The 65,479-nt window shown below is 41.4% G+C and overlaps 1 protein-coding gene across 1 annotated transcript; it reads right to left on the bottom strand.

Moving 5' to 3' along the window:
- Positions 1–4,941: 4,941 nt before the first annotated feature.
- IGFBP3 (insulin like growth factor binding protein 3) lies at positions 4,942–21,144 on the bottom strand. Its single transcript, XM_056337148.1, has 4 exons — positions 20,237–21,144; positions 16,236–16,465; positions 13,542–13,661; positions 4,942–7,282 (listed from the first exon to the last, which is right to left on the bottom strand). The coding sequence occupies exons 1-4, from the start codon at positions 20,619–20,621 to the stop codon at positions 7,157–7,159; spliced, it is 861 nt and encodes a 286-aa protein (XP_056193123.1). The 5' UTR covers positions 20,622–21,144; the 3' UTR covers positions 4,942–7,156.
- Positions 21,145–65,479: the final 44,335 nt, after the last annotated feature.

Genomic DNA, 65,479 nt, shown 5'->3' with positions numbered 1-65,479 from the left:
GAACACCACCAATGTCTAATCCCCAAACAACCCATAATAATAAAAATATCTGTAAAAAAAACCATACAAGTGACTCACTCCAAGCTAGACTCTCAGCCCATGTTGCATGCCGAATGGGCAAATCCTGTCTCTAACTTCAGACAAGACCTTTGAAGTGGGTCTAGTTTTCCTCGGCTATCACTTCCCTGATAAACCACTAGCCTAAACACCTCCCCAGGCTGCGCTCACAGCAGGCCCTGGGCTTTCTATTTGCCAAGACATTTCGTATTTATGGACCAACTATTTTATGCAGTTGTACATTGCATTGAGAATCAGGCAGGGTTTCAGACAGGAAAGTGGGGTATGAGCATCTGACTGCATTTAGCACGTTTGCCTTCTAGATGGTATATAGTGAGCAACAGTAACAGAGCTGGGGCAAGTGGAGGGCTCCTTTCAGTGACATGTCACCCCATATATCCTAGTCACATTAAGGTAAAGGCAGGAGGGGACAAATATGGAGAGGATCTGCTAGGAGTATGGCCAGTTAGTTCTGCATTACCAGAAAGTACCAAGAACAACAGTGGTGGAGCAGGAGTCCAGACATACCAGCACTTGCACTCTGAGTAACGAAAACAGCTCTGACCATAGCTCTGCCAACAGAGGGCTTTATTTTATTTTCCCTCCTTTCCTCCTCCCTTGACCTACCTCCTCCTCCAGGGTGCAAAGTTCATCTACAAGTAAGCTACTGCGAGGGCCTGGGGAGAGGCGCAACCTCCCGCGGGAGGGACACAGGAGCAAGCCTGCCCGTGAGTGCTGAAGTAAGCTCAAATGAACCAAGCCAGACACAGCCCCTTCCAGATCTGGGCTGTTTCATTCCATGAAAGTTTCTGCTCCACTTTTCAGACTCTGTGTCGGATTATCCACCTCGGAGTGGCAGTACGAGCAGCCCAGCAGCGGCGAGGGCGTGCAGGGGAAGGCAGGGCTTGCACACACGCTTGGCTCCTCGCTGCTTCCTTACGAACCACAGCTCCCAGCATGGCTATTCCCGCAGAGCCTCCCCGCTGCAGGTCTGCTGTGCAGGGGCACAGGCAGTCTTCCTCCTGCTTTCAGTCTCCTCCAGCTGCTGTTAATCTAACAAAGAGCAGCCCATTTGTGCCTACACTCAAGGGTTTTAATTGCATAATTATGCCAGTGGTGACATGTGATTTTTTTCCTCTCTCACTGATGGGGCTTTGTAGTTCAATGGGCTGATGTGTAGAGGCTGAGGTTCCTTGCAATAGCATCCTAGTGTGGGATGTCTGTGGAGGCCTAGAGCAAATGCTGGCTGTATCATCATCTTCTTTCATATTTTCTCTTTGCCTGCAGCTTCTGTTTGTTGCTGTTTTGGCAGCTGAGCCATCACTGTTTAGCCCCAGCAAAGGAACAGAAAAAGAAAACCAGCAACATGTCACTGGTCGTAGGGCAATAGCAGCTGTGGAAACGTAAAGCAGGATCCAAGGGCTGAAGGTTGCCATGTGGCACCCCTGTGATAAAGCAATAATCAGCTTTTCAAGCTCAGTTAGTTAGGTCTTTTTTACTGGGTGCAAGTTATGTGATACCTAGCAGACATAGGAAACAAGCCTTCACCTTGAATATTATCTGCGTGGCATAAGCAGATAAAAATAGCCTCACCTCTCCAGTTGCAGGCAGCGAGAGAAATGTGCACTCCGCCTGGCTCTCATAAGCAAGTTCCTTCACTGCCCCACTTTTGGAAGGTCTTACCACACATGGCTGTTGGAAACCGTCCTTCTCAATGACATTTTCTTCAGCTTCCCCGGTTTTTCTGGATGAAATCTCAGCTGCTCTCTGCAGTAATAACTTCACTGACTTTCTTCCTGTCCCCACTCATGGAGGGAACAGGGGTGTGAAATTAGCCATGAGAGAGAAAGGCTCTTAAGGAATTTGGATAGGTCAGCAGAAGTGGAAAGCCAGGATACATACTGCAGCAGGACATGCATTCTGCAAGGATAAACTGAGATTTGCAGTATTACCCTTTGCTTCTGCTAATACCTGGTCTCCAGTTTTTTTTTCAGCTGCAACTTTCAGTCTTGAAGTCATTGTTTAATATAATGTACAGGGCAAAATCAAAAGCAAAGGTTTTTACAGTGAGGTTTTCTCTAAGGCTGGTGTATATACTTCTACAGCTGCAAAATCTGAGCTGGAAGAAATAATATATCAAATGCAGAGTTTTAAAACTAAAACTTTTCTGGTTTACAGAACAACAAATTTGCACTAGGTGCCATTTTACCATGAAATCTCCTTTTCAATAGAAAAAAATAACATCTGCTCAAACAGTGTGCTGTATAACGTAGACAATCTCATGTGCTGGAACTCTGGACACCAAGCTACCACATCTTGATGGGTTCATAGGATCACGGAGTGGCTGAGGTTGGAAGGGATCTCTGGAGGTCACCTGGTCCAAGCCCCTTGCTCAAGCAAGGACCATCTACAGGTGGTTGCCCTGGACCACGTCCAGGCGGCTTTTGAGTATCTCCAAGGATGGAGACTCCAAAATCAAATGAAGGTTAAGTACTTTCCAGTTGGAAGAAGATACCCAGGTCCACTGGACATTCCAAAACACTTCTCTTCTAACAGCCTTAAATAAAATGAATTCTGCATACTTGCAGACAAAGGGATTACTGACACTGACCACAAAAAACTTGCCCTTGGAATAGTCTGATACCCTTTTTGGATCTTATTTTTGCAACTCTTAGGAAAAAAAAAGGGAGTGGGGGAAGAAAAAGGGGTCCTTTCTAATGCAGGAAGGAAACATGCTCTTCTGCTAGAAATTAATAGATGCGAGGAGCTCCTAAAGGTGCTGCAGGACCATATACAAAACAGCTACCTATATCAACATTTCAGTTGGAATACTAATATGCTTTGGCATTCAGGAAAATTGCTCAGCACTTTTCATACTTTAAATATAATTCCTATTGCTAATACATGAAAATCTCTGTGGAGCCATCCTTGCTTACACAGTTTTAGAGAGTGACTAGAGATACCAAAAAATGATTTCCCCAAAGGTTTGTAAAACCATTACTTAAATTTAGGGCTCAGTTCAATAAAGAAATATGCTGTGTTAAGGTTTCTATGGAATTTACTCATAAAAAGTTCAGACTGTACTAAAAACTAATTAATTCTGTGGTTTTGGTATTCATTGAAGCCTCCTTCCCTTGTGCACAAATAGCTAACATTATGCCCTGAAGGGCGTGCATGCCAAAAAGGTGGAAAAGGATATTCTGAGCTCAAAAGACTATAGCACAGTAGGCCTATTTAAGAAAGGGAGCTTTCTCAAATAGTTTGAAAGATAATAGAGCTGCCTGCAGGCAGCTTTAACTTGCATTCTGGTCAATTACAGGGATGTATGCAACTATTTATTATGCTGGTTAAAATAAATACTTACCACATCAATCTGGGCTACATATGTCTAGAGATGAAATATACTCAAAAAGAAATTAGCAACTTTTGCAGTACATACATTAAGCTTTTGTAGTGCCTTCCCATGCAAATATTTGACGTGTAAATAACATTAGCCCTTACAAGGATTTTTCTGAGACTTCAAAACATTCATCCAGATAACCTGAGATTCTTGAGCGAGCTTGTTAAAAATAAAAAAAGCTGACAAATGCTCACTTAAAAAAAAACCAACCACCTGAGCTCAAGGCAGTGAAGGCACCAAACAGGAGGTATTTTTTCTAATGCATACCTTCCATTTCTGTCACCAGAAACAAAGTCCTCCACTCGTTGCAGCTCTTAGCAGGAAATACTGCTAACCTGCACACAGAGAGAGATGTTCCCCTGAACTGATAATGACCCACACATTGGCTTCATGCTGCCCACATTCTGCTGCTTGGATGCAGAACACAAATATTTTTGTTTGAATCACAGCCTGGCTCCTGTAGCCATGAGAAAAATCTTTGAATGGCAAGTCACTTGTCTATTGAATTGAACCCTTGTCTTCATAGAAATAGGAATGTTAAAAAACAAAACAAAAAACAAACAAAAAGGAAAAAGTCACCACTGATTATTTTCATTTTAAAGAGTATGGGGTTTGGGTTTTTTGGTTTTTTTTTTTTTCTTTTTTGGTGGGTGGGAGGTGAATAACATTATTTTGCGTTTCATACTAAGAATGCCAGCTGCCAGGCACATCAGATAGACAACAGGAAGCATCCAATACTAGTGCAAGCAACTGTGCTTGTAAAAAATATTTAGAAGGCAACTTCTGAAAAAAGGGGAAGCTTTAAGTTACAGGTAAGTTTTTTTTTGGGGGGGAGCTATCTTTAGACACAGCCTTTGTTTTAAAGACATCTGTTGGAAGCAAAATAACCAAACTGACTCGCACAATCACTTTTTTTTTTTCCTTCCCCCCTTATGGCTGTATGTTTTTTCTGTTACATACCAAAGACCATTAGTACCACTAAAGGAGCTGAGTGCAGTTTGTTAAATAATTCATGTGACAGATTGCTTGCTTGAATTGGTCCAAGTTCCTTAAGATGTAGTATTTTGGAAGAAATAAAGTTGGTGTACTGCAGAAATCAGAGAATTTAGTATCACTTAAGCACCTTTACTACCCAGCTTCTCCTGTATTTATTTGGTTTTAATGGTAGGGCAAAACATAAAAAGCTTAAAAACTTGACAAAATATACTAATCAGAAATACTGCCACAGCCTGTTAAAACATTTCTGCTTACTGGCAAAATGTGGCTTGCAAGGCAGCCATCTATCTTTTTTGGCAAGAAGCTTTTTTTTTTTTTTTTTTCTTTTCCCCACAAGGCTCACGAGATAGCAATTAAAAAAAAGCAAAATACTCATTTTCATGAATCCAACCCTTATTTTCTTATCTATGGTTACATGCCAAAATACTGCTGTATATATAACTTTATTCCCTGTGTGAAAGTATTTGAAAGGAACTGGTTTACAACTTAAAAAAAAAAAAAAAAAAGCCCAGCATTTTATTTTTTTGCCAACAAATCTTTGCAGGCATTACATTTGCATTAGCAGTAAAAATGTTGCAATAAATCTTCACCTCACAAAGCTTTCTGTAACCATCTGTCAGCAAATCTGCATTAGCCTGGAGTCAGCATCACTTCACGTATACTACTTTTTCTTACTCTAAGGTTAAATAATTTCAGTTTTAACAATGATTCGAACTCATTAGATAGAAATCAGGAAGATGTGCAAAATGCACAGAGGGCCACTCAGCTCATACATTTCATGGTAAGGCTTTCATCATCTGATTTATGGCCATCGGCTGCCTCTATGCCGGCAAGCCGCATAGCCAAACCCTTCCACGCCAAGAGTTCCAAGCCATTTGCCGGCAGGCAGGAGGGTGGCTGGAATCCATGGGGCAGGATAGGCACAGGCTCCTCAGCCCCATGGTGGTGTCCCCTCCCCGGCCCCACCAGCTGCAAACCCACTGACTGCCCCCAGTCTCCACAGAGCCCCCACCCCAACAGCAAATTACAGTGCTGATGGCTTCTTTTTGCTACAGTGACATCAAACATTTATAGTGACACATATAAGAATATATTATATATTTATATAAATATATAAAATATTTATATAAAATATATAAATAAATACATATACAAAATATGGCATTACTTTTCAGAGAGATGTTACATTTCACAGGCCACTTTTCCTTATCCACATTTCATCATCATACAGAATTTGTCATGAAGTTCAGTAAACAATCAGCCTCCAAAAACAGACTTGCCAAAGTCTTCCTTATGTGAAAGCATCGCATACCAGAACAAAACCGTATCACTTCTAATTAAAAGGACATCTATAACACCATGGCAGATGGTTTAAATATTTAAACCCAATGGTTCTTGTTCTATGCTTAGATGCAGGCAAATAATTTCTACCAAAGTCAACACAAGCAACAATTGTGTAGAGCATAAATGAAGTGCGTGGGTCTCGACACCCCGGTCCATGATCCCCCCCATGCTCATCGGCATAGTTTTAAACAGGGGTTCCTCATACAGAATATGTGCTTTGGTAGAGTGTACCATGACAACACAGAAGACGTACAGTTTTTCAAAATAAATAAGCAAATAGAAAGGGTGGTACTGTATTGGCAATTTTTTGTCCACGGTTATTCTATATTAGTGTGAGCAGGAAATGGAGGAAATGTTAAGCCCTGTTGCACAAACTGAAGCGAAGGACAGACAGAAAAATACTTTACTGAGAGCTTCAGTGCAACTGTTATCCTTTCCAGTGGCATAATTCAGTGATAGGTACATTAGGAATACCAATAAAATAATTAAAAATAAGAAAAAGAATTATCTTGGGCAACTGCAGTTATTTCCAATAACAAAACTTAATCTCTCCTGAAAACACCTCCTTCACTCCACAAATTCATTTCCGTTGCCTAGAATAGGTCAGTGTGTATGCATATGGATCTATACATATTTGTAAATCATTCCATACCCTTACTTTTTCTTGGCATACAGAAGTATACACTAGAATTATTGTGTAGTATTTGGTATTCACATGTTACATTTAAATAGTTTATTAAAAAACAATTATATTAAATACAGACTAACAGAATATTCATAATATATTTTACAGAAAAAATAGCCATGTCTTTATTTTAGAAATAAGTTTCTTTAAAAAGTTCTTTGAGATTTTTATAAAACTTTTACCCGTGAAGATAAGTTTCCCGTCAGACCTGTAAAAAAAGCTTAACTTTTAAATTCTTGTGGGTTTTTTCTTGTTTGTTTTTTTTTTTTCTTTAATACCTTTACAAGCTTACAATCTATAAATTCTTTAAAATAAGAAAACAAAACAGTATCTTTCGGGATCAAATTGGTCACAGGCCGTTCTTTAAAAAGTCAGTGGAGACTCCCTGAATCCATTCTGAAGTGCCTTTTGTTTTTCTCTCTCTGGGTATCAATAGTGCAGGTTTACGTGGGAATTCAGAGCTCCCTACACATGCTATAGGAAGCCCGACACAAGTCGGTGGCAGGGTGCAGCTGCAGCAGCATCCACAGAGGCTGCAACTCCCTATCTGCCACCGAAGGCAGAGCTCCTTACTCCACGCGCCAATGCAGTCCACAGTGTTTGCCCAGCCCCTCCAAGGTCTCTGCGAGGTCCAGCAGCCACGCACAGATGCCAGAAGAGCTGGCACTCAGACCTCATTTGCTTTCCAAGTTATAGCAGTGGACATCTCCTTTTCCCTTGCCATCATACCCGGGAAGCGGCTGTCCGTATTTATCCACACACCAGCAGTAACCTCTCTTCCGGCCTTTGGATGGGCGACACTGAAACGGAATAGGAGACCCAGTCAGCATTATTTTTCTTTTCTCCGCTCTTGAGTGTTATGTAGCAGGGATTCCTGCTCATTTGATGGCTGTACTTCCATATCCTGGCCATATCCAGAATCAAACAGAATGTTTATTACCACTACAATGTACTACAATTAAGGCTTACCTTCTCTGCCTATCAACCCCTTTGGGTCTAATTATTCCATTATATAATTGCTCTGAGAACTACCAGGAAACAGCCTCATGAACTACTCCCCGTTATATCAGGCAGCACAGTTGCCCCCTTTGAATACTGGGACCACCTGCAACAGTAGGGGCTGACAACCAGGACCCATCTTTGGAAAATAAAGTTAACAGATCTGTTCTACACTAAAGCACAGGTCTGGCAAAGACAGCCATTGCAGCAATAAATACCCTGGGCTTGCATCTGTCTGCTGGAGGAGTTTCCGTAATGTAGTTGACACTAACAGATACATAATCCTTCTGTAATGGAGTTATCACTTTAACAACTGCTAGGTGTACTAGAACTTTACATGTGTATTTTCTGATAAATAAGGTTGCTTATATACTAGTCTATAACCTATGTCAGCTTTAGAAGTTGCCTGGTGGAATCTGCCAGCAATGCTGACCAACCTGAAGCTACGACAGGCAACGACACTAAACCTCTTCAGAAAGAGCAATGCAGTAAAACGTATTATAAATTCTAGCAGGTACTAAGTAAATCATGCTCTCCCCAAGGAACCAAGAATGGTAAAAACTAAAGGAGATGACATGCTGCAGGCTGCACTCAGTATGCAACCCTGGGCAGTTACATACTGTGAACCCCTGGGACCTGCAAGGCTTGCACCCAGTTGGAAGACATGTGTCCCCAGAACAGAGATTACCTCACTAGGTATGCCATGGTCAACCTCACTGCCAAGACACAGCCCTCATGTCAGCTCAGGTTTTGAGATCTGGTGATACAGGATTTGCTCCAAATGTTAACAGACACAGCTGTTCAGTCAGGACAGACTTACAAAGAAGGCTGTGACACAAAGACACCTACCATTCCAAAGACTGAGGTTTCAGCTGTTGCGTCACCAGCATGAAGGGAGACAGGCTAGACTGAAGGCACTTAGGGCCCTCAGCACTGTAAAGGCTATCGTGCAAGCACAACAAATGCTGCCTCTGAGATCACACTCACAGCAATTCAAGTATTTCAGAGGTTCAGGCTGGTACAAGTCAGGTAAATTTTGCCGCTACCACTCAACTGCTTGTTCTCTAGAGTCTAACAGTTGTGTCCCCATCTCCCATGTGGGTGTATGGCAGCGGCTCACAAAGCCAAGTGTCTTTTCCCTGTGCAAGTACACAAAGAAACATCAAGTATGGGTTGGGCTTCACACGCTGCCCAAAGTGGGCTGACCCTTTCCATGTCTAGTTCAGGACCCCGGGTGAAAGGGTGCTATTTGAGACAGAACTGTGAATACGTGTCACTCCTGGGACAGCCTGCACCAGCACATTGGCCCCCGAGCCAACTCATTAGTGGCAGCACAGAATAGGGTAGACTGCCTTCACTAGAAACTTGCAAGAGTGATGGGAGCAGATCACACATTAGACACACATTTCTGAACAACTTTCCGTCTTGTTTATTTTAGAGTAAATGAAATAATGCTAATCACCGTAATGGCAAATTAATCTATCCTTGTGATATATTTGAGTAACAAACCCCATGCAGAAATAATACAGTGCCTCCGCGGCATTTGCAGTCCTTCTGCACTAGCCCTATGTAAATGGACGGCAGCAGGATGACAAGATCAAACTTAAGAGTATATATCAGCCTATTTTTAGGAGAGGGTGAAGAAGTTCAAACCTACGAAGAGAACAGCCACATTAATAATTTGCTAAACTACGTGGTTAGCTGCATTTGAGTTCTAGTTACCTGTTTGGCTGGTTTTCTGTACTAAATGTTAAGTTTTACAACTTACATTTATTGTCTGAAAAGCCTGACTAGGGCTTGCGTGTTACTCTCCAGGATTTCTGAGAATGGCTGCTCAAAGTCCAGTGACATCAGCGAGAAGTCTTCTGTCAAGTTTGGTGGCAACTGGACTGGACTCTAGCTTAAGTGGCATTAACATTTAGTGCCTTAATTTCTTCATGCTCAAAACTGAGGAATTCATGAACAGCAGCCTTTGCACAACTTAGATTTTACATAAAAGGAAACTGAGGCAGTAGTTCTTGAGTTGTTTTTCCTAAGAGATCAGGCACAGATGGAGCCTGAATTAGAGCACAGGGCTTCTGGCTGCCAGCCTGGTGCTCCGGCAGTGAAACTACACTTCTGCTAATAATAGTAACACAGCCTCCCCTTTTAGAAGTATGTTACACAATCTTGCTGATTCATAGGCTTGCATCACTCTCAAAACAAATGATCAATTAAAGTTATCTCATGTTGGTGGAGGTTTTGATTGCTTTTTAAAGTTGCATAATCAATTTTTGGAATAAGCTACAACATGAAGTTAAGACTTCAAGAACACCTTCCCTACTACTAATATTATTTTGATTCCTCTTGACGACACATTTGGAAAACAAAACCCTTAGATTGTTCTACAGCTGAAATAACACTCAGTGAGGAAACAATTTACCTTTTCCAATCTGCAATAGTGTACTACCTGCTCAGCCATGCTGCCCATAGTAAACCACTTCCAATTCAAAAATGATGCTCCTATTGTGAAGCAGCTAGCTTGCCCTACAGCAGCTGTGGGCAGCTCATATGGGAAAAAACCAGATATATTTATATATATATAATCTGCTCTTCTGCATTTTGTACTCCACATATATTTTAAGGCTGTGCCCAGCTCTTCCGTATAACTTCAGAAATCCAAAAAAGCTGGAAAACTGCCCAAGCAGTAGAGCCATTAATTACTTCTGATAGGAACACCAGCTGCCAGCTTCCATGCCACCTGCCCCTCTCCCTTCCACAAAGAAGTGCCGCAGAGGCATTTGTGGGGCACAGCAAAGCATATGGTATCCCATTGAATTCCCGGTCAGCCCAGAGGTCTCCGTGGAGCTACAACTGTGGTCTCCCGGAACAGACTGCAGACAGTACTGACATATACCGCGGGCCGTTTTGGCTCTCACCAAGCCCAGCTCTGTTTTCAGTGGAAAGATGCCAGCTCACATTTAGGTGAGTATCTAGCTCTGGTACACAAATATGGAGCAATTCTGGTAATTTCCCCATATAATAATTCTAATTTCATCAAAACCTTTTTTTTTCCTATGTTTGAAGCAGAAACATGCCTCTATCAATCTACTTCACATAAATATACCTATATACCACAGTTATATAGTACAACCTTGCACATGTTATTAAGACAATTCTGTATTTTAATGGGTCTGATTTGAAAGAAGTTGATATATAAACACAAGGTGTGAAGTATTTCTCACATTATATCCTGACAAATTTAAAGTTCTTAAAATTGTTTCACATACGCAAATTACTTCCTACAGTTGTTCCTGAAAAGTCAATTTCTAGATATCCACAAATGTCTTGGAAAATGACTGCTTCCAACTTGATGGGAAGAGTAGGTGACTAGGAAGGCAGAATATACTAATATGTGAAGCGCCTCCTGAAAGAGTTTTAATGGTTTCCAGGGTGATCATAATTTATCAGATTCCTGCTGTCACACACCTATCTATGTTATCCCAGGCAGTGGTTATGGCAGCTGCTTCCAGAATTAAAAATGCCTAGCTCACATGCCTTTGATGGATTTACTGTCTATTTCCTAACTTGTTATTCCAAATTTTGTTGTCATAACAGAATATAACTGAATTACAGATTGAATGCTGCTTATAATAGCAATGAAGGAAATTAGTAAAATACGCTAGCATTCTGTTAATGAGATTAGAGACCTGCTCACCATGCCGAAAATATCGGACCTACACGCTGATGCTCCAAAAAGAAAACCAAACATATTTGTTGCATTGCCTTGTGGACAGTGAATTCAGTCTGGACAGGACTCCTCACTTCTCAAACTGATACTTTTTTCTAGGAGTTAATTCTACGAGGGCAACTCAAATACATTATTTCTCGTTTGTATTTTATTCGTGTGAGAAGCAGCCTGTCTCTGTAAGCCCTACCTGTGAAGGCCTGCCCCTAGGGTTGACTGAAGTTCATTTACAGAAGCACTCCAACTGCATTTCATGTACAATATTTACTCATACAGGCTCCATTTGTGGGCATCTCCTACAAGCTCCCAAGTTGTCTCAGACTACCACTGAAACTACCAGACCTGTGTGAACTGGCACAACGCTTGACAAGGCTGGCCAGGTATGAAAGTGCCCCTTCATCCTGTGTTTGCTGACTGGATGGGCTGCTGCACATAAGCGCAGGAAGCTTTCCTAAAGCAGTTTGAAAGTCTCCTGGCAGCACAGACTACACAGAGGGCAGAAGCGTGTCTTTTCTCTGTACCAACACCTTACTCTCGTAAATCAACTTCCAGGTACAAAGACTAAGTAAGTGTATTACCTTTCTTTCTCCCTCCCGCCACCTCTGTATTTCCTTTTTTCTGCCTCAGTGGCAGAACTGACTGCACTTTAAAGTACAGTCATCCTTTAAAGGAAGGCACTTTAATACATGCTTACTGTGGATCTGATTTACTACATACACATGCCAGAGACCACGTGCAAACCACCACCTTTTTGCTGACGAAGCAAAAACCTCAGAGTCTGAAGACAGATGAAAGAAAGATCTACTGAACAAAGTAAATACCAATCTGCAGCCTTCTGTAATACCTAAGGAAGGACTACAGTACACTTGTGTGCCTTGAACACAGTTAAATGACGTGCTGTTACACAGCAGCTAAGCAAATGCTTTTAAGGCACAGAACACAGCCCTAGCCTCACTCAACGTAGCAATCAAGATGTATTTTCTGAACAAACACAGACCAAGATGCAAGCATTGCTCTCTGCTATTTTACACATGGCAGGACATGAATGACACCAGCTTCTCAAAACTCCAGACAACAAAAAGAAACTCTGTTCCTGTTCAGGAGTTGCGACCACCTGATCAAGGAAAAGTTGGCAAGATCAGCAGCATGAACCAAAGGTCAAACAGCACAGTTAACACTCAGCTGATGGCAGAAAGGAAGGCTGGAAACCTCACCCCTATTGCAAACACCCCACCTGACACTGCCAGCTTAACACAGAGCTCCAGGGAATATCCAAAAGGGAAAGACTGTTCCTAAGAAAGTTGGAAGCCAAAAAATGGAGAAATAGCATTCCTAAAATAAGGTTGCCTGGTTGGAGGTTGGCCTCTTGCTTCCAACCAACAAACCGTATCAGCTAGTAACAGAGTCAGTTGCTCCTTTGGTTACCAGGGACAGAGAGGCTGACTCGTGTAAACCCAAATGGGAGAGATAAAATGGTCCACAAAAAAAATCTGTCCTTACAGAGGGTCTGGACTTGAGGAAAATCTTAAAAGAAATCCCTGAATTCAGGAAATTTTGGAGTTATACCAAGAAACACACTTGGAGGTAGGTCATGAAATAAACACTGGAATGAGATGGGATGTGCACACCAAGCAAAGAACCTGGCACGTCTTGCACTTCCCCAAGTTACTGAACGAGCTCCAAGGGCAGCACTGAATGGAGAATGCTGCCCATAGCTCAACCTTACACAACTGAAGCATAAATACCAGCAGTTTAGGTCTGCATTTGTCAAGAAAGGTCACAATCCCAGAACCAAAGAGAGCTGAGAAGCCATATTCATTGTGGAGTAGCTACTAGATGTATCGCTTTCACGATAACATGACTTGGATTTTGGAAGCAATCTGTGTAGCACATGAAGGACAGATACATACCTTTCTCAAGTTCCCTTTTGTAATATGATCCAGTGCAGTTTTTCTAGGAAATCTCAAGCAGCTATTTACAATTCAAAGCATTGATCTATTGCAGTCATATGGTGATTGCAACATTAGCTCTGTGGGTTATTACAGAGGCACTGCTTTTTTTAAACCAAAGGGCATTAGTATATAGGACACCCGCCAACCCATGTGTGATTAGGTATGAAGTTTCTCAAATGAATCTGTTGTCATGACCAACAGAAAATAAAAACACTGTCCCCACTTGACAAGGTTCATCACTGTGGGATCAGGTCCTAAAACTGGAAGTGAACCAGTTCCTCTGTAAAATGATACATAATACACCTTACTGGAAAGATTCTTCAGGAAAGATGCAGTAAAGGTGAAGTGCGTTCACTGAAGTGATCAAGACTCTGTACTTACTTGCTTTTTCTTGTAGAACCCTTTCTTGTCACAATTTGGAATATGAAAGCCCCTGGGACTCAAGACATTCAGGATCTTTAGGTGGTTTAAAGTGTCTTCCATTTCTCTACGACAGGGACCCTGTTAATGAACACATTTTAGAAAACACAGGTGAAACTTCATTCCCCAAATACCATCTTTTGCACTAGAGTTAATAAATCTTTAAAGGACAAAAAGCACAAACCCAAGCAAGTCCATTAAAACAAAGAGATGGCTCAATACGTCAAAAGATGGACCATTCACAGATGGTCTTTCTGCTTTATTCAGGATAAACCTATTTCTAAACACTGTAGGCCCTATGCTACGCTGAGGCAGGCTGGCATTTCCAGTTGAACTCACAGCCACATATACCTACGGCAAGGCTTAACCAGTATGTAAATCAGTCACATATAACAGGTTTGGAAAAGCTGCCCTTGTACCAAGCAGGAAACAAAGGTAGGCAAGCAACTGGAAATACACCACGTGGTAGGTTTTCCCTAATACCATTTTATTTTTGTGGTTCTGCTGGATTTAAAAGCCTAAATGAAATGAATTTAACTGAGAACAAGTAGTTTGGTTTAATGTATATGTAAAAATATTGCAACTTTGGACAATTCCCAGTTTCAACTGGACCAAAGGGATGTGGCCACACACAGGAACGGCTGCACACAACAGTCTCATCAGATGTCACTTTTTGCTTCGCTTTCTCCATCTACAAAGGGCTGACAATAATGTAGAGGTTTAGCTTTAGGACAATGAGCCAAAAAGAACTTCCAGAAGCACTTTTAAGAGCATTTCTCAAACACCAACTAATTATTTCTCACTGCAGCCCTTTAGGGTAGGGAGTAAAGCATCACAAGCCCCACTTTGCAGTCAGAAAACCAGGAGCGAAGTTCACGTTTTGCCAGAGGCCAAGAAGGCAGTCAGTGTCAGCAGTGGGATCAGGATTCCCTGTCTCGGCACACTGCTGACTAGGTTCACCAGGCCACTTCTTCAGCAGAGACCCGAAAAAATTCCTTTGCATGGCTGTACGGGTTTAAAATGTTTAAGGTGCTGTATCAACACAAAGACTCATTTGGTGCAATTTTTAATTGATGAAGTAATGACATATATACTTTCAAGTGGTAATTGTAATAGTTTGCTCATGTAAAGTGCCCTTCATGTCTCTGAAAACATACAGACTCTACAGCTATACTGGAGTTTAAGACTGATTTTTTTGGTTAACAAAGACCTTCACTGCTGCTTTCATATGTTTTCTCTCAGTATCAATCTCACACGCTCAAAACATGCACTGTAAATTGCTGCTCTTATTGGCAGTTCCTTAGCAGAAAAAAACAAAAAAAAAAAAAAAAAAGAGAGAGAAAAAGAAACTGCCCAGACATGCTGACCACAAATCCCACACATGCAAAGATTTGGTCCCCAGTTTAGGCCTACAAAAAGACTGACAAAAGATCAATGGCTTTTTTTTAATTATTATTTTGAAGCAGGCTTCCAAAGTCAGAGACATCAGTATCAGAAACTAACATGCAGACACAGCTAGAAGGTCATTTGGTGTCAAAGGCATCTGTCCCCGATGGACTTATTTCTGGTTCTTGCAGACACCAGCAGCCTTGGTAAGTTGGTGCGCCTTTGTTTGCAGGGCCCAACTACCACATAAATAAAACATTTATCCTAGTTAAAAGCAGGACCTTATTTTTCCTCAGAGCTACCAAAGTTCATTCTTTTACTGTACCGTAGGCAGTTTACTTCACATTTTTGGGAGGAGGATGCGCGAGAAGGCAGATACTGAAGTGTTTTTACTAGATGGCTGGACATCAGTGAAACTGAACATGCAGCATTACCACCCTTGCTGTGTTAACTTGGAGGCCACAGTCTCTTCAGACACAGCTCTCCACCTTATACAGGTTTTAAAACTTCCTTTTGCAGACGGGAAGCCATGTCTGGTTTCACCACAACCATTATGATGAAATGCCAAAGTACATCCAGACAAATTTTTCAGGCCACCTAGCACAGACACAAGGATTATCTGTGTTATCAGCCAGGACGTCCATGAAGAGGAATTATTCTCCCCTCATATTCACCACACTCCAGCTGCCCTGCAGATCCACTGGGCAAGTAGGAAGCAACGGCAGCTCCTGTGCCTGTGAGCCTTTACATTTCAGCAGTGGTACCAACTGACAGATGCAAGTGGATGTGGTGTTCAGCACATCATACAAACAACGACTGATCAGTCAAGATCCTAATTCTCAACCCTAAGTTCACCTCCCTTGATTTGCGCCGTGGAGCATGAGCCACTACACTATTGCAACCCAGTAATGCTGCTTCCAACCAAATTTGATGATGGTATCAAACCTGACCCAAGTCCATTTGCAAAAACATGTGGTAATTACAGGGGGGAACAAGAACTTTCAATCTCCAAGAAGTGACTTTGTGAAAATCATAATTTTATCAATTGCATTAGGCCCCATGCTTTCTGAACATCATCTGCTCAGTCTGCCAATTGTCTGCATTGGCAGATCCAATAGTTTTACCAGTTAAACAGCCAGAATGCCCTAAATGGCTGCAGCAGTTACCACCATTTACTTACTTAATGTCATATGCACAACATACACATATACACACACGCATGAACACACACATGCTGGGAAATGCCTTTCCCTTTACTAAAGTACTTACATATTCAGTCTCTTGTTTGGATTCAGAAGAGAAATTCAGTGTATCTGTACTCTGCGAATCATATTCCACTTTATAGCGCTGTGTATTTTTGGCTTGCACTTTCCTGATGATATCTATTTTGATGTGTGGTGGATGAGATTTGGAATCTGGCACCCTGTGAGAGTTTGGGATGGCCTGATTTTCTGTGCTGCTGGTACTCTGGTCGTCTTCTTCTGAATCACTGGAATTTCCTTCAAGAAGAACAAATGCAGTGGAGAAACAACATTAATCAGCTGCCAGCTGCATCTGGAGGGGCAACAAGCCACTAGATTAGCCTATGTGCCTAATTTTCTGTTTACAAGATAGCAATATAGAAAAAGATTTAACAACTTTGCATTCTGCATGCATTAGCACCTTTGTTGCCAAGTCAGGACTTCTATAACTGAAGCATCCCCTTGCTCCCGGCAGCCTCACAAGGTGCCCCACCGCACCGTCCGTGCCAGCTGCCCAGCACCTGACCATTAGCTAACCTCCACCTACTGCAAGCCCACCGTCTGGGGTTGTGGACCCACTGTCCGGTGCCCCCTGAAGTCCTGTCTGGCAACAGGAGGGGCAAGGTCTGCACAGCATCCCCCTCCCTGGGCCGTGGACCTACCCCTTCTGCGGCTGCTGACCCACAGCTGGTTTAACCCACTTCAGATAAACACAGCTGGCCTGGGTGACTTATGGGCTGTCGTGCAACTCTCTCTTCCCCAGCATGGTAATTTTATTTTATTTTTTAAAAGAGGCATTAATACCATAATTCTACCACACTGAGTGTCATGGCTTTAGCTGCCTATTTTTACCACTCTTTCTTTCTTAATTTTATCCAATATACAGAACAGGAAAGAAAAAAAAAGAAAAAAATACCACCCAGCATGTTTTCATTCTTCTGCTATTAAAATCAGAAACATTTCTAAGTGTACAAAATAAATTTTAAAGGTAGTGGCCAGAAAAATGCCATTCATTCTGTAATGGTGTCACAGGACAAACATTGGCTTTCATCACAAGCTTCAAAAAATATTTTCTCTTTAAATTGCCATCCACAAAAATACAGGAGAAGAACATTTTTCCAAAATACTGCGTAAGCCCAGTGTTCCCATACCTTCCGAGGTATTTGTCTACACTGCATTTCTCCCTCTTCAGAGACTCCTGCAGTGTAACTGTAACTGTCTACATTTCCTCCAGGGAATTTTTCAAGTTTGGATACTCCTATCAGCAAAGTAGCCAAGTCCCACTAGCTGCTGCCTTGGCTGCTGGCCACCTTTTTTTTTTTGTTTGTTTGTTTTAAAGAAATCATATTGCAAGTGCATAATGATAACTGATGTGCAAGGAACATCCTGGAAATCTGTATTAAAGTTATACTTGATAGCTCACTGAAAAAACACAAAAGAGAAGAATTTCAGTGCTAAACCTGCAAGCCCATGATCACGTAGCCCATTGAGTCTAAATACTTCAACATAAGCATTACAGTGGCACTGCCAATACACAGGTCCAGAAGAGGAACACTGAGAAAGGATCCAACCTAACATCTTGGTACCAGTGGTTTTAGTGTAGCCACTGCTGGCAATAGACATAATTTGACCAGGAAAATCCAACTCCCAGTGCAAGTGAATTAAGGAAGTTTAAGTCATAAGTCTAAATTTCCTGGCTTTTGTGGGTTTAACTCAGACTCTCAGTGGTATCTGAACATATTTTTGGTGGTTTAATGTCCTGTTTTTAAACAGTGGTATTTTTTTTCCCACATTCTCAATGAAGTTTGCAAGAAATGACACAATAAAATGTTATAAACTTGAGTATCCTAAGTCTCCTACGCCTACTATGTTTTCTGCAATCAGCCCAGTTCATCAGTTAGCCTCCTCTACCAAAAATAAGGAGAAAATATTCTTGAAATGCATTAATTACCAGGCTGGTCATTTCAGTTTAAATAGGCCATCACGTTTCAATAGCACTTCTTACTCTTCAATTTGGAACAGTGGTAATGCTACATTTTAAACTGTAAAGCATATTTGATTAAGTCAGTTTCACCAGACTTGGTGCTGTCTTAGATTTACACCCTGGTAACAGAAACAAATCTACTACCAGAATTACTTGCTTTCTTAAAAAAAAAAAAAAAAAAAAAAAAAAAAAAAAAGAGATCAGAAGGGTTGCACATGCACACTACTCCTACTTAACACTTTCATGTCCACAAAAATCCTGAACTGGAAAGTAAGTCAGTGGCCTGCTAGGGTGGTTGTTAAGAGGTAACATACCCCACCCCATACCGACTTCTAGCAATTTCTGTAAACTAGGAATGACAAGCATAGCATGTGATGCCAGCCCTGGCTGTGTGTGAGGGAGATGGTGGGAATCTGCTCGGGGAACGTGCCTACCCGGGAGCACTGGATTTAGAGCTGGAAGTGGAGCAGTCCCCACGTGGAGGTGGGCACTACATGTCACACTGCTTCAGCGCACATCCTTCTGGTACCCCAGGTTTGCAGCCTTCACCCCTTGAACGTGAACTGTAAGGTTCCTACTTTGTGCTTTTTAAGGAGTCAAGAGTTCCTACTGATTTCATAACTGGAGTTCTCCCTCAGCCAAGAATGCAGAAACGAGAACAGCATTTTGACTATTTAGGCTGAAAATGGAGAGGTTTCCAGCCAAGTACAGCTCTGCCTTCCCCTTTCCCTTCTATAACAGCCACTGCAAGCGCTACCCACCCCCCACCCCAAACAACACCAACCCCCAAATCCGGAAGAGACACCCCTCGTTCCCAATTCATGGGAAGGATGGCTATGCAGAGCCAAGTTAATGTGATGACGGAAGCTGCTCCACGTTCCAATGGGATTCAGAACTTCAGCGAGTACCTCTGAACTCTCATTCAAACGGTCACTGCTTGGGAGCAGCACGTGAATCCCCATGGTAAGGCACACCGTGAGAGCAGCACATACATACTGATGGTAAGGCAGCTCTGCTCCCCGCAGCACCCGTGCCACTTCCTCAGCTGAGGAGCAGCCAGCCAGGGAGTCTGCAACCCAGCTGAAAAACTCCTGGCTTTTGAAAAATGCAAACAGTGGAAAGCCTTCTGACACTTTTCTATTAAATAAATGTTAACATACTTGCTGTTGGTTAGCAAACAGTTTAATGAAATGTTTGCACAGAGGGACTGTGCTTTCTTGATCTGTATCCCAAGTTTCCCTGTCTTAAGTTTCCAAACGCGCACGCTAACAGAACTTTTTCCAGCTGTCCCTTCCTCTTCAAACAAAACCAAACCCGCTCTGTGAACGTCTCATTTACAAGGCATGTAAGAGGTACGGGAAAACTTCGTTTCACCAAAGATTTGCAGTGCAAGCAAAAAAACCCAACGTCCTCTTAAACACTGCTGTGCAAACGCTTTGCTCGGAATAACCACCTTCCCGGGCCAGCGGAATATTTAACTCCTTTTTTTTTGTTGCTCCCCTCACCCCGTGCTTAGCGCTGTCCTGACCGAGCCACGATGCAGCGCAGGGCTCAGCCCACTCTCCCCAGTTTTTTCGCACTCTCTTTCCAGGAACGCGGGGGACAGACCTCCCTTCCCCCCACCCCCACCGGCCTGGCAGTCCCCCGCACTGCGCAACCCTTCCCCACCCCCTCGATGTTTATTTTTTTTAATTAAAAAGAGCAACTCTGCCTCTTTTGCAAAGAGCTACTTCATAGCGTCGGTGTGGGAGAAAGTAAACGTGTACACAGCAAAGGTGCGAGCGGTACATCTGCCATTCCCCGGGCGAGAGCCGCCCTCCACAAACAGCCCAGCCTGGGCTACGTGGCTGCCGGAGCCCGGAGCAGCCCCCGCCGGCGGGGGGTCTTTCCGGAGAACCCGGCCCGCAGCAAGCCCGCCCCCCATCCCCCCCTTCCTGCTGCGTGCAGCTGACTTAAGTTAGAAAAAGACAAAAAAAAAGAACAAAAAAAGGCAAGGAAAGAGCGGAGGCGGCGCGCAGCCAGGCGACCCCCCGCAGCCCTCTTACCTGCAGCGTGCGGTCCCGGCAGCAGGAAGGCCCGCAGCCTGCCGCCCGCCGTGCCGTTGGTGCACAGCCCGCGGCCCTCCAGCAGCGCCTGCAGCGGCCGTGCCTCCTCCCTCCGCGGCTGGCAGCTCAGCCCGGCCCCGCAGCGCTCCGTGTAGATGCCGCAGGGCTGCCCCGGCCGCAAGGCGCAGGTGAGGCAGCACCCGCAGCCCGGCTCCCGCACCCTCTCGGCGCAGTCCGGCTGCAGGGGCTTGCACTGCTGCAGCGCCCGCGCGTCGCAGGGCTCGCAGCGGACCACCGGCCCCGCCAGCGCCGCCGCCGCCCGCCGGCCCAGCAGCGCTAGCGCCGCCGCCGCCACTGCCCACAGCACGCCGGGCCGCGGCACCATGGCAACCGGCGGAGCGCGGCGGGGGGGCGCCAGCAGCGCCCCCGCGCAGCCCCGACGCGGGAGGGGGCTGCGGGAGAGGAGCCCGAGCAGCGCGGGCAGGCAGCGCAGCCCGCACTCGCCGACCCCCGGCAGCCGCCTGCGCTTAGTCACATAAAAGGTTGCAAGAGCTCGCTTGCAACAAAGGCAACTTTTTCCTTCGCCCTCCCCACTGCTCCCTGCAGAGCGCCTGAATCACTCAGCTCGGCGCTGACTTTTTTTTGCCACATACAACACTGAGGGGGAGAAAAAAATTCGTAAAAGAATTCGTAAAAGTAAATAAATAAAAAAAAAAAAATCAAAAAACCAAGCCCAGACGGTCTGAAGAAAACTTGGTCCAAAAACGCTTAAGAAAGGAAGAGAAAGAGCGGAGCAGGGGAAAAGAGGAGGAAAAAAATAAATTAAGAAAGCAAGGTTCCCTTCTTTTTATTCTCTTTGCCGCCTGCCGTCCGCCTCCACTCCACTCTGCGCCCATCTGTCTCGTCGTGTCGCCCGGGCCGCCCTATATAGCGCGGCGGCCGGCGGCCCGCCCCGCGCCATGAATAACGCGCGGCGCGGCGCGGCCGGGGAGCGCCGGCCCCCGCCGCATCCAGGTTTCGGTCACGGAGGGCTGGGGGGGGGGCGCGGGGGCGGTGCGGGGGGCGCGGCGGTGCCGGGGGGTTATGGGCACTTCTTAGGAATCAGCTGTGAGGGGTGAGGCTCTGGGGAGAGGGGCATGTCGTGCGCCCTTTGTTCCAGGGGAAAAAAAGCGCTGCGTGCGTGTGTCCGCGGGTGTTGGATGCTCGCGGCTGTTTCCGTGGCAGCGGGGAGGGCGAGCCCAGCCGAGCCCAGCGAGCCCAGCCGGCGTGGGGTGCCCCTGCTGAGGGTCCCGCCCGCGCCTCTGCGCGGCGTGGGGGAGCCGTGCCTTCGCTCGCACATACACGCAGGTTCGGGACGTACCTTGGGTTTACGGCGCACATGACAGCGACGTTTCCGAGGGAGGTGGGGAAGGGGACGACGATGACGGGGGATGGGACACGTATATGCACGCGCACGCACGCACACTGGCTTTGACACTTTTGCACAGGCGTTGCACTGCAGCGCAGGGCTCGGGCCGTGTCGTGCCTCAGCCTGGGGCATGTGCCTCCGCTAACTACCTTTTTAAAGTGTTTTCTGAACTCTTAAAACTTTTTCCCTGCCCCCAGAAGAAAACGGTTTCCATTGCAACCTCCTCAAAAACGTAGGAAAGCCCACCCCAAACGTGAGGAACCCCAGCAGCGAGACCCTCTGTCGGTCCTGCACAATGCACGTGTTTGTGTTCTGCTCGCAGGCACCGCCAATTCCACCCCCTTCTGCTGGGTGTATTTTGCTCCCCCTCTTAACATTGGCAGAGAAAATCTGAATCTGCAATGCCAAAATTTGTGACCATCCTTTCTGAGCCCCTCCTGCCAGCTAACGTAGAAGGGGATGGTGAGGTGTAATGCGTAGACATATTTGGTGTTTCAGCTGTAGGAGCCCACTCCTCGTGCAAAATAAAATCAATAATGCTTGCAGATACTGACTTGTACCAATATATTCCACCGTGGGAATGATATGAGCCAGACCATTGCTGTTTTCAACCCCTTCAGCATTAACACTGAAGCTCACCTTCCAATAATTCATCAGCTGTTCATGTGTCTAAATTCAAGTGGAAGAGTTGAGTATATATGTTATCGCTCAACATACTGGCTACGATACTGTGAATCTCGAAAACTGCACGTGTTACAAATCCAGTCTTTTTAGATAGTTCGGTTTGTTTTCCCTGTTCCTTATTCAGTAATGATCCCTTTCAGATATCATCTTGAAAGAGGCATCGTACCTGGCAGGGCAAAAAAGAATCTGATTCTGTGTCTGAAGAACGTGGTGCAAGAGTAGACAGAGACTTTTCCTCGGGAAATGATAAGATGTGTTGGAAGAGAGATCAGCCTTGCTTAATGTCCCGACTAGTGCCTGCATCAAGGCTTTTCAGCCTTTTGTCCTTTTGGTCATTTTGTTAACTGACCAAAAGAGGTCGCAGGTTGTCCAGGATTGAATTCCAGACTCTCTCTGTGGGAGCCCATCTACAAAGGAGGGATTGATCAAGCACAATGTACTGCATGTTTGGTTTCAGAGTTGGGTTTGGTTGGTGGTGTTTTGGGTTTTTTTTGGGGGGGTGGGTGGGTGTTGAGACTATTGCAGGAAAGCTTACTGTTACCTTTTCATTTTACTTTGGTTTTAATAACTGTTTATAGTCTAAAAATCTTTGGGATTGTCTGGCAGCAGTGTATCAGGAGAACTCGGATTAGGTCTGGCGTGAAGAGGCAGCCTTCTTTCTGCTCTAGCAGCAGCACGGTAGAGTAGCACTGTACGCTGTATGTATGTGGGCATCTTGTCAGTTGGGGTGAGCTTTTACAGCATGCTGCTTTCAAAACTGAAACGGTAATGCAAGGGAAATGCTGAGAGAGAACATGAGTAACATGGGGCAAGGGGAATCGGAGGACAGAAGGAATGAAAGAGTGCAACCCTTTTGCTTCACCCGTCGTAGACCTCTTACTTACACACTAATACCAGTGTAACTTGTATTTGAAACTGTGGATCAAATACAAAACAAACGTTTTTATCAAGTTGGAATTTGGTTCCCACCATCAGAAAGACTTTTTTTTTTCTTCCTCTTCTTTCTTTTGTAACATTCCATGAACTTTTTGGTGCACCACTTTGAAGCTCTATTAATAAGGAGATATTTGCAATGTCACCAAATAAAAGTGGTCCTTTTTTTTTTTTAATACACAACTGTGTATATGTTTTTTAAATACACAATTGTATATATATTTTAGTATACATTTTTCAATAGCATCAGCCAAGGTTAATGCAACATCAAGGTACTTCGAATAAAAAGCACTCCAAATGGAAGACTAACAGTGCCAAAGGTGTGGCTGAATCACCTTTGCAGTGAGCAGAAAGCCAGTATGTGTCAAAGATCAGGTCAGCCTAAGAGCTTTTGCTAAACAATTAGCTGTTTGCACTGTCTTAACCAAGGGGCACTGCATTATAGTGCATTTATATGAACGACAGAAATTTGGTTCAATGTATCTGAAAAGCCCAATAAGAGATTTATAAAGAAAAAAACTACACACCTATAGCTAACAGCTGAACTACCCTTACTGTAGTAGCTGAACTACTAAGGCTAAACCTTAGTAATATCGGTGGAATTATTCTATGTGGACAAGGCCAAGGGCTCAATGCGCAATGTAGCAATGTTTATAAGACTGTACCAGATCTGAACTTCCACACTTACGTTTACTATTTATTCTAGAGGCTTTGCAATTTTTTTCCTGTTTATTCAGTTTTACTGGGAGGAGAGGAAGAGACAAAAGCCATGTAGGGTTATACTGAACCTCTACAGTCAGTTCTAGACTGATGAAGACCAGATGTAGATGGAGAGCAGAAGAGGAACAACTGAAAGGCTCTGTGCTTCAGACAATCTCACATCCTCCTCCCATTGCTCTAGAGAGTGAAAGAGTAATTTATGGAATCTCAGAAAGGATGCACTTTATTTCCCCTTCCACTTTATCCTCGCATCTCTTTCATATTCAGCACTCTTGCTCTCTTCTCTGGTGTGTTAGCTGAACTCATAACTTTTGTGCACTTGTTTATCGGAGGCTGTGTTTGCTACAAGGACAAGATATGGGAACCAGACTTGTGGTTGAAGTAGCTCTACTTTCTGCTGCATGGTCACATTACATTTTGGAGCAATCCAGATTTTGTAGAGTAGTTCCATTGTATTGTCAATTTCACTGTCAAGAATGTGAGCTTCCCTATATAATACCTTTTTAAAAGAACTTGTGAAATTTTGGAAGTCTTTTCCTTTTCCAGACCAAAAAATACCCTTTGCAGAAGTCTAGAGATACATAGCACATCTTGGGTTGAAGGCTGAATCCACATTTGCAAAGTGTCCTTTAATCTGGGTGTCTCTGCTCTTCTTTTTGCAGACTTTGGAGTTTTAGGTACAAAAAACTTCTATAGTCAGCAGAAAGTAGGATTTCTTCAATATGCTCTTGTTTTTCAGAGGAAGAATATTCAGATTTACAATGAAGTCAGTTGATATAATACAAACTTTAAACTTAATTTAAATGATACTTTCTAGATCATGGTTTGCACAAAGGCAAGGATTAAGATCTCAGCATTATTTGTCACCTGTCTGTTAAAATGTAGTTTAATGAAACTTTCCTGCAGAACTGTTCAGGGTTTTGGGCTAGACATGAACATCTCAGGTGTTTTCCGGCTCCCCCCCTCTTAAGCATGCAGTCTTAACAAAGTAGAAAACTGTACTGGATTCCTCACACACACCACCCTGTGCTGCTTGTCTGAAGACGGCAATCTGAATACAGTGTGGCAGAACAAATGAGAACTGAATTTGGAAGCAGATAAAATTTGGAAACCAAAGGAGAAATAACAAATCCTTTGATGGGCAGTCAACTGAGCTGAGACATTTTACACATTAGGAAAGACTTTTGAGAGTTTGTCCCTTTCTTTGCTACCAGAGGCATACATAATGAAAGGACATTTATTGATGGTATTACAGAAACAATTACCAAACACTTCCCTTCATCAGTTGAGGCATCTTGTTAACCATAATAGAAGAAGCGAAGATAGCTGATAGGCTTCATATTACAAAGCACTTACCCAGAAGGGTGTTCATCTCCTGTATGTACTAGGTAGACATTATATAATGTGTCATGGCAATAAAAATCTTGCAGAATTTGAAGAGAATGAGGGTGCAAGGGGGAGGAGGGAGGGAATAAAGAAAAAGTCTGGCTTTCAGGACTTCTTCATAAGAAGAGAGGAGATTGCTGCTGGACCAGGTGTTCTCCACACCCACACTGCAGCCAGCAATCTGGCTATTGTGCAAGTTCCAAAATGCAGGTGTCATAAGAGGTAAAAGCAGAAATGCAGCTGCTTCAAAACTCTACAGTCTGCTGGAGCTAGATTTCCTGACACATTTAAACTTCTGTTTGCAAGTAAATAAAAAAAAAAATCATGTAAAAAATCTCACTGAGGTGTTGAAGTGGAAAGATAAGTCATTTTGGATTACTCAGACTGCAGCTGAGACTGGAATGCATGGAGAACTGACCTTCTTTATGTTTATTTGATTTTGAATGAATACATTAAGTTTTAGGTCATTCTGTAAATTAGTGGATCATGAACATAACTCATGTTAAGGTGGATTTATATACCATCAAGGCTAAGACAAAAGGTATGAGAAAATATGTGAGAAATTAACTTAGCACGAGCTTATTTTCTTTATTCACCAATCCCATCCCTTCATGACGCTATGTTACAGAACAATAGTTTCTCACTATATTTATCAGGTACCATATATATTGCATATATTTAAAAAGGCAGTAATTCTAATGCCCACAAGTCTAGATGCCTTGCTACCATGTGGCCTTCAAAATGAGTCACAAAGAAAAGACACTCTTAAAAACTTTGCAGGATATAACTTGAGCAAGAAAAATACAGAGTTGTAAAATCATGTCACAGGCTGGTGTTAGAGCTAAAATGCTGTGAGTTCTGTTGAGAAGTCTCCCCTTACCAAAACGATGACGTTTTTCAGGGCAGTCTGTGTGCTAAGGAGGATAGATGAAGTCCACTGTTTTAGTTACCCAAGCTAAAATCACACAAGTTTCAACCATTTCCAGCTGAGAATGGCATCTCTAACATCCTATACATTGCTGTAGTCATTGAACTTTTGATTGTAAATTGGCAGGTTTTGCCATATCTTGTCTCTTTGCGAATCTACTTTTTTGGTTTGATTTTATCTTGGTTATCAGACTATGCACCTTAGTCCAATGTTGGGTAGCATTAGGATACCCAAAGCCTCTTTCACGTCACAGGAGTAGGAGTTAAGGTCCTTTCTTGTGTTGATCACACTGGGTAGGTCTCAGGTCTATATGAATGTCTGTGGTTATGTATCTCAACCCTCCAGGTGCTAATGCCAAAGGAAGTGATAGGCTATGACCTTAAAATAACTGATTATTACACACATAATAATATCAAGAAAACCACTCATATTAATTGCCATCAGTTCCCACTCTACTTCAGCTTAGTCACCTATTGCATTTCTTTTGCTAAGAATTTAATGTCTTGGAAGACAGCAGTGTTTCTACTTTCCGTTTTATAAGCAGCTCATAATTTTGAGTAGCTCTGCTAATTAATTCAATCATTTTGATGTCCACCATAAGAATGCTGACAGAAGCCAAGTAATAAGTGATTTCTGATCAGCAAACCCCTTTTAAAATGTCTCAAATATAAAAACCAAATCAACAGTCTTTTTTTTTTTTGTTTTTCATTGTAGGTCCATATTTTTTAAGAGGACTTCCAAAATAATACCGATCTCTAAGACATGCAGGGCATACTTTCATTAAAAGATACTGGTTCATAGATTCTGAAGCTTTAAGCCTTTCATAGTGCTTGTTGCACAATAGATGCCTAACAGGCCTGTTAAGTTTTCAATCTGAAACCTGTTTTCTTTACAATGGCATGAAACAAGAGTGGTGTAGGGCCATGCACAGAATTATAAAGGAGCAAAATCAGGGCACAAAAATTGTAAGGTAATTTCTTACCTTCCTGTAAGGAAATTAATTTGCTCTACTTATTTATGATTGGTGTAGACACTTTAAAATGTAAGAGAAAATTTTATGGATAAGAGGTGTTTAATTACTTGTTTCACAAGCAAATTTTGTTTGGTAGATGCTTTGCTAATTGCAAATATGCTGTCAGTGGGCAGTTCATCCTTCTCCTAAAGCAGAACAGGAATAACAAAATCAAAGCATTGCTGAGTTTAATACTAGCTGGAAAAGCTGAATGGCTGCACAACAGTAAAGTATCTCTTGATGACAGAAGACCGGCACAATGCAGAGGTGTCACTCTGAGCGATCTGATCCTACATCTGTCAAATATAATAGGAATCTCTGTCCTTTTAGAAGCCATTAGTTAGGGTCTTTAGCCGGAGTATAGCTTTGTGCATGAATTTGGGCACTAGGTGTGGAAAAAAGGGATCTGCTACATACTGAAAGGAAGAATTTCCCAGGAACTCAAAAAAATACCTCTCTCTCTCTCATTCTCAAGCCTGGGAAGCCATACCTAGAAAGAGAAAAGAAATACATATGACATATTTGATAGCCTATGCTTAGTATCCCATGGTGCCTGATGCTTCTTGTGTTTTTCAGAATTCCATCTCCCTAAGGGTTAGTCAGAAAATTGCCGTGATTTTTAAAAAAAAGATCGTAAATAGGCTGGTTCCAAATTTCGGCATAGTTATACTTACACAAAGCCTATCTCTGTGATTCACAAGAGTGTTGTATGTCTTGGTTTTGGCTCTGAGCCACAAACTGTCAGTTCTTAGGAGAATCTGGAAAGTTAAATCACAGTATACAAACAAACATTCTGCTTCTTCTGTGTACAGTAGTTTCTCAGAAGGATAAATGTCACAAGTGATGCTGGAAAGTTATGTACATCTCCTTGTTTTACGTGCGGGTGTGACCAGAAAACAAGGGGGGCTAAACCATAAATCAAATCCTGTTCCTGCTGCTGAAGTCATTGGCAATATTCCTGTGACCTGGGGGCACTTGGGTCTGAACTAACGAGTGGCCCTTCAGTCCATGTACATGAAGAGACACTATGTCTAGCAGACAGCTCCAAAATATAGCCCCAAAGTGCGCCCAGTGCAGAAACAGGAGCTTGTGTACTCACTGCTTCAACTTACTGATCTGATAGCACTGCCACAAACTACTTGCTCATGTAGATTTTTACAGGCACCTGGAGTTACAGCACAACCCCTTGGAAATTTTCTGTTGTTTATGACAGGAAAAGGCCTGTGGTGTGGTGTGTTTATTATTGAACACTATATTTAAAGTAACATGAAAATGCGGGCACTTGAGGCTCACCTGCTGACATTTAGGATGAGAGGGAACAGCCTCAGTTTGCGCCAGGGGAGGTTTAGATTGTATATTAGGAAAAATTTCTTCACCAAAAGGGTTGTAAACCATTGGAACAGGCTGCCCAGGGAGGTGGTTGTGTCACCGTCCCTGGAGGTATTTAAAAGATGTGTAGATGTGGTGCTTAGGGACATGATTTAGTGGTGGACTTGGCAGTGTTAGGTTTACAGTTGGACAGGATGATCTTAAAGGTCTTTTCCAACCTAAATGATTCTGTGATTCTATGATCTCTGAAGAGAAGTCATTGTGGAGCATGTCTCTACAAATGAAACACTTCAACAGTTAAATGAAATAATCTCTCACAGGGGGTCAGTTTTAGGAAGGCACACTATGGCAGTCACACAATTTGTGGTATCCATTTCACCTTTAGGAAGGCACACTATGGCGGTAACATAATTTGTGGTATCCATTTCACCATGTGCTCTCACTGGTTTAAATGTCCTTTCATAACATTGCTAAGACTTAAGAACAACTCCACTGAAATTAATGGAGCTGTAATGGTGAGAAGTTGGCAGGAGGGGAAAGAGAATGAAGCCCGACTTATCAGAGCTCACTTGGCAGTAAATTTGGGAAAATAACACTTCACAAGGAGATTAGGAGAATGAATATATCTCTCATCTCACTAGATAGAAAATGTGAAGGACACTAGGCATTATTATTGTATGTCGGTATTCAAAGTACAACCTGTTCCAGAAGTTATTATGCATGAGATGCTGCTTTCGAATCCAGAATTCAACTCTGATGGAAGCTGTCCTAGAGTCTCCCTTAGAAAACTACTAAATGATGGATGAAAACAGACAGAATCTGATGTAACTTCTCACAATGCCCAGCAGTTCCTTCCCCTGCAAACAAACATTTCCCAGACTCGTGGAAAGATCAGTCTACACCTCTCCTTATTGGCTTCTGCATCTTAATCTCTTCTTTACAGAGTATTTCTGCACTAAAAAACTTTGTTGAGTTCAGCCAGATTGGTCAGAATTATGATGATAGCAATTTTTACTGAAATATATATAGTTTTAAATACTGACATATAGCTTTATTATCACAGGAGGACATGGAAAGTGTTGCACTGACAAAGATAATAGTCCTATTCCTGCAGCTGTGTCCCTCCTATGTGCATTTTGTATGACATACAACTGTTCTACTAGAAACGTGATTTCAAGCAGATGCTTCCTGAGCTTTCTGGGCCCTTCCACAATCAAACTTCCTAGCAAGAGTTTTTATTTTTCCAGACAAAGGCCAAAGATAAGGGCTGTCTCTTTTCATGTTCCCATTAAAAAGTTTACTCTTCATTTGAACTGACCTAATTAATTGCCTTAAATTGCTTCTAGTTCATAAATGCCTCTCTAAGGAAAACACCAGCATGACAATTACAGTCACTTTCTTCTGTGAACTACATACACAACTGCATATTTTATCCCTGTTTATTTGAATAAAAAATAGATGCCCAATGTGGTTTTGAAAGGAATAAGCCATAGCAGCATTTTATAATTAATACAAATAATAATTGGTCTACTGACAGACAAAGCTGCATCATAACTTCTCAAACCCCAAATTATGAGGACAGCAAGTTCAAGAAAAAAGCCTATTACAGCCTTACTGTTGATAACACATACCAACATACCCTAGGACTTTAACTAATACTGCCAGTTTTGTTCAGTAGATACTCTCCCTAAAATCGTCATTGCTCCTTTATGTTCTCAACACTGCAAAAAATCAGCTTAACTGAATGCAGTGCATGACTGTATTTTCCTTCTTTACCATTGAAGTTGTGGTTATTTAGTATTTTGAATTAAATCCACTTAAGGCCTTAATTGCCTTACAACAGTCTACACTGAGAATTTGCTCAGATGAGACTGGATTAATTTAAAGCCACTTTAGAGAGACACTAGGTCACATTTTCTAAGCTACACAACCTCTACATTAATCTAAGGACCTGGATCTCTAAATAGTTATTATTATAGAAATAGCATGTTATTATATATAATACAATAATAATTATATATAGTAAAATAGCTATATGGATAAATGTATGCAGATATAGACATATATAACTATATTAAAGTTGCTGTCAGATAATATGGGTCATAAAGTCATTCCCACATCTGTATGTGTCACCAAAAGAAGCAACTGAATGGAATGCTTTTAAAAACTATCTTTTTCATTAGTCGCTATTAGATATAAACAAAAAGTGAAAATACGCCTAAACAAAACCGAGCAGTCTAGCTTTAATAATACAACCAGAGGTCCAAAAACATCTTTGACTGAAAAAGATGAATAATAACCATCAGATCTTTTTCCAGACAACTGAACAGACTAGCAGCTCAAAAATCTGGAAATTATTAAACATATAAATACCCCCCCCCCCCCCCTTTGGGATGTTAAAAATATTAAAAACAATGGAGAGTCATTTGAACTAAGTCATCTGCTGTCCTATGTTGTGGGATCTGCAAGATGTGGCAATAACAGACGATATAAAAACACAAAGTTCTTAGAAGAAATCTACATTTGGAATTAATTTGTTAAACTGTGAATTTTGCACTTTGAAAAGCAACAGCATCATGATTTTCAACCGTGCATTAAAAATATGCTAGTAGTAGCAAGATGAAGGCAATATTTTATGTCTTCTGGTGACATTATTATTTCCATATGGTGCAATACCTTTCACGCAATTATGATATACTGTAATACTGATTGCTATGGTAACTGTGCCTACTTTATTGTATTACAGGCATTTAAGTAACATACAGTGTTAAATAGCAAAGATCAGATCCTATAAATATTGTTCACACACTGCCATAGTTCACTACAGAACCTAGAGAAGCTTATAGCAGTGCAAGCAAATGGGAGCTGGCTTAAACTTTGCATATCATTTAATTCCATTGTTCTAAAAGACCAACAACAAGCTGAAGCATAAGCAAGAAATAATCCTTGTGTTACTCGCAGTGGAAAATACTGTTAACACTGAATGAAATGTAGCTGAGGCTGCTGAGTGTAGTAGTTACCCTTTGTCGGGGTACACGTTAGGAGTAGTTAAATTTCCTTATTCGATGAAACTGCTGAGGCAATAGGGAGCCACCGCCCAAAACACAGGCCACTGCATGGCTGGTCAGATGCTTCGTTGTGTGGGTGGAGGGATTTCTCTGGGAGCTAAACACAAGGGTTGGGTATTGCTGGAGTAGAGTTGTGCATGAGCTCAGAAGAGAAACAAGCAGCCCAAATGCCACGGAAACAACAGCAAAGTACCAGAGACATCTGGGGGAAACACTCTAGGTACAATGAAAAAAGGACACTGAGGTCAATGGAAGGACGGATTCCTCTAAAATTGTCTTTTCTGCTTCTTTTCAGGAGTGAATGTAAAAAGCCAAAATAGTAAAAAAAGGTGGTTCCATGGGCCTTGGAAGTAAGAATCAACAGGCAACCAAAACCACCCCTAACCCACAAATCCATCCGGTCTTCTACCAAATAATCAACTGCTCAGGAGTGACCGATATTCGTGTGTTAAAGACAGCGAGACTTTATTTCAAGTCAGGGCATTTAGAAGGGATGTCCATAGGACTTCAGCTGCCTTTTAGCAATTACTAATATTTAATTATAAATTTTGGTAATTTATACATTAATCTGTTAATCTTTTATGAAGTCAGCTGTGCCCTCCCCCCAAAAAAACCAACAACATTGCTTTAAATCTTGATTTGATGCAGGATCAGACTTGGCTAGGTTAGGGCTAAGCTGCGCCTTTCCCTTTCCTATGTAGGCAGTTGAAAGTGGATAATTTTGAGCCCATGGCTCTACATCAAGGTTTTTAAATACAGAATGATATTTAGAAAATATTTCAGGTCAAATCTACACAGCTCTGAAATTCATACAAGTTAGTGGTTTTAGAGTAGGCATTGACAGAAGAATATGCCATAAATTCAGGTCACTGGACAATTTTGTGGCCAAATAACATAAAAATCATTCACCTTGACTTGCCCAAGTAAGATCCATTTTTAAACAATCTCTCTGCTGCATAAACGTACTAATGGCTGGCAAAATACTGAATTAATTAGAAATTCTTAAATGGTAATGCCACTCGTTTCATACATTTTGGATCTGATAATGGCTGTTAGACTTTGGATATGATAGCAGTGTCATTTCTGGAGAGAATGATAGTATTTTGTTAAGAAAAAAACCTTGGACTTCAAACTGTATGTGCAGATAAAATTGGCTAGTAACCCTTGTCAGCTACATTATGTTTGAAACTACTGCCCCACAAATGAAAAACAGTGAAAAGCCAGCATTTACTGTTTAGAGGAGATTATTTGTGATCAATGTAGAAAAGATGAAACTGTCACAGTTTCTTTGTCCATAGATTCTTTTCAATAGGACATGTAAAATGACATTTGCAAAATTATCTTATTTGTACCTTACTGTTGCTGCCACGGTGAGCTCCAGAGCTCATGCCCACAAACATCATCAGAAAAAGACATTTCACTCCACAGGCAGAGCTTATACACAACTTTGTTGTGGTACTTCCACCAACTTTGGTCCATCATATATTTTATCTACAAATTGTATAATCTTAAGTGTAGGATAATTTTCACAAGCATCTGCCATGACTTCTGTATTAGCAGAATTAGAGGTTTAAAAGTAGAGCATCTCGTTTAACCTAATCTTACCATCCTAGTTATATGATATTGTAATAGTGCTATAATTATTTCCATAACAATAACAGAAAGCAGCTTGGTTATGTGGGTACATGTACAAACGTAAGAGACAGTCCTTTCCATGGGCACCGTACAAATAACAGAGGGAAGAGAATTAAAGAGGTTGCCTGTGGTACACTGTATTCTGATTTAGTCCCCCAAACTGTAAATCAGAGAGTATATTTTACATACAGTTGTACAAAGGTTTTCTTCCCTGTATAAAACATTCACTTCCTCCTTAGCAAAGCCTTGTTTCTATACCTACAGAGCAGTTTGTCAGCCGCCTAGAAGCACAGATGCAACTGTTTGTTCACACTGCAAAATGGATTGATGAAATGATCTTGCTCAATTAGACAGGGGGCATTAGACTGTCTAGTAACTCAACTATCCCATTTACATGGTGGTCTGCAATCACTTCTGGCAGCACAGCTGTGGGAGGAAAGCAAACTTTTGTTTGGTGCTGGGGGTACTAGAGTAGGAACTTTAATAAAGAGGCTTTGCTGCCAGAGGAGCTGCGATGTTAAACTGCACCTTCAGTTTATATATACATATATATATATAATATATATTATATATATATATGTTTGTGTTTATATTTAAAAAAAAAAACCACCACCACAGAACAGAATTTTTCTGTTAGTGTAATTACACTAGCTCTCTCAAAGACTTAACCTGAATTGATAAAAGCTGCCTTCTGTCAGCATGGCTGTGACCAGACCAGGGGTTCTCCTTAACAAAACTGTGTCAGCCACGATGTGTGAAAATTTTCTATTAAACAAAAATACTGTCTTCTTACACTAGCGCAGTGTCATAGGCTAACTTCTGTTTGCAGAGTCTTGCTTTGACAGGCATAAATCTATATTATTTGATGGCAGCATGGAGCCATACGGGGAATGAGTTGCTGGTCAACAAGGTTTAGATTTTAGTTAAGAAACATCTATGTAGCGAAAAGCTGACTGGCATCTTTGTTGGCATATCATAACACTGAACAAACACTGCATGCATACAGTGAGTTTTTTTCTCGCTCTTGATGTGATCTCACGTTAAAACAAGGCTGATCAGCAGAGCAGAGCTGCTGCCATATGCTGTACTTGCCCACTGCCACAAGGATCCCAGCTTCCTGCAGGATCCTTCACATATCACCAAGACACAGGTGCTGTGGTGATCCCTGTCTTTTTTAAAGGAAGAGTCTCCACCAACAGCCTCAACTACTGCAAGGTATGAAGTAGGCCTACATGTTTTATCAGCGCAAGTTAATAAAACAGAAAACCACAAAAGCAAAACTGAGTGGTTGCTTCTGTAACACTATTATTCAGGGAACCACATGGAGCACTGCAACAGTGGGCTCCGAGTAGAACAGTAGAACTGAGGTGCTACGTAATAAGCAAGACAAAAACGAGGAGCACCAACACGGCTAAGCAGAGCACCACACTTCTTCCTTACACTCCAGCCAGTGATGGTCTCGCTTCACTACTTAACAGGAAGGGCTTGTTATTGAGGTTAAGAAATTATTCTTTTTAGTTTAAAAAATCAAGAGGACTGGCCTCTGGCATGAAGTGAAAACTCCTGGGATACTTCTTTCAAAACTAAATATCCTGCTCCTGTTCTTAGGGCAACAGTTTCCCAGCACCTTTGCAGCACAAAAGGTGATGCCAGTTGCTTAGGTATATAAGTGCTAGTAAGTAAAATAGGCCAGGAACCATTCTCTGGCTTTAAGACTAACTAGTATGACGAGACTCACATCTGCAGTGCTAAGCTCTCCTATCCCCTAAAACAGAACAGCCACATCCAGACTGCCCAATACGTCTCCTTCAGGCCACCACACAACCACAGAGCCTTGCTGGGATTGTGATTTCAGGAATGGTCCCAGCAGACAGTTGCCTTACTGCCCCAGACAGGAAGGCGACCAGCGAGCAGTTTATGTGCTGATGCTTCAGACTGCCTAGACTTTGTTTGGGGGAAATGACGATCAGCTTGTGCCACAGCCCCTACTAACAATTTGACAGTATCGAGCACGGCAGGACAAGGCTTGTACTTGTGAACTGGCTCTGTTTAGTTTAATAGTATAAACACAGACTTAGAGTCTTCTGCATGCAAAAGGGTTACATGGGTTCAAGGGCAGATCGGACGAGTACTTGGAAGATAGGTCTACTGGAGCTGCTAAATAGCCAAACCACACCAGCTACAGAAAATCCCCTGAGCTAAAAACAGAGATTAGAAGAACAGTCAGGAGATGTGTCATATATGGTTGTCCTGTTCTCACTCTTTCCTGGGAATCCTCAACAGCCAGTCTTAGAAACCGGATAGACGGACCTTTGGTAAAGTTATTCTCATGGCCTAAGGAGTCACAGAAGTTGTGAGTGCAGCACTGAGCTTAGTTGCCCCAGACTTTCTCTTTATACATATGTGTAGATACACACACATGCATTTGCTATCTTTTTTTTTTTTAAGACCTCCTTCTCCTCACTGAGGATACCATGAAGCTGCTAGAAAGCCCTGCTGTCATTGCAGCCCCAGTGGTGGTCTCAGAAGGAGATGACCAGAGCAGGGAACTTTGTCCTCAGCTGTAGCTAGGCATCCAAAATTTGAGCCTAACTTAGTTTCCTACACATTAGTTAGGTAGAGAGTCTGCAGGGTGTTTCACTTGTTTGCAATAAAAGCTTTCCTTTGCAAGGTGCCTGAGAAAATAACTTTCAATTGAGATTAAGAAAAGACAGGGGATTAAAGGCTTTGGTAACACTGAGAAGCATGATGTGAAAGTGGAGAGCAGAAGAATGAGGACCCACTTGAGAAATTTGGTGGTTTTTTAGCAGTTTTGTTTAATTTACACATGTCAAAATGCTATTCTTCCAGTCATTCCCCAAAGAAAACTCCAATAACTGGCTCTGTGTGTCTGTGTGTGTGTGTCTGTGTGTGTGCGTGTGTACACACCCACCCACCCCTGTATAATAACACATGATCTGTGCATCTTTCCTGTTTTGGTTCTGCTTTAGTTTTCAGAGATCTTTCCTCCCTGAAGAGGGAAGATGAATCCCAGGGAAAAAGGACAGCAGTGGAATTGCCAGGCTCCTGGTGCTTTCCCTCCCTGAAGAGACAGTGTGAGGCCGAGGGCCGCTGGGGAGGCCGCGGCCACCTTTCAGGGAGTGGCCATGCCTCTCCTGCTCTCCAAGTCCACGTGCCCTGCCGCACCGTGCCGATCCGAGCTGTGCCCATCCGATCCGGCACACCAGGGGCCCGACATTTTGTCCCCTTGTCCTGCTATCGGGAGGTGCCTGAGCTGCATCGACCCGGCTCAGCCTGAGGCAAACCCAGCCTCCCGCCCGAGCTGCCACCACCCGGCCATGGAGGATGCCACAGCACCGAGGGGGGGCACAGAGGGCAGTGGGGCCTGGGCACTGCCACCACCGGCCTGCTGCCACCTCCATGCATGCTGCTGGCCTGTCCGTGCAGCCGTCACCGTTTCCACCATTTCCCTTTGTTCATAACCCCCCTGTCCCCTCCACTGAGGTGATTAATAATTAATCGATGCAGTGGAGGGCAGCCAGTGCATGACTTGCCGCACACACAACTTTTTCACTCCCAGCGCCGAAGGGAGCAGTGTTCTTCCTGAAATCATTGCTGTGGATTGCAGGGTTTTGAGCTGTGGTGCAACCTTCAGGCCAAGCTGGGTAATTTTTCAGGATGTGCCTTTTTAGCCTGAAAGGCCCTGGTTAATCTCCCCTTTTCACCGCTGGAAGACTTTTGCTCTAACTGGAGCTACTCTTGATTTACAGCCTGCGCTTGGATGGAGAGGAGCAAGGCCACACGCTGCCTTGCAGCCAGCATCCCTGTGTCCTGCAGGTGCGGCCTGTGTTCACCCACAGGCTTGATGAAACACAGACTTTTTATTCCTCAGACTATGGCCAGTAAAGTATTTATAGACTGTGATTGCAAAAAAAAGCCAAGTTTTCGTGGGAAAATTTGATGGCAGTTCTATTCTTTAAGGCACTACTAGTCTTGATACAAAGTAAATGTCAATGAGCAAATGAGCAATCCTAGGGGATGTATCAATACCCCTCCTGTGTATGTTAGGGCTAACCTGGACACAGAATGAAGTGCATGATAGTCACTCAGTTGGTTGACCACAGAGAGCTGAAGGTCTGAGTCCGTCACGCGGCGTCGAGCCTTTGCATCCAGAAACCCAACATATTTCTAGCCTGAAATTTATCCCATGAAGCCATTCCTCCTTGGGGATGGGAGTAATAAAACTAATAACAAAGTACCTGTAAGAGATTAATTACACTGTACAGTGGGTTTTGGACACTTGTCTGGGACTGCTGGTCAGGTTTTGGAGAATGACATTAATGCAGCTCCTGGAGAAACAGTGGTACAGTGCCATTATTTAATTTCTACCTTAGAAGAAGAGCTCTGAAGGTAAAGGATAGAAATTTCTTAGTGATATCAGGGCTTAATACAAAGACATTAACACACATGGGTGAGGGATGTCGCACAGAGCCCTATTTACCGTTAGCTACAAAAGCATTGTGTTCAAGGTAAGTGTAAACTATGTCAAAGGAACAGTTACATCAACTAGAATATGAAACTAGAGTTCCTAAACTGCTGCTGTGATGCTGAGATAGAGCCTGCCTTCTGCTTTACGAAGATGGGCAGCACACTTGCTTTCATTATTTAGTTAGCAGAATGTCCCACCACATACAATTTTTTCTGTCGCTGCTTCCCTGACTGACTATACTTCTCCCTGGCAAGAGCAGAATGCAGAAGGCCTTCATCTTCCCAAACTGTTTACATGATATTTCTGCTGATGACAAGGTAGCAACAATAAAATATAACTGTAGACACAAAAGTTGCTACTGTATGCAGAAAGAAATTGAACAAGATCCAAAAAAATAGCAAGTAACTTTTAACAGAGTATTCTGTTAAATATCCAAAAGACATTAAGGACTAAAAACACAGAAAATTATTCGTATTATCCTATCAGAAGTCAGATTTAGTATTTTATTATCTTAATAGACAGTGGTTTACAAAAAATCACATTCTATCACATATTTTAGCATAGAAATATGTGCACATGTTTAGGTAACAACTTTTCCAGTATTTTTGGAAATTATTTTGTTTGAAGTCCATGTACATCCCTTTCATGCGAACATGATTCTTTCTCCACAGTGAAAGAAGAATTCCAAACCTACACAGAACTGACCAGCAGCCAGCTCTCAGGCTATTTCCTGTGAGCCTTTCCGTATGCCCTTGCCAGCAGAATAGCTGACCTGGTAAGGAGGGATTTAAACTAACAGTGATAGGGGGGGAGAAAGTTACCAGCAGCCCTGTGAAGGTGTGATGGACAGGTCTGAAGAGCAAAGAGCCTAGAGTGATGTGACAGAATGAGATCACAAAATTAAGAACATGGGGCCAAAGGAGAGCCACATTCAGTGCTGCTGTGCAAGCAAGGAAGTGCCTGCAAGGCACCATCATGGGAAATGAGCACACTGGGGTGCCTCTCTTAACCACCTGTACACTCATGCACACAACATGGAGAATGAACATAATAAATTAGTGATCTGTGTGCAGTTACAGGACTATAATCCTGTTGGGATCACAGAGATGTGATGGGATGGAGTGTTGCAATGGAGGGATACAAGCTGTTTAGGCCAGCAAGACAAGCAGAGGGAGTTTATGTGAGACAGCAGCTGGAGTGCATGGAGCTCTGCCTGGAGATGGGTGGTGAACCAACTGAGAGCTCATGAGTAAGGACTAAAAAGCAGACTGGTATTGGTGGCATTGTAGTGGGTGTCTGCTATGGGTAGACATACTAACAGGAAAGGAGGGGCTCATTGGGCATGTGAAGGCAGTGATCATGAGAAGTTGGAGTTCAGACCCTGAGAGGAGGAAGCAGGGAAAAAACCAAGACCACACTACTGGATTTCAGGAGATCCCACTATGGCCTCTTCAGGGATCTGCTTGGTACAATCCCACAGGAAAAAGGCTTGGAGGGAAGCTGGTTGATATTCAAGGGTCACCTCCTCCAAGCTCAAGAGTAGTCCATCCTAACAAGCAGGAAGTCAAGCGCAAGTGCCAGGAGGCCTGCCTGGATTAATAAGGAACTCCTGGCAACATTAAAAAAAAAAAAAACAACCCAGCCCCAAAACCCAAAAAAACAACCCCCAAAACAAACCAGCAATAAACAAACCAGGAAATACACAGAAGGTGGAAGCAGAGACAGGTGACCTGCGAGGAATACAGAGACACTGTCCAAGCATGCAGAGATGTAGTGAGGAAAGTCAAAACCAAAGTGGGACTGGTTCAGGCCAGGAATGTCAAAGGCAGCAAGAAAGGCTTCTGTAAGTACAGAGATGACAAAAGGAATACCAAGGAAAATGTGGTCCCATTGATGAATGGGACAGGAGACCTGATTACACAGGATACGGAAAAGTCTGAGGTACTCAATGCCTTCTTTGCCTCTGTCCTTATTAGGCAGACTGGCCATCAGGAATCCCAGACCCTAGAGACTAGAAGGAAAGACTGGAACAAGGAAGACATGCTCCTAGTGGAAAAGCATCAGGTCAAAGGAAACTGGACATGGTCCATGGACCATGATGGAATGCACCCACAAGCACTAAGGGAGCTGGCTTTGTCATTGCAAGGCCATTCTCAATAAACTTTTATTGATTGTGTCAATTGGGAGAGGTACTGAGCACTGGAAAAAAGAAGCGAATATCACTGCTATCTTCAAGGAGGGGAAGCAAGAGGACCCAGGGAACTACAGGCCAGTCAGTCTCACCTTGAGCCCTGGAAAGCTGATGAAGCAGCTAATCCTGGGAACCATTTCCAGACCCATGAAGGACAAGAAAGTTGTCAGTAGTAGTCAGCATGAGTTCAGAAAGGAGAAGTCTTGCTTGGCCAACGTGATAACCTTGTATGATGAAATGACTGGCCTGGCAGATGAGGGGAAAGCAGTGGAATCTACCTGGATTCAGTAAGGCTTTCGACAGTGTCCCATAAGATCCTTATAGAGAAGCTGTTGCTGTATGGTCTGGATGAGCAGACAGTGAGGTGATTGAAAACTCTAATTAGCCAGGCCCAGAGCATGGTGATCTGTGGGCTGAAGTCCAGTTGCAGGCCAGTAACTAGGAGTGTACCACAGAGGTCCATACTAAGTCCAATCATGTTTAACATCTTCATTAATGCCCTGGATGATGGGGCAGTGTTCCTTCAGTAAGTTTGCCAATGACACAAAAACACAAAAGTGGGAGGAGCAGCTGATATACCAGAGAGTTGTGCTGCCATGTGGAGTGGCCTAGAGAGGCTGGAGAAATGATCTAACAACAACCTTGTGAAATCCAACAAAGTGCAGAGTCCTGCATCTGGCAAGGAAAAACCCCATGCAGTGGTATGTACTGGGGACCACCCAACTGGAAAGCAGCTTTTCAGAAAAGGACCTAAGGGGTCCTGGTGGACACCAAGTTGGACATGAGACAACAATGTACCCTTGTGGCAAAGGCAGCTATTGGTTTCCTGCACTGCCTTAGGCCAAGTAGTGCCATGCCAGCGGGTCCAGGGAGGCAGTCCTTCCCCTCTCCTCAGCACTGGTGAGGGCACACCTGGAGTACTGTGTCAAGTTCTCCATACTGGAAAGAGTCCAGCAAAGGGCCACAATGATGTTTAAGGGGCTGGAGCATCTCTGCTATGAGGAAAGGCTGAGAGAGCTGTGACTGTTCAGCCTAGAGAAGAGAAGACTCAGGGGGAACCAAGCTAAGCAGTGCCCAGTGACAGGAGCAGAGGCAGTGGGCACCAGCTGAAACACCAGGAGGTTCTGTCTGAATATCAGGAAACACTTTTTTACTCTAAGGCTGACGGAGCACTGGCACATGTTGCCCAGGGAGACTGAGGAATCTCCCTCCTGGAGACAGTCAAAACCCATGTGGACATGGTCCTGGGCAACCAGCTCTAGGTGGGCCTGCTTGAGCAATGGAGTTGGACCAGATGACTTCCAGAGGGCCCTTCCAATCTCAGCCATTCTGTGATGCTGTGTGACCCCGTGAACTTCCTGGTCAATGCAAGAGACAGATTTCTTCTGAAAACAGAGATGTTTTCCATATGAGCTGCTGGACTTCATAGGCTCTCTCTGAAAATAAAACCTCACCTGTTTTATTTTCTGTGGTTAGTAATGTCAGCAGCATTATTTTTTCTTCTTCTGAACTTTCATTCTATGACAAATGATCAACAGTTCTTCGTTATCTTCCTTTCACACTTCCTTAATCCCAGTGCCATCTAGACCAAAGCATTTACCCAATTCCTGTTTTATCCTGCATAGAACACTTCTGGCCTGTACATTAAAGGTATATGCTGTACTGCATACCATACCCGTTTCTTTTGTTAATTCTAATCTAAGTAAATTGATTGCAGCATATCTTTAACCCCTACATGACACTTTCATCAAAACTAAAGACTGCCAGCTGCAAGCAGCTATTCTTATCTGCCAGAGTGAATCAAACAAAGCACAGTATTTTAATGGGCCAGACCACCATTTAGTGACTACAGAAAACAGTAAATAAAAAACCACCTTTATTAATTTTGAAGGTAAAACATTTAATTCATCTTTGAGTCATATCTGAGATTTATGGTTTTCAGAATATTAAATAAAACAAAACAAAAACATACCAAGCCTCAGAAGCTACTTTACTTGTTTCATAACAATAACTCAGAGGAGAAAGTGTAAACAAGTGAGGTATAATTGATACACCTTAGTTCTGACAGCCCAGGAGATATGCAAAGCAGAGAGGTGTTCAAGGAGGCAACCAAACAATTAAAGGATAGTATGCCAAGATGATCTGATTGAAATGTGTATATGTGTATATATTTCTATGTCTAACCTACAATCCGCATTCTTTATATGAAGGTGTTGAAACTGAATTGAATCAAATTGAACTTAGAATTGAATTGAAATTTATTGAAACAGGAATATTTCTCTCTCTTTGAGGGATGTAATAGAGTGTAAAGTGAGTGTCTATTTTTTTTTTTATCCACTCTGTAGCTGGCAGAATAATGTACTTATTGTTTACAATTAAAACCGACTAAAAAAATATCCTCTTTACTGAGCTCCATTAGTGGCATGTCCAGTCCAACTGGTGGATAATACTAAGGCATTTACTATAAGCAGTCTTTATATAAATAGCTAGCTTTTGGTTTTCTAATAGAACTTTAAGCATTAGCTGAGACACCTAAGAGTTATTATATTAGCTGTGTTCTGATTTTGCATCATTTTTATATGGCAATAACTCCACTAACTCAACTACCATATATGAAGAGGGTAGATTCAGAGCTGTATCTCTTAGGAAAAAAACCAAAAACCCAAAACTAAATACAGTTCCAAATGTCTTCAGAAATATTTAATTTATGACAGTAAGTGTGGTGCACATTTACCATTTGCTCTCTAAATTCTGAACTAACAGCATTTTTTTTACTAATAAATGGTAATAGTAAGTAAACACTTAGACTTTCATTAAGTGTCCTGTTCTGGACATAAATCCTTCCTGCGGTAGTTGCTTATGAGCCAGAGCAATGATGTATAACATATCAGTTATTTGAGCTAACTGAGCTCGTTTTGGCACAAGCGGACTAAGGAATGCTTATATGTGCCTCCTCCAGGGGCTGGGGTATCAGTTAACTACACCAAAACACCACTTAAAAGCAGCTGGGGGAAAAAATATTGGAAGTAAGCTCATCTACCAATACCACTGTAGCATCCTGCACAACCGTCCACGGCCTTAAGTGAGACTTTTCAAAAGGGTCTGTGAGCTGGCTATCTGCTTGCTAATACAGCCCCTTGGCTCTTCTGCAGCAATCACCACTTGCCATGCTCAACTTCAGAGTGGAGGTGACGAATCATTCCCCTAAAAGCCAACATGAATGACATCTCTCCATGAAATTGCAGTAATAAGGGTAGAACAGAAATAGAAATGTTTAAGGAGCAGGCATGTTCTAAAGGGATTTAAATTATGCCAGTAAAACCGAGGTATGGCATTATTACTGTAATTTGTTTTCACTTTTATTGTGCTGTACTTTTAGTATTCCGTTCAGTGTGCCATGATTGTTTAAAACAGAAAAAATATCTGTATAATAATTACAAGCTTTGTCTGTAGACAAGCCAGTGAGGCAACTTTTACATAATATGACACTGCACAATAACTACACCCTAAACAAAAGCATGCTCCCTGATAAGCAGGTGTGAATGCGTGGGTATGTCTACAGACCAGACTGCAATATTTGCAAACTTGGACACTTACGCTTAAATTTAAGCCCCTGAGAAAGAAGTCACATTTTTAAAACTGTCCACCTCCTATTACCTGGCAAATATGAAAGTCAGGCTTTTAAGTAATATAGGTAACTGAGTTTGGCATTCATGTTCACAGTTTTGAAAATATTCAGGCACGTAAAGGTGCAGATAGGCGGCTTGTGATTTTTTTCCAGTGGACTGCCCAAACCTAAAGGTTTGTAAAAATCTAATTGTGGGCCATATTCAGATGCCAGACATGCACTTAAGTCCTGCACTTAGTCCATGGATAGAGCACGGTTCCTCTGGAGCAGGATGATCCCACATCCCAGGTGGATTACGAAGCCTTGAATACCAGTGCAGCAACTGTGTTCTTATGAGGTGCAATATCACTCCACATTTTCATCTGAGATACAGAGTTTCTTGTTCCCGTTCCAAAATACAGCTCTCTGATTTTGTGTGTGCCATATCAGAAGACCCAATGAAGGGGCACATCACCTTTGCTCCTTCAAAAAAAGAGAAACAAAGAGGTAAAATGCATCTTCTCACCCTTTTTAACAGCTTTCAATGATCAACTCAGAGTCAAAGCTGGGAACCACAAAGGGAAAATGCCTATATTTCCTAGGAAAATGTCTAGAACATTTCCTAGCCAATAGGAAAAACTGGACAAGAGGACTTTAATGGAATTTAAATAAGTTAATAATTTTGTCTTTAGATGTATACACTTTCCTTTGGCACCTAACCTTAATCTACACAAGTTAGAATATTTTAGCCAAATTGTATTTTCAGTTGGCAAGTATTTGGCATTGTTAGATACTGGTCTACCAGCTGAGATAATTGGGATGAGCTGGCATAGAAGTTTACAGTAGTGATTGGCAACTTCCTAACTGTTTTCTTTGGAGCAATGAACAGGAAAACAGGGAAGATTGGCCTTTTTTTCTTATGATTTATATGTGAAATTTCTAGGGTGTGGAAAAGCCACAGAAAGGTCTTGAAATTTCAGAATAAAGCAAATAGCATGTTGTAATATATTTTACAAATGTTAATGTAAACCGCATATAAACATAAGGAGGATTTAAAAAAAATATGTTCCTTGGCTGTGAACTTATGGAAAATTAGGTTCAAACTGGGGGGATTTGAATAGGAATTTCTTTGTCTTCTCCCAAATAAAAAAAATAAAAATGTTTATTGTTTTGAAAATGGATAGCAGAACATATACAGCCTTTTTGGTGGGTAAAGAATAAAAAATGGGAATGTCCAGCTTTCTCTAGTTAATTTTTTCCTCTGATCACTTTCAGACACCCCATGCTTTCTTAGGCAATCTTCTGCAAACACGGACCTGCACCTTTTGCCTTTGTTTCCCAGCCTCCCATGTGCTGGTGAGATTCCAGCAAATCCCTACCCACAAGATGCTAATCCTGTTGGTCAATGGTTAGTGAGTAACAGCCGCTCTTTCTCTACCTGGATACATTGGATGGCAAGCCATAAATCTCTCCCATCTTAATCTGTGAATCAGTAGGTTATACAGTCTATTCCCTGTTCTTCCAAATCCCCAAAGCCTTTGCAAATCAATAGCCAAAAACTTACAAACGTACATAAATGAGCGTTATTAGACATAGGTGCTTACAACACTGTCTTTGTTTTCCAAGGGAAAGAAAACAGCCTACTAGACATTTAGCATGAATTAGCATTATAACTTTGTGAAATCTTATTTTTAAATTTCTAAGCATTTATTTGCTGAAGTTACCCAAAGCCGATCTACATTTCTGAAACCAAATAATACTTTTGCCTTGGCACATTTCAGTTTTGGCATTATAAATTTATTTTAATTAACCCTTGCTTCTAATTCTGAAAAATTAACTATTAAATCTGAGAATGACCCTGAGAGAAGGATGGGTACTTGCATAAGGATACCCAAACAGTATGAAACTGTATTTCTGAATTTTTGCTGGAAAAAAATGGCATGGAAGTCCAGGAAGTTAACTGAATATAATATCAAGGTAACTTAGCTACACAGTTAAAAATATATTAGTGATCTAGCAAAGATCAATCTTACAGCCATATTGGTTCTCAAGAAAACTGAAACTAGTTAGATAATATGATCACTGAAAGTCATTCTGCAGAGAGATTGTTTTGGGGAGAAAAAGAAAAGTCCTGCACAATACCCTTAAGATTTAAAACATTTGTATTAGGAAAAACTGAAGAACTTGGTCCATGATCAGGTAAACCATTTCCCCCTGCCCACCCCCCCCGCCCCCCACCCCCCCCACCCCCCCATCTGTATTTTCATTTACTAAAACTCTACTCTTCCTACAAATGTAGCAATAACATTTTCATATGTTTTAAGAGACACCTCTCATTCTTTAGCTAGTCCTAAATTACTCGTGTTGGTTGGCTGGACAGGTCATATTGTTCATACATGTTTAGTAACAGCTACTATCAAAAACTGTAATGGCTGAATGTCACCGTTTTTCATTGCAGACACTGAAACTTGTAATTTAGTTTTTTTGAGAGCTGCCCTACTTTCAAGTTGGGTTGAAAATGTCCATTGTAACTATTTCATATTTTTTGTGAAAGTTATTTGAGGGAATTTGCTGGGCAGATGAATGTAGCTGAAATAGACATACCTCCTTTCTAAATAGCTAATAAAAACATTAAGCGAAATATTTAATCTATTATCTCTGATTTAACTTCAAAGTTGAGAGTCTTTGTTTTTTCACAGCAAATGGGCTTTTAAGATGAGATTCTGTAGATATAATTCATCCTCAAATTTTCTAGCTTAAAAGAATGTGTACATCTGAACAACTGTCCTGAATTGGTAAACTTTAACTTCTAATTGATTTCAGACTTCCTCAAATCAGAAATTATTACCCCAAATGAATACTAAGGTGACTTGTGTGAGACTAGCCTTTATCCAGTTACTGGCAGATATAGCCAAGTTGGAATACCCATTGCCCGTTACCAGCTGGGAGGCCAGTTCACAAAGAAGAATGGAAGGACCTGGTGACAGGGTGCTCACTTGACTCAGTGACAGTGTATACAAAATGGGCTGGAGATGCCATAGTTGTGTGAGTAAAGATTGTTCATGTTAATACAATTTTACACCAGTTTGTTGGTGGTACGTTTCATATATCTTCTCCAGATTCAGTAGGTAATAGAAATATTTGAGTGCAAAATGTAAGTATTTTAACAGGAGAAAGGTCTGTTATTTGTAGCTCTATATTCAGCTGATATCAGATTGCTCAGTCTGCATCAGTTCCACTCTTCGTGAACAAATGGAATACCCAATTTATTGATTTTACAGTCTTAAAAGAAAATATGCTGCAGTTCTCTATGGAAAGGTATAAACGATGGCAAATCTCAAGAATTTCAGAAACTTGGTTTGGATAGTGTTACAACCTTTATCTCAAAGGGAACCTACTTCAGAGACTGGCTTTAAAGTTAACCTGAGACGTCTCATTTATGCTGGAACAATATTCCTAATATACTTATAGCACCTTTGAAAGAAGGATGAATTTATATTAGTGAAGTCATTAAAAACTTTTTATATACATATGAAGATGAATTTCAATCTCCTGTCTTCACCTTGTCTTTACAAAACATCATTAAAGGGAAATGTGCACAACTGCATATCAATGCCAACTCACAGAAGCAGTAGTTGAAATCACAGGTGAGCAGAACAACTTTAGGGTATGCAATCTCAAAACCACCCCTCGGTCCCCTTGTGTAGCCTTCAGTTGGCTGCCAAGGTAGGAAGGGGAAGGGCATGGAGGTGGCTTTGCTCCCCTGGAGGCTGTCTGCTTAGGCAAGTTGCATTTACTCCTTTGCCTGTTACACTGCAGGGGCACAAGGGTGGATGAGCTGCTTCTGCTTTCTGCATGTGCTTTTCAGTCTTCAAATGTCAAAATGATTAAAATGGCAGCACCATCTTTTTCAGTTTGATCCGGAAATCTCTCAGTACTTGGTGCCGTATTTGAAAGTGTCCATTCCTTTAGGCAAGTGATTAAACACGACTGTCTTTTCATTATAAAGAAGAAAAAGGCAGAAATAGAGCTTTAGCTTTCATGGCTCGGTGTTGTGTCCTGAAGGAATTCTGGAGGCTCTGAAATTGAAGACAAACAGCTCCAAGCTCTTCTTTTGCTTTTCAGCTTGCCTCAATCCCATAAGGTGTCTGAACAGCTTGACTCACAAGTTTTAGACATTCAAAATAAGCAATTTGGGTAAGCATTTGCACTGAACATGGAGAATGGATAGAAACAGGTAAATCCAAAGACAGCCAAGTTATAATACTTATCACGAGACTGTGATACAAAAGTCTTCAGTGACTCTTTCCACTGCAGCAGCCACGGAAGGACTGCCTGCAATGTGTCTCAAATGCAAAGGCAGGATGAAGAGCGGGAAAAACATGCCTATTTCTCCCTCTGCTGAAAGATGGAACTGGGGGAGATTTAAGACCTCGCTGTACCTGGTCAAAAAGCAGGCAGAGAGAACACAGCTGATATAGAGGGGGAAGAAAGCTGCACATGTTTTAGATGTTCACAGAAATGTACCTGGAGGCCCAAGTTATGATTGTCATACCCAGGGTGAAAAGATGCTCAGGAAAGCAAAGATAAATAGCAAAGGATATAAAGCTGATATTTTCAAATATAGAGTTGAATAAAATTACCTCAGTTTAAGGCACTTTCCTTCTGAGTTAGTGTGTCTATACAGTGGTTGAACACAAATTCAGTTATGTGCATTGACATCGTGGCTCAGGTTCATCCCTTTCCTGCTTGTCCGACAGATGGTGTGTCCCTCTCAGGAGTGGTGTGGATGCACTCAAAATCTCTTTGCCTGTCCTAGGCCCAGATCTGGAAGTGGGAAAGCGCACTGGAGAAGTATTGACACTGACTGAATGTGAAACAGCATGAGCCCAGATTCAGTTTAACTGTATTATCTTGACGCAGTGCCCAAGTGCCCTGAAGTACTAGAGCTTTTAATTAGTGGTACCATTGCAAAAAGATGGTGTATGTCTTTTCATCAAACATAAAGCGATTTTACTTTTGTGTGTCAAGAACTTGCTAGGAAGGTACTGACCCAATTTCTGTGTCTAAATTCATCCTTCACTGTCACACTGAACCCTTCAATAAATTTCCATAGTCTGCCTTGGATCAAGTATGGCTCTTTTCTCATCCCTGTTGTTTGAAAAAGAACTTCACAGCAGTTGAGATTAGAAACTTAGATAAATATTCTAGCTTTTGCTTTCCTATTGATTGATGGGCTGATTGATTGATTGATTTGAAATAGCCCTTTGCTAGGTTTCTATTCCTCCCATAAGATGGATTCTTCGTTATCTGTATCATTTCAATAGTCCTTTTCTGTCTCAATTCCAGTTTAAAATACATTTCTGTGAATGCAGATGACTAGAACTATGTAAAATATTCTACCCTAACTCATACCAATGTCTTGCATAATGTAGAAGACAGCAGCACTTCCATGTATTCAATGAAATAGAATCTTTTTTTTTTTCTCTTTCTACAGCCATGTCACACTGGCAAGCTCCCATCATCTTTTGGCTAACTATTTTATCCTGTTCCATATGCTTCTCTTTTACCTCCACCTGATAAACATCCAGTTTTTAGAAAATGCTTTTGTCAGTAATTACTAAGTGGATGCCTGTGTTATTGTTACTGCGCAAATCCGTTACTGCTGCTCTGCCTTAGGAGTCATACTTTCTGTGCAGTAAGTTAGTCCTCAGCAGTAACTTCACTTGGCAGTCAGCTAGAATCTCATGAGCACATGCCTTGTTCTCTCACTAATGACAACACTATGCAGGATCAGTCCTGAGACTGATGGGTATGCAATGACACTGGTGATAATTTCGTCTTGGGGACTTTAACTTTAGCCTTCTGCTTAGGTTTTGCCTTATCTATCTTCCAGTCCCTATATTAAAACCCTTCCTGAATTCCTTAAACAATAATTTCCTGTGTGGTAAAATATGGAATGATTTACTGTAAATGACACTGTTAGAAACATGACATTTACTCTTACCTTAGAAGAAAGTTATCTTGTCGAATGTAAATTATGTCAGACTAACCTAGTACGCACCTCTGATAAAGAAAATCACATTACAGTTTAGCTTTCTTTCCTCTTGCTTCCACAGCTCATTGCTCTTGACTAAAAATCTGTGCTAAGGGCTCCTGTAGAGGTGACTAAACTGATGGGAATGTAGCCACCTGGGTCACTTTGCCTGTTCCTTCCCCAAAAACTTTCTGTAATTAGATATGCTATCTCTGGTCAGAGGGCAGGGTCTCTCATCTTTGCACCACACATTCCCAAACTGAGAAGAGTCATTAAACATGTCTGCTACTGAATCTGCAGTTTCATGTGTGCTTCTTTTAGTGTGCTAGCTGGTCCCTTTTTCTCTCCCTCTCCTTCTTCCTTCTTTTCATCACGGTTAGCAGCCCCAATGCTGCTTGTACTTTGAATATGGTAATAGATTACCATACCTACTCCCATTCTTGCTATTGTTACCCTCATAATCTTAATTTCTACTGAAATCTAAAGTGTTAATTTTATTCATCTTTAATCATCCTTCTCAGCCTTTCTTCACTTGTTCCTGTCTTGTATAGCTAGTGAAGACATGGTTAGCATTTGCTTTTGTTTTCCTTCCAAAGTAAATCTTAATTAACCTTTTAACTACATGTATTTCTTTTTTTTCCCTAGACTTCAAGACAGAGCTCTCTTAGCTTATCACACGCTTTTTGTGCTCCAGTTCTGTTTGTCCTTTGAACATCCTTGACTGATATATTTATTTACTTTAGTAGATCTGTAGCCCATGCCTAGTAACCTTTTTCTCCTTGCTTGGAAGTCTGGCTCTAGGTAGCAGTGGCACTTAGACCTCATGTAATTCTGCTTATACTTAAATCCATAAGCTGCTCTTCTTACTAAATCTCACCCATTTGTACCCACTTTCTTAAAATTTCTTCCTATAAAACTCAAAATATGGTTTTGTATATCATATAATCCAAAGTGATTGGATTCAACCACTTCAGTCCAGTATTATCTCCTACACCTAGGTCTTTTATAGTGTACTTGTTGCTTTCCAAAATCAAGTTCAGTATGAAATCCTGTTAGCTTCTTGTGGTGAGTTGACCCTAGCCAGCAGCTAAGCATCCATCCACTCAAGATTATACAGTATGGAATATCCCTTTGCTCATTTTTGGTCAGTTATGCAGGCTGTGTCTCCTCCCAGCCTCTTCCCCGCCTCTTGCTCTACTGTCTTGGGGGGGAAGAGCAGGAAAACCTTGATGCTCGGCAAGCACTGCTCAGCAATAGCCAAAATACTGGTGTGCTATCAAGGTTGGTTTAGACACAAAGTCAAAACACAGCACCATGTGGGCTATTATGAAGAAAATAACTTCATCCCAGCAGGAAACATTGTATTCATTAACAGAGAAACAATCAGCTGCCACATTCAACATTTGTGATCCTAGCATGTTTGTGGTTTTTAGAATCTTCATATCCCAGATCTGTCCATTATGTGATACTCATGGCTTCTGGTTTTGCAAGTTCTTTAAGGATGACAAAGGAGAATACAAACAAGTAAAACCCTAAGTGACCCAAGTCCCAAGAAAAATGTTAAAAATTAATATCTGGAGACTTTTTAATGTCAGTTTTCAAATCCATCTCATTGTGTTGTGGGTCCTTGGATCTTAGACACATGACATTGCACAGGCATTAATTTCACCCCACATCACATCACATTTTATTCGCTTTTATGACATGGAGCACACTGCAATCTGCACAAGGATATTCTATTGGACAGCAGCATCACCCCTTGATTCTTCAACTACTGTAGGTATAGTAGAGTTTGACATAACTAAGATCATGGTGGCTACTGCTTCTCACCTGTCATGTGCCATGGAGAATGTGCTTTGCAACACTGTGCTAAGAGTGGAAAGGATCTTTACCATCTTCAATTCTCACAGATCAATATTCAAGTCTCAGAACAACAAGTTGTCCGTATTATTTTGGTAGTAAAAAAATAACAAAGATATTTGTCTATAATGGCAACTTGCCAGTGACAGCTATGTAAAGAAATTTAACGCTTCACAGCTAATAACGACAGAGCATGTCACTCATTTTGCACCATCATTTAAAAATCATTTGTTCTTCTGCTTTATATTTCTGTAAATCAGCATTATGTATGCTGATTCATAACTTTCATCTGTGTTGGAAGTTTTTATCTTCTTTCCCTTTGTCATATATTATGTTATGCTTCTTCTATTAAGGACATTACTCATATCTTGAAAGCCAAGGTTATATGTGTCAGTCTGGAAGCTTGGAACTATCAGTAAATTTCTGTGTTTTCTTGCTGTTCAGGGCCCTGCACATGCTCCTGAATTGTATAGGACCAAGAAAATGCGCTATAGCTTTTCAGTCTGAACCATTACTGTAATAGTTAAAGAGATGCCTTTGTAATACTAATACTGGTGGATCAGAAGCCTTTGTGTACACGGTCATTAAATTCTGTCATTATTTGTAAAGTTAAAATCCTTAAGTGTTTTTTAAGATCTCACTGAAAATTGTGTGGAAGCTTTCCAGATCTTCATGGCATACTTCTTTCTCCACCACATGCACTCACACATGCAGACTTAGTCGTCTCGAATGTCCTCAACAGCAGTGAAACCAAACAGCAGTGACAGGTATACTGTTTTGTTTAGCTGTTCCTGTAGAAGAAATAATACAATATAGACATGGAGTTCAAAACCGGAAATGCAGATGGTGCAAAAGCAAATGGTATAATGCTGTCATATGTTTGTAGGAAATGAAAAAAATATCAATCTGAAGACATCTGATAGTGGGAGTTCTGTGTTCTCTTGTCCTTAATTGCACCGAGTCTTAATGACATTTGTGTCTTTAACCACATGTCTCTTACTCCAAATCACCCCACTCATTTCAACAAGACTACTTTGGGATTCATAACTGTTCAGTATAAGTCGGAGTATTATAATTTGGCCCTAATTTAGTAACCATTTACTTAAATGTATGCATTTTGAATGGTAGCTATGCATCTCCTTTTCTAAGTGCACATTGATGGTATTTCATTTCAGTTATAATATCGACTCAGGTAATTTTCATTTGATAATGTCCACTAGCAAAGCCATTTGTGCTGCAGAAGAAGTGGAAAAATAAAGACCATTTGATTCAATGAGTCATACATTATTTTATGTATATACAATTAGCACTGCTTACTTGTCATAATATTTAATTTACTTGCTTTGGCAACACCTCCTCTAGCAGTCAGGACCAGAATCTGAGTCTAGATATAAAGAGACTGATGATTTTGTCTACTGCCACAGAGATGGCAGGTCCTGTCCTGCCAGAGATTTTGAAGTAGACCTCTCCAGTAAGTACATTATGTGAAAGTCAGTACTCTATGTAAGAGATGAAGGAAATATTCTGTGTGACTCCCGTTACTGTGACAAATTATTATCCTATACCCAAACACTTATCCTAAAATTAAGAAAAATATTTTCCAGGTGCTCTCAGTTAACTTCATGGTAGTACTCTGGATCTTCTAGGTCATCTTGTAGTTTGTGTTTTGAGGGTGGTTTTTTTGCTTCTAATTTTTAAGAAATGGACTCCAGTCTTGTAACTGTAACTTGTCACTTGAACTTTGTCTTTGAACTTCATGCCAGTACTGTTTGACTTACAGGAACAGTGAAAAGAAGGTATAATCCATCATAGATGACAACCATTTGTTTTAAATCAAGTTCTCTAATTTTAGAAGTAAGCCTAAATGTTGAAATAAACAAAACCAGTGATATTTTTGCTTAAAAGTGGTTAAGATACCACAAAGCTACCAATTTCACCAATCTTTCAGTCTCTGGAATACAGATTTCAAAGAGGGATGAGGCCAGATGACTTCACACAATTCTCAGAGAGAGAATTTATTAAGGTCATGACAAGTCTAAATAACACACTTGATCCACAGCCTGTTCAGAAGTAGAATTATGATGAATTTGCTGTTCTCTCCATCACTATTTATCTCCTCACTTCAGAGTGCATAACAATGTAATAACATAATAGACAATCTGTGTGAATAAATAACTTGGTGTGTTGCTGTGCATTTTGAAAAGAAATTATAAGTCCTTTAGAGTTATCTAGCTATGATTTTGTGTTGTCATTTTATTAATCTTTTGCTTCTAGGGCAATCCACATGCAAATGGAACAATAAACAAAGAACCTCCTATGCCATGGGAGCATATTAAAGTCAGTCTTCAGAGAGTCATGTTCTACTGCTGGAGAAAACAGACCTGAGTCAGCACTCCCTCCTCTCCTTTCCCCCCACCTTCCCTCTGTTCTTCACACTGGCAGGAAATGAAAGCTATTTCAGTGTGTTACACAAAATGTGTAGAATCGATGTGATCACTTCAGTCTTGCTGTATACCAGCCATGAAAACTTAATGATAGCATCACCAGACATTTCCTAAGCTATTCAAAAAGTATCACCTGTCTTCCCTGCTTTCAATCTGAGGAGATGTTAGGTGTTATGCTAAAAAAAAAAAGAAAACAAAAACAAAAACAAAACCCAAACCAAACCAAAACAAACAATACAAAACCAAAAGGCTGCACTTTCCAGAAAGACAAGTTTGTCTGCTTTGGTTCTCTGAGAGTTACCCACTAGTTTAACTTAGGTGTTCCCTTATGTTGCTTTTCTGTTAGAGTCTTTATTGTATCCCAGAAGGTAGGAGAGTAAGGCAGATAGCATCTGCTTTTGACTCGATGGCCAAATCGAGAGGCAATGTGTAAGTGGATGCAAGATCGGTATCAGTGAGTGGATGCAATACTTAGGGATTCTTACCAAGCTCAAGCAAGTTTAGGCTAGTTTAATTTAAATGCTGAGCATGGCAGAAGAAGGTGCTATACCAGGTTAGATTACCTGGGACTAACTGAGGCCTAATCCAAAATTCAAAGGCTTAATGGCCTTTGAAGCAGATCTTGGATTCCTACCTGAATCTAGTGATGTGGTTAGCTGCCAAAAGGGGTATGCTGTCATTGCTAGCTGATGCTTTCAGATGTGGTCAGGTAAATAGGTTGATTTCTACAAGTGTTCAGTACTTATTGCTCTGAAAGACTTATATATATATATGTATATATGTAGAGAGAGAGAGGGTGTTCCACTTTAGCACTCAAGCTTAACAATTTCATTCACATAGCATACTGCGTTCTGCTAAGAGCAAGCAATGCTTAAGTATATGAATTAACTTTACACACAAGATTTATATGCACAATAACTCATTCAAATCTTTTTCTCCTCTCTTTTTGCCTTCTCCTCTTGCTGATTCTAGACCCACTGATTGTTTTGGGGGTTGGAGATTTTTAAGCACAGGTGAAGACTAGCATGGATGACAGCCAGCACCGAGAGCTTCCCACATGTCTCTACCAAGATACCACACTCTTGTGATAAGAGAACAGTCAAGTTTCTCTACCCATGTTACCCGGAGCCTTTGCTGAGATTGTCAACAAGGTTGCCAATTAGAAGCAATTGTGACATTTTGTTCATGTGTGTGATACAAGACCTGCTGACTAGGAGGTGCTGAAACCACCAGCTCATTTCACAATATTTAAACAGTAAATTACCATACCTAGCATTTTTGTCAACAAGCTGAGGGATTGATTGATTGGGTGTGTACATCCTGCACAGTGATTATTGTCAGCCATAACTCTGCAACCTCTAACAGGGTGAACACTGCTTTTAATTTACAAGGATGTTGAGACACTTGCAGACAAATTGTTCAGGTAAGACTGGCTATGTTCACCTTGAGTGATCCACTTGTACTCTCTTAGAACTCCTCTGTATAAGCAATAGTGATTAATGCATAGGCTGTGTGAAAAAAAGGCATGACAGGAAAGGAGTGGGGAAAAAAAAGAAGAAAAGTGCTGGCAGACACAAAAGTGAGAATGAAAAACTGAAAGCTGGCTTGTACTCTGCATGAAAAACATTCCTACCCTTTATTGTTCCTATGAAAATGCAAGGGGATGGCAATAATGCTACATGGCAAAGGGTTAGTGCTCATGGAATAGATGATAGTCTTAGAAGGAGCAGATAACAGTATCAAAGCATACATCAGAGTAGAGCATTCTCAAATCCCTTGATACTGAGTTCTCTCACTGTTGGTGGCTCATACACATTAAAATCAATATACTGCATATATTATATTGTTGATGCAACAAAGTAGATTCTACCATTTGCAAAGTTCTTTCTCAATTGTTATTTGCTTTGTGGAAGTCTTTCAGAGGCATGATTGCTGTCCAGAATACATCATCCCTAAGGACATTTGCAATATTGACAGTTTCTTCTCTTCAGTACACCCCTGGATGAAAGTGGTAAGCCTGTATATTCATTTCTACTGTGGTTTTTTTCTCGCCCCCTAGGCCACTAACTCTCTCTCAGTAAAGACCCTACACCTCATCCTAGTTTTCTCTCCCTTTTCCTTAGCCATGCTGCAATGAGAAGAACCGTTAAGACCTATTTTTAACACATTTATTCTGAAAACATGCTGATATTTTCACACACATTTGTAAAGATTGCTTGATTTTGCAACTCTTTCCATTTGAAAACATAATGCTATCTCTAGTTCTTTCCATTTTTTTTCTTTATTTCAGTGTAAATTACACAACTTCCTCTACAATGCAAGGGCATCTTCCCCAAAATTTTCCTATTCCATTATCACTTTTCTGCTTGCTTATGGTGGCTCATATGATTGCTTACAGGGATTCACCACAGCCACACCATCCTTCTGGAGCAAACTGAGATCACAGCACTACACTTGAGACACTAGAGGTTGCTAAAGCCTGTGTTTGTTCATTGAAATTTCTCAGATGAAACAACATGCTAGATATTATTGAATTGAAGACATGGTAGGAAAATTCCTCCCACTCATCATACTTAAACTAGCACTAGATGATTTGTTCTCTAAATTCAGTTGCTTCTCAACTGCTAACAAAATGCACAACAAAAGATCAGTGTGTAAAAGGCATCTATGATAAGTACAGGATGTCTAGGATACAGGAAACGGAGGATAAATGCAGTATCAAGGATTTCATCTGTAAGATCTGTTTACACTTTGTCAGACACAAAAGTTTCTGATTGAAGAGTAGTTGGTTGCCTGGTTTGAACATATATTATTTAAGAATACTACCAGAGAAAAGGGTATATCTAAATTTTAAAAAGTGATATTATGTAAATTAAGTTTTATGTAAGACCAGTTACACATACTGTATACATGAGATTGTGCCTCATGTCAGACAGTATCTCCACAAGATGCTTCTCCAGATGGCTTTTTGACTCTTATGTTGTAGGTTTTTCATTGGGTTGAGGAGTAGCTCCAGTTAAAAAAAATTGAGCTATTTAGTGGTGATTTAAGCATGTCTCCTATTCTTATACATGCAAGCCATTAACCAACAAAGGGCAGCCAACCTCTTTCCATTACTGTTCTTCTGATTAGCAAAGTCAGAACAAGCTGGTGTCCTGACAAGGAGAGACTAACATGAAGCACTAGCCAGGATTATGGTAATCAATTTTCACAGCTGCATGAGAATTCTAACTGGAGTAGTTTTGTTCTCTAGCATCCCAGGTCCTGGAGTCAACTTATTGTGCAAGGAACTCATGTCCTCTTGCAAAAAAGACTGCTTAGCCAAAAAACTGTAATGTGGCACATACCTGCCATGCCCCTCAAAATGAAAAACAAATAGAAAGGCACCCAGATGGGCTATTTTTAGTAACTGCATGGTTTCATGGCCTAATTTATAAGTAATGAACACTTGGGGCTGCCAATCTATGAATAGTCTTTGGAGGAGCTGCTTGGGCCCCTCTCCAACCTCTCTTCCTGACAGGAATTTCTATGAGGGGGGTAGGGAGTTTATAATGAACTCACCCTGACATCTGGGCTGGGGGAAGCTAACAGGCTGCCTTTGTTCCCAGCAAATCCAGTGGTTTCCAGTACACTCCACAGTCCCTCAGAATATTCTTGTTTCAGGAAGGGAAAGCAAAACCATGAGGAGATCCTGAGTATGGTAGCAAAAGCTGGCCCCCACTTCCAGGAGGATACACATACACAGGAATGGCAGGGCCAGCTGGCTGGACAATGCCCCCACTGTGGCGGGCAGGATGTCCCATGTGATGATATCAGATTGGAAGGTTGCCCAGCTTGCGTAAGCCCGTCATATAGCTTCTGAGGAATAGCACGGGCTATATTTAGAGAGGGAGAATAATAGATGAGACACATGGTGCCTGATTCTCCTTCAACCTCAAGTCTACTAGTGTACATGAACAGACTGCCATTAATTTCAATGGCTAAGACTCCTCCATTTCAGCACCAGTAGCATGACTGACTTTACAATGCTAATGGAAGTGAAGTTCAGACTAAGTAAAAAGCAGGCAGTTTTGTTCTGTGTGCAACTGAAGCTTTAAAAATAGCAGGGGAAAGAGCAGCTGTCTTAGCTCTCCCCTTCCTGCAAGGGCCTGTTAACACATCGAAAGCCTTTTCTGCTTGACTTACTAAGACGTCGTTGAACTTCTCCAAAAAAGTTTATTTTATAAATAAACTTTGTTACTATGGTTGGTCAGAGTTGAGTCTCTGGTCAGAGACTGAAGCAAAGTCCTTTTGATGGGTTAGTCATTCTTTGCACTTTAAACCTAAATAGTTGGAGCAAGAAGAGTTGAAAGCATCTTGGGCTGAGCCCAACTCCTTGTCTTACAAGAGCAGTGCAAAATTATTTACAATGCAAATGAAAATCAATTTATGCCTGTTCCTTGTCCATTATGTGAAACAGACCCTGCTTTGTAATGCTGCTGATCTCTGTATAGTCATAAAACAGAGATTTATTTGCTTCTCATCTCCAGCAATTAACTGCTACAGATGTCAGACAATTATGCTGAATGAGCGTGCTGCGCCTTCGTTAGTTTTCTTCTTTTGTCTGAGTTGCCGATTTTGAAAGCTATCGAAACCCCACTTTAAGTGCCTAAGATCAGAAACAAGCCCAGGGCAGCAACATGGTATGATACTGGAATAAATAAAGCATTTGTTGACTCATGACCCATCTAGATCAGAAGCCCTCAAGACTGTTTTATGCTAAAATAAATAAATAGATCTCTGAAGTTAACTGATTGCTCCATGCAGGGCAGACTCAACACTTTGGGTAACATTTGCCTCAACAGCACAGAAGCAGGCAGAGAGCTGCCCTGCAGCTCTGCTGTTCCAGACAGAGGAGAATCCAAGCAGGGCTATGCCTGCTCCCTACCACCTGCTCTCCCCACCTTCTCCAAAGAAGACATGTCAGCACAGGGCAGAAAGCACAGCCTTAGGCTTCTTTGAATTATACAGAGGGCTAAACAGTCCCCAGCTGGCTCAGGATCAGAGGAATGGACATAAGTTGCTTAAAGCCACCTTTCTCACTGCTTACCAGATGCTTTTCAGCTGTTCAGAGGGCAAAATAGGTTCCATAGAGAAGCTACCCTGGAACACAGCTTGGGATTCATTCTCTGACTCCTTATGTCATGATGTACCTCCTGTGACCTGCCTAAAAATGAAATCCAGTGGCACTATGCATGTCTTAAGATGCTCCCTTGCTAAGCCTTCAGCTGCTCTTCACTTCATGCTGCACTGATACCAGTTCTTAATTATAACAGAGTGAGCCCAACATTCATAGTAGTGATTTTGATTTAACAAGACATAGGATTGTGTCATCTGAGGGCACAGTTCATACCTTCTTAATGTGAAAGATGGTAAGCATAGGCTTACCTTCTTTTGATCAATTGAAGCAAACAATGACAAACCATTATCATCAAGTGTAGCTACAACAAAGTGGCCAAGTTTATCTTGCAGTTCCCCACACTCACACTTTTTAAATATTGAAGTCTTGATGTGAACACTAATTTAAGTGATGGAGGGCCAGTCCCTCTGAGACAAGAAATCACTTTTCTAGGCATCGATTTCCAGGCAATGGTATACAATGTCTCACTGGAAGTCATTTGGGGGAGTACTAGCTGCAAAGCATTTCCTATGGTAGCTGCAAGGAAAATGCGAATATTTTAGCAATTCACAATAGTTTCACCCACTTTGATACTGCTAAGTGTGGCAACTTAACTTTTCAGGCTGTGGTGAATTACTAATGAAGTAACTTGGAGACATTCTTGTGTCGGGTTCTATTGCGTGTAATAGAAACAGAAAATGCAGTACAGAGCCACAGTCATGATTTAAGGTTATTTAAAAGTTATTTAAAGTTCTTTAAAAACTCTGAATCTGCTACTCCAAGTCCAGCACAATTTATTTCCGTGTGTGTGACATTCCTGTATCGGTCTGTAAGTGAGCATTTAGGACAAGATTTTCAAGATGGTCCAGCCTTTTTACTCTTAGTGTTATGAGATCACTGTTCTTAGATGTCACTGCCTTTCCTGCTGTACAGGCTTGGGACAATATACTTTCTGCTTCATCTATAACTCTTTCATCTTGGATCTTTCTTTCTCTGCAGATCTCCACAAGATCTGACAAATTGTTTCATCTATGTTAAACTACAACATAACATCACTGATCAGTCAGAGCTGGCCTTAAAGTGATTTTTGTTACCATTTTCTTCAGGCACTGTTTGCTATGATCTCAGCTGCACAGAGGCATTGGACTTGCTTAGAATCTGGAGAAAGCATCCACACAGGGGTCCTCAGTGGAAAGGAGAGATCCCATCTATCGCAGACTCATTACTGAGCACAGAGAAAAGAGTTAGAAATGGAGGTTCCCTCTGCCTGAGCTGAGAGATTTCCGATGCCAGGTGGATTCCTGGGTAGTATCTATCTGTACACTGTATTTTGTGTAATGACAATACACTCCTCCTAAGAAAGCAGAAAGCATGAGGACAGTAGTCCGATCCAAGTGGGCCAAAGTCACAATGTGGGTGTGGGACAAGTAATTTTCTGGGAACACAGAATTCTTGAATTGCTGGAAACTGCTCCAGATTTGTGGATCTGGGCTTTCCAAGCTCATCCTGAAAGGCTGACACCCATGGTCAACCTGATCAAACCAGTAGACCTGCCTCCAGACACCTCTGTGCCCTGGGATGTGACGCATCTTCCAAACTCATACTTAAACCACATGGTAGCACTTTTCAGAATGCAGATGCTGGCACTGACAATGAATCAGATGTTTGTTAGTCCAAAGAGACTTTAATGAAAAGAGCAATGGCCTTTATCCATCTCCCTGGCAGCTTCCAGAAAACAGGTAGGCATGAATCATGCTTCTAGTCTCAGCTCTTGCATTGGGGATTAAAGAACTGAACATGGGCCAGGGACATAGCACCCACTTTATGTTGTAACTGCACAAGTCCATGACTCCACTGCATCTGAAAATATCACGTGCAAGAAAAGCGTCAAGACTGTTCTTGGTTTGGGGTCCCTTGGCTTGAAGGGGAAATTTTGCTGATGGGAAATGGGATAGATTAGCTTCTCGCTACCCAGCAGTCTGCAAAGAATGATCATCTTCAGTTGACCCAACTCACCATCCCAAGGAAGGTGTCTACACATCCCATCATTTCCAGTCACCTGTCTTCCCTCTGTTGTAAATTCTTATATCCCAGGCACAGTGGTGGCTCCCAGTAACCTTTTAAAAACAGAAAGCCATCTTCCTTGGGGATCTTCCTAACAAGGCAGCAGAGTTAACACTCCTACACATAAACACATGTAACAAACAAAACAAATGAACTGAAGTGGACACAATACACTCTGGGGTATGGAGCATTAGTCCCTTGATGAATACTGGTTTGCACAGGAGTTGTCATGTGTAATTTGGAAAGGTGTGATTGGGTGTTCACATGAAATCTGGGTCGAACTTGCATTGCCACAGATGGCAGAAATACTTAGATCCAGTATTAAAAGTGGTGGAGCTTTTCTTTGGAAATACAGAAATCTTCAGAAAGGAAATACAACACGGATGCCTTTACATTGCAAGACACACACACACACACACACACACACACACACACACAAAGTTGGAAAAATCTGACACTTTTTAAAGCATTGACTGTGAGTTCACATATACAGCAGAAATACAGACAAACCAGCACACATAAGCATGCCTTCACATGCTTATTGTTGCTAGCAGAAAGATCTTAGAGATACTGTCCTGAAGGATCTGCAGTATTTACAGCATATCTGATAGCTGGACTTGTGCCAATGGTGCTCACCTGGTGTATAAATAATATAATTTCCAAGACTAAACAAAATTTGTCATAGTGGAGAAAACAATGCAAAAGGTTTTCCTCTGTTCTTGACAAATAGGGCTTTGAAACTTCTAAGTTTGTGGCAACACTGTTTCTCAGGGTTCCTGACATGTAATTAAATGAACAAAATTGTTAAGTGTATCATGTGCTAGGGCAGTATACCTAGACAGAGTATTTTAGCAAGTTAATTAGATGCATGGTAGGAAAGCATTATATTCATTTGTTTTGCAGGAATACTTTATTCAAAACTATGTAAGAGCTGAATGGGTAGATTTTAATCTAGCATTTCAAACTCACTCTTCTCGGAGGGCAAAATTACAATAGTCACCTATAGATAAAAAAAATAAGTTTATGTGAAAGAGAAGCATTAAGTGTTGGAGACTTAAGTAAGTCAGTGATATTTAAGTAGCTATAAACAAAGCCTTCAAGGCCAGTTTGGTACCAGGCCAAATGAAATATCCAGACCTTACCACTCCTGCTTCTTGGAGTTCTCTTCATTCCACTTCTTCCTATATCATGTTGTCTCTTTCCCTCTCCCTGTACTTTAGTAGAGGCAACAGCAGCGAAGAGCTTAAGTAAGAGGTAACTGCCACAATGTGGCACAGACATGGTCAAAGGAGGCTCTGTAAGGTCCCTAAAATGGACCATGAGAGAATTGTCCTGTCAAAATCCTCCTGAACTTTCCATGGGTCCTCTCAACACAGTTTAGGCACTCCTAAATGCTTTTAAGTAATCGTAACTTGCATGGGTAAAAATCGTACCTCTCTGGGTCAGACAGTGAACCTCTTTTCAATATAGAACAGCTCTTTGGGGATGGGTCTGCCTTCACAGTAGCATTCCTCAGGTTGTAGGAATTCTTTATCTGGACAGGTAGAAAGCATTGAGGGGGAAGAAACTGCTCATCTTGAGTAAGATTTTATCAGAAGCTGAAAAGCAGAAAAATGAGTTTGTGCATCCTCGTCACTGATGTTTTCTATCAATTCAAAGCAATGCAGGCTTCCAAAAAATCCTTTGAAAGAATTTTTAGAAAGCCTCTGTGGTCTTTACCGTACAAAGCACATCAGACAACACTACAATTAAGGTCAGAATACGATGAATACCTAAGCTCAAGTTAGGCAACCTGTTTCAATGCTTCCTCTCCAATACTTGTACCTGAAGAGCCCATAAAATAACATGTCTGAATGCAGGCCTGTGCCCCAAAATAAAATCTTCACCTTGCAAAAAAATATACAACTTCCACCTTGCTCTTTCATGCCAAGGCAAGCTGGGGAGGTAGTAATGGGCTCTGATAGGCACTGCCTGAAATGCGACATACTTTACATTCAGCTGAGAAAGATGCATGATTCTTTTTTTCCCCTTGAAAACACTGTAGAATGTCAGAGAAATTACTCTCCATCTGATCCTTCTAACATCAGCAATTTCCTGGTTTGACATCATAAGAAGAGTGAGCACAGGGACCTTTGTCAAAGAGATAACCATACCCCCGCCACCAGGAGCACAGCCTGCAAGTCAGTACAACTTGGTGGTGCGGAGCGGGGCAAGTACAGGGCTGGGGTGCGGAGCCGGCAAGCTGGAATGCTGTGCGGAGCAGGCGGGCCCCTAGGAGCTTTGAAGTGAGTGGGAGGAAGGGGCTGTCAGAAGATTTTTTGGGAGGCTTTTTTGTTTTGTTTGGTGTTTTTTTGTTTGTGTTGTTGTTTGTCCTCCCCCAAGCCAACTGGGCAACGCAGCAAGATGCAAGGTTTGGAGTGTGTGTGAAGGGTGAAAAGGGAGCAGATAAAGAACAGGGTCCTGCCTCGGGTAGGAAATGTGTTGGCACCCTGGGGAATATAAGAGAAGAAATGTAAACAAGAGGCACAGTTGTGCAAAACTTTGGAACTGAAACCACATGTAGCTCATCTTTGATGCCCCAGGTAAGTGAAAACTAGTTCAAATTCTTAGTGCAATAATACCTTGCTCACATTATACATGCTGGCCCTGACTTACGTGGAGCGAATATAGATGCAAATGACTGCTCACAAAACCCCTTACAGAACTGTGGTCATTATTAACTAGGCAAGCATTGATGGGCTTGGCAGCTGCAAGGGGGACAAAGTTTTTTACATTGTTTTATATGGCAAAAGGAGCATAGTTCTCCAAAATCATTCTTTGTAGATCATGGCAACAGAATGTTTTTGAAAAAATTACCAACAAAACTACAAGTTTGTTAAATATTACCTTTAAGCAATTTACTCTCTTGTGTGAGATCTGCTTTTTTGTCCTTGGCTATCTTAATGATGAGTTCTTCAAACAGCCAGTTAAAGAATTATTAATTGTTGCATATGAAACTGTAGTTAAAGCTTAACAAGCCTAGCAATTCCTTTCATTCTCATGTTTTTAACTGAAATTTTATCTTTCAGGGGAAGTTGAAAATAACCTTCAGAAAATGTCACAAAGAATTACCCTCTTCCAAAAGTCATCAGTGGGCTTGGGATCAAACTTCTATTTTGGCAATAATAGTACCTACTCCAGTTAAAAAGGCATCATTTACTCTAAATATGACTTACTCAGAGGCATTTAGGTAAGTCAAATGGCACAAATGTGATTTCAAAAAAATTGCACTTAATTTTTATTTCAGTAGAACTAATGACAAATATAACAAACAAAAAAAAGGAAAAATGGCTAAGCCAAACAATTAGTTACAAAACTCAACAGATCTACTCTACATTGAAAAATGGGCTAAAGACACATGAAATATTGTTTTATGGGGAATATTTAAGGAAGTAAGCTTCTGTATTTGAGAAAGTTCTCTTTCAAGAATAAAAAGAGGAAGAAAATATATATTATAGTCTTCAGTAAATTGCTTTTAGAAGTCATGTTTATTTTAGAACCATAAATAAGAAAAAGGCTTTGTAATCATCCATTCATTTTATTATAGTGCTTCAAGGTAGAATGTAGTTTTCAATTCTTCATATACTGCAACTTCGTGTACCTTTAAGTCTGGATTCCCTGAGTTTAATCCTTCATTTAAGAATGACTTGATGATTATATCTTAAGCTGCAATAAAGATTATATATAATTTTTTTGTGGGGAAATGTATTCCTAATGACTTAAAAGGAAAGCAGCCCATATATACTATATTATGTCGCTTGTACTGACTATAATTAAAGTGGAATACAATTCCCAGTTTTCTGTGCTATACACAGGCCAATAGTTAATTTCTTTCTATCTTCAAAAGGCACAGCAGAACATGAGAAAAAAATTGTCTCCAACAGACAGCTGGAGGTTGCTGTGATAATTTTCCTAGTAGCTTGGGTCTTCTTTGAAGAAAATATAATCTGTAGTGCTGATATGTGCAAAATCTGTTGTAGCTCAGTTTCTGCTAAATAAGAATCAGTAATAGAACATAACCATATAGCTTACATACCACTGCAGGAGGCTAGTTACTGTCTTGTTAGGAATATAAAAAAGGTAGATGTCATCTATTTAGGTCAACTAAGCACTTACATGTAATGTCACATATTTTTAAACACAATTAATTTGAAACACTAACTTCTTTATTTAAAAAATAGAAATCTTTCATACAAGAGAGTTGAGGCAAGCAATATTCCTTCCATATCTGGACAAGCTGATATATTTCCC

Source organism: Falco biarmicus, chromosome 4, assembly GCF_023638135.1.
Source record: "Falco biarmicus isolate bFalBia1 chromosome 4, bFalBia1.pri, whole genome shotgun sequence".
Lineage (NCBI taxonomy): Eukaryota > Metazoa > Chordata > Aves > Falconiformes > Falconidae > Falco > Falco biarmicus.
This window is presented reverse-complemented; position numbering and strand designations above follow the sequence as displayed.

Coding starts and splice junctions, on each gene's coding strand:
- IGFBP3 (XM_056337148.1), bottom strand. CDS start 20,621: ATGGTGCCGCGGCCCGGCGTGCTGTGGGCAGTGGCGGCGGCGGCGCTA. Junction 13,662..16,235: donor CCAAACAAGAGACTGAATAT/GTAAGTACTTTA, acceptor GTTCATTAACAG/GGTCCCTGTCGTAGAGAAAT. Junction 7,283..13,541: donor GGTTCTACAAGAAAAAGCAA/GTAAGTACAGAG, acceptor ATTCCGTTTCAG/TGTCGCCCATCCAAAGGCCG.